This window comes from Amblyomma americanum, chromosome 5 (genome assembly GCF_052857255.1).
Source record: "Amblyomma americanum isolate KBUSLIRL-KWMA chromosome 5, ASM5285725v1, whole genome shotgun sequence".
In the NCBI taxonomy this organism is placed as follows: Eukaryota; Metazoa; Arthropoda; class Arachnida; order Ixodida; family Ixodidae; genus Amblyomma; species Amblyomma americanum.
Genome location: NC_135501.1, coordinates 89,212,140 through 89,284,228, shown reverse-complemented (window position 1 = coordinate 89,284,228; position 72,089 = coordinate 89,212,140). Strand labels below are relative to the sequence as shown.

The 72,089-nt window shown below is 45.0% G+C and overlaps 1 protein-coding gene across 1 annotated transcript; it reads left to right on the top strand.

Annotated features, from left to right (window-relative positions):
• Positions 1-22,357: 22,357 nt before the first annotated feature.
• Positions 22,358-55,821, top strand: LOC144134865 (uncharacterized). Its single transcript, XM_077667674.1, has 5 exons — positions 22,358-22,571; positions 31,759-31,907; positions 42,895-42,992; positions 51,084-51,173; positions 55,595-55,821. The coding sequence occupies exons 1-5, from the start codon at positions 22,413-22,415 to the stop codon at positions 55,744-55,746; spliced, it is 648 nt and encodes a 215-aa protein (XP_077523800.1). The 5' UTR covers positions 22,358-22,412; the 3' UTR covers positions 55,747-55,821.
• The last annotated feature ends 16,268 nt before the right edge of the window (positions 55,822-72,089 follow it).

Here is a 72,089-nt window from a genome sequence, read left to right as displayed (position 1 = left end):
CCCACAACATGTGCTGTATGTAATGACATTCCCTGGCTAGAGTCGCTGTGCGTGCCATCGCGGCGTGCGCGTGTGAAAATGTGTTAGAATTGACCCGACGTTCCTGGGCCCAAGCCAAACCGCGTTTCCGATATTTTATAAATTGATATGGTCATTATTATTAGCAGATACAAATTTTAAATCAGACTAGACACATTTCAGCAATTATTCAAAATGTTGACGTGGAGTTTACGTCACCAGCTAATGCACAATTTCACCGATTTCCTAGCGTCCGGCAGATTTGCTTTTACCACTGCGCACAAGCATTATTGTTAACCTAAATGTCAATTTTAGCAATTATCGGCGTGCTCCAAGAATATATTTGGTATGAGGTATGTCATGAACAGCATTTCAATATTAAAGCAAATCGCGATTCACTTCACTGTAAGAGAATGAAGCAACCCTTGCGATTTATATCTGTTAAAAAACACGCACTATTATCAGGCCGGCATCGGAGTGCAGGGAAATTACTTTTTGGAACCAGGTTGCGGCATTCAAACATAGATCAGTCACCATCCCCACAATTACACACCGCTTTTTGTCGTTCAAGCTGTCATTTAACAGGGAGATGAATTACAGTTACCATTTGTACGTTATAATGCAAATTCCTTTGTAGTAGCTCCTTCCCTCTACATTAATATTTGCTTTAGTTGCAGAAGTGTTCACTGACGTAATTTGCACTGGTGCAAGAACCATCGAAAACGATTGGAGCCCTTCTTGCGGTAGGGGTGCAGCTATGACGCTACGCTGAGGCAGAGCATCCGCCTAGCGTGGAAGAGGACGAAGCTTCGAATCGCCGTGCCGCTCAGTTCTCTAACGTATAAAAAATATCCGCTGGTGATGGAATTGCTTAACAAGACCTCACGTGCGGGTTGATGCCGGTGACCGTTACCAACAACGCACTCCTAAAGCAGAAGAGGATTTATGAACCCTGGCGTAGAACTTGTCTTTCCTATATGAATGAACCAAGTAACCCTCGATCTTCAGTCCCCAGCGGCTGTCAAGCATTACAGCAGGGTGGTGGTCAGGTCGGTGGCAAAGCGGAGGGTGCTAGTTATCTCGGACACCTGACAGGTCAGCTTTCAAAAACTAAATTTGCGCAACGTTTAAAACTAGATTTTTATTGTGTGCAGTCTGGCGGTGATATTCCAGGAACTTACGAATAATTAACGTGGCAACCTGGTGAACAGACCAGATTTAGGCAGATATAAACAGCGGGCTCCTACTATGCGGTCGCAGATTAGCAGACAGAAGAAAATAGTCGGGGGATTTCTCTTCAGCGAGTAAATAGTTGGCAACTTAGAGAAAATATGCGGGGATAAAAAATATGACAGTTATGGTAATAAAGCTAAATTAGATATACCAAGAAGTTGGTGCAGGCCAGTGCGCTTATATCCTGTAAGATGGCCAGTTGGTCTCAAGGTTCTATGAATGCGCGGAGAAGGCAGTGATTGATGTCAAAACGTAGCACACATCACTCATGAGCGAATTCAGTGCCAGATTAGGAGAAAAAGAGACTGGAGATAAGGAAGTGGGCGAGTGCGGTATAGGTTTTAGGACTCGAAGTTGTATGGACTCGAAGTTGTGCGGTTCCCCAACACTGGAAATAAGAGTGGATTGGTAGGTTGTCATACTTGCGGAATGAACGGGAAAGGCAGTATTAAATCTCTATCGACTTTAGAATAATTATTGAAGGTTACACTGCGGTACGTATGAACGACGGAATTAGATCGAGGCATGTGCCCTCCAACAGCACAGTGCACAGGCAGCTCTTACTTTGAAGCGCACTCCCTCGCTCCAAAATATTAACCTCTGGAGATATGAAACCCTGTGGCATGCCTATTTAAGATAGGCTATGTCTTACAAACGCTGAACATGGGAATGTATAGGGTAGATTTTATTAATGAACAAACCGGAAAAGGTACTGACATTCCCATGGAGGTTAAGCCATTACAGGAGGAAATAGGGAATTAGGTAGGTTGTCATACTTGGGGAATAAACAAAAAAGCCAGTGTTAAATCGGTCTCGACGGTAGGACGACCATTATAAGTATAGACATATCTAAGTATGAACCACGGACATAGGTTATAAAAACTGTATTGCCTGTACGCCAGTGTCGGGGAGATATTGATGTGAATATTTCACAACAGATATAAATGCAAGGGCTACCTAATCTTCCGGGTCAATGTGCAAGGGTTTTTCTATTGATTAATAAATTGGTTGATATTGCCGTTAGAGACTACTGTACACGAAGAATATTGAGCTCCTTGTCTTTTTGATATTACGCTATTTCTAAGCGTGAGTTTCAAACTTTTCAAATGTCAGTAATCTCTGCTTCTTAGCGAACTGTATGTTGATATTAGTTTTTTTAAATAATTATGCCCAGCCTTGTGGACGGTCCGCTACGAAATTACTCTACATTTAAATAAATGTTTTCAACTTCTCTACGTCATTTTACATGGTCGTCACTTTTATTTTATTTTATAATTTTACAATGAACTTCTCTCCGCACTGCAATTTATCTTATTGGATCAAAAACTATTTAGCCATGTAGCAAAAAATTCATGTCTTTTTTCTCTGTTTTTCTCGTCGTTTCATAAATGATTTTGCGAAAGTCACAATGCGCAGGCGGATATTCAGAGCTCATAGATGGCTGCAAAACTTGTCTCTGGATAGGTGACCCATAACCTTGACGATCAGCAGAATTCTTAATTCTTCGTTCAGCTCAAGTTCTTCTCTTCTTAAGCAGGTTTTGTGCTTTATGATTGCTGGGCGTCCACTGTATCTTAGGTGCATAGTTTTTAGCAGCACGTTTCGAACATCGGGCATCTTTTTCTGACAACGGTAGTGCACACGCGTATTTTCTGGCTTTGTCCAAAAAAAATACTTTCAGGATTCTGCGTGCGCAGTTGAACACAATAGAAAACTTGGCAGCCAAATGTCACCACCAACTACTTCGAACTTTCCGAACGGCAGTCTAAGTTTATGAGGCAATGATAAAATATTGAGGATTTCGTAAAGCAAAAACGTCTACAGACTTCGTACACCGCAAGAAAATCGTTTTTCTCATTGTCAGAAACACACTGGCTGAGGTAAAAAGTTGACAGCAAGGCAATTTCTACGTACATATACTGGTTTCCATGTTGCTGAGTCATGTCAGCTTGGCCGACATTCCATTTATTGATTTATAACGTAGTGTTAGCTGTGGTCAAAAATTTCAGATATAAAACTTGTCGAAATACACAACTGGCTTATGAAGCGCCATACTATATTAGGACAATATATATAGTAATGAGCCGATTAAAGCATATTATGGGTCATAACCAGATATTACGTTCTTATCGAGCCATAGGTTATAAAAATGCAAACACGCCAAATGAATACTTATCTCCTTGGATCCTCCGTAAGTCCACTACAACTGAGTTAATGGATTTCCACACTGGCCTTTTCTAGGCAAAGGAAAAAAAATGCGATGTGTGCATTAGTATACTTAAAGGCAGTCGCAAAGGGCGAAATTATGACCACGACTACTAAAACTGTGCTGATCATGCACAACGTGTACTTAGATTAACGTAAATATTTAGTTATTCCTAACGGTTGCTGATCTTTCTGCAGCTCACGTTTAAATCAGATAATTTTCCTGGTCCAGGATAAACGCGGGACTAAATGCGCATTGAGGCATTCTAAGGAAGTGATGTAAAGAATATACTTTAATATTTTTGAGGTTCACCGCCCTGAATGAACTCGGGCCATGCTTGATGCTCCAGTGTTGGGCTCCAGATAATCTGGAGCACCAGTTATTCAGTAACGTGCTCTGACAACGCACACTACCCGCCGTCTAGCATGCCGCCTCTATTGAAATTCAAACCACCGCCGCGAAGATTAAACCCTCCTCTCTCGGGTCACGAGCCGAGAACCGTAACCACTGAGCCACCACGCGCTTTTGAGATTATGGTTTTACTCTCCTCTAAATATCTTTAATTTTCTTTTTCTGCTAGCCGGTGAGGTCGACACCTAAAGAAATGAAAGCCATGCAAGGAATGTCGGCCTGAGCGCAGAGGACACGAAAAATATTTTGGAGAGACATCCAGCTTTTTGGTGCTCTTAAAAGCACCCTCTACAAAGCAGTGAAAAAAGTGACTCAAGCAGATTTCAAAACCACCGTGCCAAAGTCTATATGGCGGGATAAAACAGCTTCTTCCATAGATTATTCGGCCATAGCAGCAAGTTCTGCTCTGTTTGACTTAAAATCGCGTTCAGAACATCGAGTTCATGCCCTATGAACTGAACCAAAGCTCAAGTCCATTCAACATGGCTCAGCTATAAGTAACAGCTGTGGCATTAAAACTAGGTATCGGTTCCTTTGAAGGAAGGAAATGAGATATATGGCTTGGCCCATCTCCACATACACACCGAGCACAGAACCCATTAGACTGGTCGGCTATGCAAATAATAGTTTGGTAAGTTGGGCCCGGGCACAGTGTCCGTCAGAACAGGATTCCGAAGATTATTTAAAAGTGCATGATCCCAGATTTATGTTCATTTATACCCAGCAATGAGCCATACAAGAATTCTGGAAGCACGTCTCTCTTTGCAATATCCGGATAAGCACGCATACATATAATTTGAATCTTTAAATTAAACTATATTTCAATTGGTTTTAAGGCGTCAGCGTTAAGGAGCTCGTGTCGCAGGAAAGCCGGTGTTGTCGGCGTAGGCAGTGAGCGAAAAACTCTCCTCCTCCTCCTCGCAGTGTACCCCACTGCCCCAACAGAAAGTGCGAGACGGCAGCGCAAGGAAAGGAAGGTACGCCTGTCACATATTTCGGTCGAGAACTCGGACCGCGCAGTAATGGAAGGAAAATGAAATGAAAATTGGTTTTGAGGAAAGGAAGTGAGGCTTGTCTCACATCTCTGTGGACACCCGAACCGCGCCGTTTGGAAAGGAAAATGAAATGAAAATTGATTTTAAGGAACGGAATTGACGCGTCTGACATATCTCTTGTTCGGGCGCAGTGGGGCCGTGCGGGCCCGTAAGAATCACGCGGTAGCGGCGAACAAGGCAGCGCACATCCAAAGCGCCTTCACCACGAAGCTTGCGGCTTGCTGCCCGTTCGTTTCAGCGCGGAGGCTATGATGGTGTTTGTGGCATCGGGTTTGTCGAGAACGGTGTGCCGACGAACTACGACTGCAACTTGAGTCCCGCGCGTTTCGGCAAGGCGCCTGGCAGCGTTTCTACGTGGTTCGCCGCTCCGCGCGTCGTTTCACCGTATCTAGCAAAGCGATTTGTCTAACGGGCAAGGCGTCGCACCGAACGGGCGATGGCGTCTCGTGGACTCCCTGGCAGAGCTGCAACAAGCTGTCGCGTTGTACTCTTAAATTCGAAGCTTAAGAGTCCTCCAATTTTTTCTTTAGGTGGCCTGTACACATTTGGTGAGTATGATGCGTGGTCCGTCGAAAATATTCGGCACTTTTGTGCTTTTGGTGATTGTGAACATTAAGCGTGCGCCGTGCTCTGCCATCCACTCTCCTAAATGCCTATTTACGTCGACTCATTTCTGCAGCACGCCAAATGCATGCTTCGAATCTGTGCATATGCACCAATAGTAGTTATGTAAATATACCTTTTTAGACAGGCTCAAACATTCGTTGGCTATATGTGGTCTAAAGTCATCGGTCACAATCCGAAAACTGATAGGCGAGCTTGCCATGTGGGGCATGTGGTGCACTTAGCCTCATCATCACTGCTCAGATATGGAAATGTTCGAGTAACCGCGTGAGCCGCGAAGCGTGGTATCCCGCTTAGCCTATGAAAGGAAGGAAAATCTGCATGAAAGGAAGGAAAGAAGGTTGCTATGCTGAAGTTAACGTGCAAGATATCGTTCGAAGAAGCACGCGTTGCATTTGGTTCCTACTTGAATAATGTTCTACTCGTTCCTTCCGCTAACCGTCCAGAGGCCACTGCTCAAAATGTGAATAAAACACGCCCAAAAAGGCAGACAACGGCGCTTCCTGTGTCGCCGTCAAGAAAGAAAAAAATGCTGCGCCTATTCTGAGCTTTACTCATGTGCCTTATGCATTTAGCAGAAAATCTTAGACATAATTAGCTACCTGCTCTGAAAGATTAAAAGTCATCTGATGAGGCGAGTTATGTAAACTCAATCACGGAGTTTGTGCAGATGACAAAATAGTAGGACACGGGATAAGGGTGGTGTGGGAGTTTGCTTTTAGGGGTGCGCTGGAATGTTTTTTATTAAACGAGGTAGTAGGCTTCTAAACATGTGTACGTTTTTCTCAAAATATCATAAGTTTCGCGCCGTTATACACTCTGGCTGGTACTGTGTTGCTAGTTAACTTACTCGCATGCTTATCATAACTTATCAAGAGTTTCATCAAGCAATAAAATCATCTATTACAGCAATACCCCTGCAAATTGTGTAATTGCTTTCTGTGAAGGAAATCTAATGAGGGCTGTAATAAATGTTCTTTTTTATGCACCGCCCCACCGGTATACGACCTGAGGCTCACCGTCGCACTCACACGGCCCTTCCGCTTCCGCTGTCCGCAGCAATTGGGCCGACCCTTGCCCTCCCAAAGGCAGAGTACAAAAATAAATAACTTTCATTGTCTTCGTGTCCTTGCTCTGTAAAGTACTAATATACAATAAATGAGAGAGCCTCAATGAAAGCAAAGTCTGACATGTTCCGCATGTGCGTGTTGCACACAATAATATTATAAAGCCTAAATAACGCAGAGTTTAGTGCATTAGACCATATTGATTGAAGGTTGTGCTTTTTTTCAAGACAGAAAGCACGTGTAAAGCGGGGTAAAAAAATGCTAACGTATTCACGGCTCCGCGAATCGAACTCGTCGTGCGTGACTTTTTTTTGTCTAAAGCTTTTTCAATGTAATACTGCTACTGTGTTACACTTGTCTTCTATGGTCGCCGTGTTCACTACGTGCTAATTTGTCAATTTGGGGCGCAGCAGATCCATGCGTACAGAAAATTTTGCACAAGCAGCGCGGTTTGTCGATAACACCATGGCGCAAATCATCGCTGACCAGGATCAGCGGCAGTGTTGTCTCAGCTGGAGTCGTTTTCCGCACAGATTGTCGAAACTACCGGAACGCAATGGGTGCCGCAATCATATTCACAATCTGTAATTAGCAACCGGCATCCTTCGCAAATCAAAAGGGAGATATTGGAGGCGCTGGAGATCATCATCATCATCATTTATTATACCCTTAAAGGCCTCTGTTGAGGCATTACATAAGGGGGGGGGGGACAAAGCAAATGCAACTAAGAATATTACGTTAATACAACAAAACATAATGCAATACAATAAAATGAAAAACGATACATCACAATACAACGTTGGTCAATAATGAAGGGCACAAGGCTGAATTAGGCGGTAACAACTACAACAACAACAAGAAAAATAATAAGTTAACTGGGTGAAGTTTGAGAAGTGTCTTTTATTCAGTACAGTGATTAATTAATGCCTGTCGAAATTTAGTAGCGTCGCGCTCGTTAACAATGTAGTCGTGTAGCAGGTTCCAATTTTCTATTGCAGTTGGAAGAAAAGATTTATTAATATGACCGGCAGAGGTTGCCTAAGCACGCCATCAGTCCGCCTTTCAAAAAAGGGGATAATCTGCCTGAGCGCGTATCGAATGACATGACTTTTTGTGTGCTGCGGTCATTGTTATTTTTTGTCTTCCCCCTATCATGTGCCTATATATCTTTCGATGTTTATAATAAACGTCAGTTGGAAGTTAGCGCTTGTCCTTTGTCTTTCTTTGCGTCCGTGTGTTTTTTTCGCGCTTTTCTTCGTACAGTCCATTACCAACTAGCATACAGGGTGTCCCAGCTAACTTTGGCCACGGCTTTAAAATATGCCGCGGCACTCTACGACGACGCGACCAAAAACATGTTGCTGGCCATTGTATGTAGCAACTGAACTATATTTTTATCATGCTTAATGGCATCATTGGTCAAGACTAATAAACCAACATTGCAAGCATCGACGAAAGGCGAAAAGTGCAGTGGGAAAGTTGTAAAGCGGTCCGCGAATCGTCCAACTGAGCAGTTTCTAACTGTCTATCTACTACGTTATCATTTTTTTTCCCTCTGTGCAATGGCCGAGAAATTAAAAAAAGAAGTCCTGACATTTCCGCTTGCGCGCCGCTATTGTAGTGCTGTGAAACGTTCCTTGTAGGAACGAACAGGGCATTTAGCCCGGTATGCTCCTGCTTAAAAAGGTGATAGGGCTGCGTTGAAGGCGCTGGCTTTGCGAATTGCGCGAGCGCAAGCGCTAAGGACTCTGTCTGCTTGTCGCTATAAAGCACCATAAGGGAGGCAGACCGCTTCCCTGTATCCCACAGCAGCTGCTGAGTCGCTTTCCTTTCAACTTTTAAGCTGCCGCACACCGGGCCAAATGTTCTTTTCGCTACTACGCGGAAGGTTTGGGAGCACTGCAATCGCGGCGCGCAAGCGGAAATGTCACGTGTTTTTTTTTTTGTATTTCGCAGGCATCTGCACTGAGCGAAAAAAAAGCCGATACATAATAGATGGCAAGTTAGAAAGTCTTCAGTTGGACGCTTTGCGGACCGTTCTACAACATTCTCATTGGATTTTTCTTGTATCTTGTTTTCTTGCGAAGTCGTTCAATTAACCTCGACTACAACGCAATTAAACACAACACGAAAATTAGTATGGGTTACTTCATAAACAGCCAGCAACATGCATTTGGTCGCGTCACCGTACAGTACCGCGGTATATATTCAAACCATGGCAAAAGTTAGCTGGGACACCATGTTTATATAAAACAGTCATTTAGGAGATCAGAACGCAAAGTACAAGCGAAGCTTGTTAAATGGTTGCCTTCATTATAATATTCACTAATATCAAAAACAGAGACGTTGCTAACATTTTCAACTGTCCTGGCATCACGCTCACCAAATGTGTGCAAGGAGCTGAAGAAAAGCAGATTACAACATATTCAAATTTAAAAATATAAAATGTCGCAGGCGGCCTTATCCTGATGTGCGAAAACTGACGCGATTTCAGAATTAAGATATTAATCATTTCGGGGAATAAAAAAACATGTCAACATGAATGAGGCCTCATGAACTTCTAAACAAATCATTGCAAGCTTATTCGAATGACAGACACGTATAAGGAACGAAGAAAGCATTGTTTTTTTTTTTGCATGAATAGTCTTCAGTTTTCCATCCGGGATGTTAGTGCAGCTTGATCTCATGTTATATTTTTATTTTTTCCCTCATCAAAATTGTTTTTTTTCTGAATTAGTAGCACAACTGTTCTTTCTCAATCAGCGATGCTGAAGGTATAGTAGCGAGCAAAAGTTGGAGGGCCGCGATTTCATGGAAAAATATTTATTGTAGCCAGACCTTGGTATGCAGTCCCCTCATATTGTTACCATAGGAAGAAGCATGTAGGCGCTTGGTATCTTAATGCATTTTAAGCAGTTCGCTCGCATGACTGTACAGGAATAAATTTTTTCCGCACACCCGCATCCCAGAAGCTTTTGATGGCAATAATATGTAAGCTTTGTTTGGTTTCCGAACTCACGAACACGAGTTTTTGAATGGGATTTTTGGAAAACCTTACAAAACTTGCTCCTATGAATGATTAAGTTGTCGAATCAGCTGATTTATCCCGCCATATAGACATTCGCACGGTGGTTCACACACAAAAAAAAATATTTATACTTCTGCCTAATTTCTCTACCGATATCATCTTCAGGCATTTTTTTTTTCACTGCCCTGGGCGGGTGGCTTTTAGGAGCAGCAAATTCCTTGGTGTGCCTCCACAGAACTCATGTCTCTCTGCGCCATGGGCTGCATTAATTGCTTGACTTCTTTGAGGAGTAGACTTCGCTGGTTAGCAGAAGAAAAAGGTAAACCTTTAGAGAAGTATGAAACCGTATTCTCTAAAACCACCGCGGTGGCTTAGCGGTAAAGGTGCTTGGCTGCTGGCCCAAAAGACAAAGGCTCACTCTTGGCTGCGGTGGTTGAATTTCGATGGACGCGGAATGCTTGACCCCGGGTACTGTACGATGTGAGTGCACATCAGAGAAACTCAGGTGGCCTAAATTGCCCGTACCCCTCCACTGCATCATATCTTTTAGCCTGACTGTATTTGTGAGTGTAAAACTCAAGAGAGCAAAGAATTTTCTTTAGATATTTCTCTGAGAAGACCGCCATGTCGCCTTTTGCCCCTTAGCCTCGGGCTAGGAAAAATTCAAGATTAAACTCTGGGGGTCTAAATTCTTCAACTTCGCATAAGAGAAGACCAGCATCCAGTTGTAACAAGCATATATTTAAAGTAATCTTACTATTACTTTAATGTTAACTGCGCAATTTTAAAGCGAAAGCTTCCCTACGAAAGGTTTTCAAGAGGGCAGCGTCAGTGCCGACACGTGACCGGTGTCACGTAGCAGGCCATGTGACCCGCTGATGTAATAACAATCTGCCCACCGTGGCAGGTGGCAACTGCCCCATCGGGCACCGGGCATTATATCGACGCTTTAAAGATAATTCCTTTGGCAGTGTGTGTGGCATTTGCGAAACGTAGCCATGCAAAAGAAAGCTTACACAGCTATATTTTTTCCTCTGCTTAGAAAATATCAGTCTGGAAAAACAATAACTTAGTCGTACTGGTTACACTGCCACGAATAGTGGTGACGGCAGTTGAGGGCGCAGGAGAAAGGTTTCCAAAGGAAGCTCTTTTTTAGGCTGACTTGCGCCCACAAAGAACTGAGTGACTTGGCGGCGGCGAAGCGACAACCGTGCTCGGCAGCCATCGAACAGAATGCCTGCCGCTCTCGGCCGTGCGTGCATAGATAGGGCGTGCAAAGTTACTACAACATTCTGGAGTAACGTAGAAACAGCTCTCCCTGGATGCGATCAATCGAGATAAATGTGGTCGAGTCATGTATCACAAAAAAAGCTATACAACGCCGTGCTGGCAGTTTTAAAGAAAGAACAAACACTGCAAAGATTCGTTTCAATATGAAGTGTCCCAGCAGCTAAGTTTAGTTATTTGCACGCTTGTAATGTATCGCCCCATATGGAACAAAATATCGCGCTTTATCACGCTTTGTGTTTTATTCTGCTGTTTACTGTTTGCATTTTGCGAATATAGTTCGGCGGCTTAAGGCAATCGTGTATCTCGACAGCCTTTACTTTTTAAAAGTTTGTCCGTACCTAACACTACGTGCATATTTATTCTTTCAGGGGGATGTCGCCCAAGCTAAGCTGGCTCAGAAACAAAAGCCCAGATATTAAGGTAGAAACTGCCTTGGTGCTAAGAATTTTCAGTGAGCCAGTAGCTCTTTCTAACAGAGACTGAGGTTTTTTTTCTTCCGGGGTACCAAGTGTATAGGTGTTTGCTTGACGACAACCTAAAAACACATTATTTTTCTTCTCTCTCCTACACTAAGACGGCCCTTCAAATAGCTCAACGTAACAGGTGGCGATATTTGGCTGCTGAAGTTCTATCTTGTATATAAATTGCCCGAAAAAATAATAAAAGTGCTGGTTTTTTAGAAGAGAAATATACACGTTTGGCTCGCGATATCTGAAACAGATGCCTGATGTCTGAAACCTGACGCTCCAAATTACACAATTGAAATACAGTCGTCGCTGAGTAATCAATCAGTAAAAAGTGTCAAGGAAGCGAAGATTTTGAGCTGAAAGAAGAACTCGGAAATCTTCTGCTGATGATGAAGATCATAATTCACCTATATCGCGACGAAGCTAACAAATATCTCGAAACTGTGGATACCCCGCTGCGCATGCCCATGTTCACAAGAACCTACACGAAATAAGGCATATTTCTCACAACGCAAGTCTGTAAAATTGAAGATAATTGTAAGCTAAGAATACTTTTGGATATGCCTATATTTTTTACCCAGTAAGATAAATTTGAGTTAGAATTAGACCATCTTCATGAAAAACAATCGATAGAAAGCAGTTATTAAAATTCAGTGCATTGTGGTAGGTGGCTCGCACAAAGTATGTTCATAAATATTTTTTTAAAAATTCAGTTACCACTAACACTTCGGTTACTACCAGAGCGTAAGTGTTAACAACTGAAATGCGTGAAATTAGTTGTTAGAAATCACAAAATATTTGTAGGATAACGAGCTTAATATTCTTCGGCCAGACAGTATTCACCAGCAATATTAACAAGATAATCAAAGATTAATAAAAACCTTGCATATTCAATAAGCGCCAATCTTTTAGCAGAGAGAAACCGTTAACAAAAATAGCGGGACGTCTCATACGTTTGGTTCTCCACACAAAAATATTTTATCGCTTAAGATTCGACAAATACAAGAATGCACTTGAAGGCAATATGAAAATGCAGAAAAAAGCACTGCCAGAAGTGGCCATAACATTTACATTTTGATCTAACTCGCAGCAGAACCAATTGACAGAATATAGAGATCCGGGTGGCGTTAAAACTATTATTCAGTGAAGTAATATCATGTCACTCGCAGCTTCACGGACACACGTTCTCTTTTTGTTTGATCTGCAAACATGACCCTAACTTTTAAATACACATTTTTAACTGTTAGAAATTGTTAGCAGGGCATTAGGAATAGCCAAGTTAGTATTTACAATTTCGCACACGCAATGACATCCAGCGGCCTGGCTACGGAAACATTGGCCATTTTTCATGCTATGCGAACATTGCGCGCTTGCAGTGAGCGCACTTCGACGCCCGTGAAAACGTTTTACTAGATGGGACATCTACCAAACAACATTTGTTGTACACGTTGCGGTAGAGGGTTAACAGTTCCTCGCAGCTGCACCTATGCCAACTGTCTGAAGGTCCCACAACACGTGCTGTATGTAATGACATTCCCTGGCTAGAGTCGCTGTGCGTGCCATCGCGGCGTGCGCGTGTGAAAGTGTGTTAGAATTGACCCGACGTTCCTGGGCCCAAGCCAAACCGCGTTTCCGATATTTTATAAATTGATATGGTCAATATTATTAGCAGATACAAATTTTAAATCACACTAGACACATTTCAGCAATTATTCAAAATGTTGACGTGGAGTTTACGTCACCAGCTAATGCACAATTTCACCGATTTCCTAGCGTCCGGCAGGTTTGCTTTTACCACTGCGCAGAAGCATTATTGTTAACCTAAATGTCAATTTTAGCAATTATCGGCGTGCTCCAAGAATATATTCGGTATGAGGTATGTCATGAACAGCATTTCAATATTAAAGCAAATCGCGATTCACTTCAATGTAAGAGAATGAAGCAACCCTTGCGATTTATATCTGTTAAAAAACACGCACTATTATCAGGCCGGCATCGGAGTGCAGGGAAATTACTTTTTGGAACCAGGTTGCGGCATTCAAACCTAGATCAGTCACCATCCCCACAATTACACATCGCTTTTTATCGTTCAAGCTGTCATTTAACAGGGAGATGAATTACAGTTACCATTTGTACGTTATAATGCAAATTCCTTTGTAGTAGCTCCTTCCCTCTACATTAATATTTGCTTTAGTTGCAGAAGTGTTCACTGACGTAATTTGCACTGGTGCAAGAACCATCGAAAATGATTGGAGCCCTTGTTGCGGTAGGGGTGCAGCTATGACGCTACGCTGAGGCAGAGCATCCGCCTAGCGTGGAAGAGGACGAAGCTTCGAATCGCCGTGCCGCTCAGTTCTCTAACGTATAAAAAATATCCGCTGGTGATGGAATTGCTTAACAAGACCTCACGTGCGGGTTGATGCCGGTGACCGTTACCAACAACGCACTTCTAAAGCAGAAGAGGATTTATGAACCCTGGCGTAGAACTTGTCTTTCCTATATGAATGAACAAAGTAACCCTCGACCTTCAGTCCCCAGCGGCTGTCAAGCATTACAGCAGGGTGGTGGTCAGGTCGGTGGCAAAGCGGAGGGTGCTAGCTATCTCGGACACCTGACAGGTCAGCTTTCAAAAACTAAATTTGCGCAACGTTTAAAACTAGATTTTTATTGTGTGCAGTCTGGCGGTGATATTCCAGGACCTTACGAATAATTAACGTGGCAACCTGGTGAACAGACCAGATTTAGGCAGATATAAACAGCGGGCTCCTACTCTGCGGTCGCAGATTAGCAGACAGAAGAAAATAGTCGGGGGATTTCTCTTCAGCGAGTAAATAGTTGGCAACTTAGAGAAAATATGCGGGGATAAAAAATATGACAGTTATGGTAATAAAGCTAAATTAGATATACCAAGAAGTTGGTGCAGGCCAGTGCGCTTATATCCTGTAAGATGGCCAGTTGGTCTCAAGGTTCTATGAATGCGCGGAGAAATCAGTGATTGATGTCAAAACGTAGCACACATCACTCGTGAGCGAATTCAGTGCCAGATTAGGAGAAAAAGAGACTGGAGATAAGGAAGTGGGCGAGTGCGGTATAGGTTTTAGGACTCGAAGTTGTATGGACTCGAAGTTGTGCGGTTCCCCAACACTGGAAATAAGAGTGGATTGGTAGGTTGTCATACTTGCGGAATGAACGGGAAAGGCAGTATTAAATCTCTATCGACTTTAGAATAATTATTGAAGGTTACACTGCGGTACGTATGAACGACGGAATTAGATCGAGGCATGTGCCCTCCAACAGCACAGTGCACAGGCAGCTCTTACTTTGAAGCGCACTCCCTCGCTCCAAAATATTAACCTCTGGAGATATGAAACCCTGTGGCATGCCTATTTAAGATAGGCTATGTCTTACAAACGCTGAACATGGGAATGTATAGGGTAGATTTTATTAATGAACAAACCGGAAAAGGTACTGACATTCCCATGGAGGTTAAGCCATTGCAGGAGGAAATAGGGAATTAGGTAGGTTGTCATACATGGGGAATAAACGAAAAAGCCAGTGTTAAATCGGTCTCGACGGTAGGACGACCATTATAAGTATAGACTTATCTAAGTATGAACCACGGACATAGGTTATAAAAACTGTATTGCCTGTACGCCAGTGTCGGGGAGATATTGATGTGAATATTTCACAACAGATATAAATGCAAGGGCTACCTAATCTTCCGGGTCAATGTGCAAGGGTTTTTCTATTGATTAATAAATTGGTTGATATTGCCGTTAGAGACTACTGTACACGAAGGATATTGAGCTCCTTGTCTTTTTGATATTACGCTATTTCTAAGCGTGAGTTTCAAACTTTTCAAATGTCAGTAATCTCTGCTTCTTAGCGAAGTGTATGTTGATATGAGTTTTTTTAAATAATTATGCCCAGCCTTGTGGACGGTCCGCTACGAAATTACTCTACATTTAAATAAATGTTTTCAACTTCTCTACGTTATTTTACATGGTCGTCACTTTTATTTTATTTTATAATTTTACAATGAACTTCTCTCCGCACTGCAATTTATCTTATTGGATCAAAAACTATTTAGCCATGTAGCAAAAAATTCATGTCTTTTTTCTCTTTTTTTGTCGTCGTTTCATAAATGATTTTGCGAAAATCACAATGCGCAGGCGGATATTCAGAGCTCATAGATGGCTGCAAAACTTGTCTCTGGAGAGGTGACCCATAACCTTGACGATCAGCAGAATTCTGAATTCTTCGTTCAGCTCAAGTTCTCTTCTTAAGCAGTTTTTGTGCTTTATGATTGCTGGGCGTCCACTGTATGTTAGGTGCATAGTTTTTAGCAGCACGTTTCGAACATCGGGCATCTTTTTCTGACAACGGTAGCGCACACGCGTATTTTCTGGCTTTGTCCAAAAAAAAAATACTTTCAAGATTCTGCGTGCGCAGTTGAACACAATAGAAAACTTGGCAGCCAAATGTCACCACCAACTACTTCGAACTTTCCGAACGGCAGTCTAAGTTTATGAGGCAATGATTAAATATTGAGGATTTCGTAAAGCAAAAACGTCTACAGACTTCGTACACCGCAAGAAAATCGTTTTTCTCATTGTCAGAAACACACTGGCTGAGGTAAAAAGTTGACAGCAAGGCAATTTCTACGTACATATACTGGTTTCCATGTTGCTGAGTCATGTCAGCTTGGCCGACATTCTATTTATTGATTTATAACGTAATGTTAGCTGTGGTCAAAAATTTCAGATATAAAACTTGTCGAAATACACAACTGGCTTATGAAGCGCCATACTATATTAGGACAATATATATAGTAATGAGCCGATTAAAGCATATTATGGGTCATAACCGGATATTACGTTCTTATTGAGCCATAGGTTATAAAAATGCAAACACGCCAAATGGATGCTTATCTCCTTGGATCCTCCGTATGTCCACTACAACTGAGTTAAAGGATTTCCAGACAGGCCTTTTCGAAACAAAGGAAAAAAATTGCGATGTGTGCATTAGTTTACTTAAAGGCAGTCGCAAAGGGCGAAATTTTGACCATGACTACTAAAGCTGTGCTGATCATGCACCACGTGTACCTAGATTAACGTAAATATTTAGTTATTCCTAACGGTTGCTGATCCTCCTGCACCTCAAGTTTAAATCAGAGAATTTTCCTTCTCCAGGATAAACGCGGGACTAAAGGCGACATTGAGGCATTCTAAGGAAGTGATGTAAAGAATATTCTTTATTAATTTTTAGGGTCACCGCCCCAAATGAACTCGGGCTATGCTTGATGCTCCAGTTTTGGGCTCCAGATAATCTTGAGCACCAGTTATTCATTAACGTGCTCTGACATCGCACAGTACCCGTCGTCTAGCATACCTCCTCTATTGAAATTCAAACCACCGCCGCGAAGATTAAACCCTCCTCTCTCGGGTCACTAGCCGAGCACCGTAACCACTGAGCCACCACGCGCTTTTGAGATTATGGTTTTACTCTCCTCTAAATATCTTTAATTTTCTTTTTCTGCTGGCCGGTGAGGTCGACACCTGAAGAAATGAAAGCCAGGCAAGGAATGTCGGCCTGAGCGCAGAGGACACGAAAAATATTTTGGAGAGACATCCAGCTTTTTGGTGCTCTTAAAGGCACCCTCTACAAAGCAGTGAAAAAAGTGACTCAAGCAGATTTCAAAACCACCATGCCAAAGTCTATATGGCGGGATAAAACAGCTTCTTCCATAGATTATTCGGCCATAGCAGCAAGTTCTGCTCTGTTTGACTTAAAATCGCGTTCAGAACATCGAGTTCATGCCCTATGAACTGAACCAAAGCTCAAGTCCATTCAACATGGCTCAGCTATAAGTAACAGCTGTGGCATTAAAACTAGGTATCGGTTCCTTTGAAGGAAGGAAATGAGATATATGGCTTGGCCCATCTCCACATACACACCGAGCACAGAACCCATTAGATTGGTCGGCTATGCAAATAATAGTTTGGTAAGTTGGGCCCGGGCACAGTGTCCGTCAGAACAGGATTCCAATGATTATTTAAAAGTGCATGATCCCAGATTCATGTTCATTTATACCCAGCAATGAGCCATACAAGAATTCTGGAAGCACGTCTCTCTTCGCAATATCCGGATAAGCACGCATACATATAATTTGAATCTTTAAATTAAACTATATTTCAATTGGTTTTAAGGCGTCAGCGTTAAGGAGCTCGTGTCGCAGGAAAGCCGGTGTTGTCGGCGTAGGCCGTGAGCGAAAAACTCTCCTCCTCCTCCTCGCAGTGTACCCCACTGCCCCAAAAGAAAGTGCGTGACGGCAGCGCAAGGAAAGGAAGGTACGCCTGTCACATATTTCGGTCGAGAACTCGGACCGCGCAGTAATGGAAGGAAAATGAAATGAAAATTGGTTTTAAGGAAAGGAAGTGAGGCTTGTCTCACATCTCTGTGGACACCCGAACCGCGCCGTTTGGAAAGGAAAATGAAATGAAAATTGATTTTAAGGAACGGAATTGACGCGTCTGACATATCTCTTGTTCGGGCGCAGTGGGGCCGTGCGGGCCCGTAAGAATCACGCGGTAGCGGCGAACAAGGCAGCGCACATCCAAAGCGCCTTCACCACGAAGCTTGCGGCTTGCTGCCCGTTCGTTTCAGCGCGGAGGCTATGATGGTGTTTGTGGCATCGGGTTTGTCGAGAACGGTGTGCCGACGAACTACGACTGCAACTTGAGTCCCGCGCGTTTCGGCAAGGCGCCTGGCAGCGTTTCTACGTGGTTCGCCGCTCCGCGCGTCGTTTCACCGTATCTAGCAGAGCGATTTGTCTAACGGGCAAGGCGTCGCACCGAGCGGGCGATGGCGTCTCGTGGACTCCCTGGCAGTGCTGCAACAAGCTGTCGCGTTGTACTCTTAAATTCGAAGCTTAAGAGTCCTCCAATTTTTTCTTTAGGTGGCCTGTACACATTTGGTGAGTATGATGCGTGGTCCGTCGAAAATATTCGGCACTTTTGTGCTTTTGGTGATTGTGAACATTAAGCGTGCGCCGTGCTCTGCCATCCACTCTCCTAAATGCCTATTTACGTCGACTCATTTCTGCAGCACGCCAAATGCATGCTTCGAATCTGTGCATATGCACCAATAGTAGTTATGTAAATATACCTTTTTAGACAGGCTCAAACATTCGTTGGCTATATGTGGTCTAAAGTCATCGGTCACAATCCGAAAACTGATAGGCGAGCTTGCCATGTGGGGCATGTGGTGCACTTAGCCTCATCATCACTGCTCAGATATGGAAATGTTCGAGTAACCGCGTGAGCCGCGAAGCGTGGTATCCCGCTTAGCCTATGAAAGGAAGGAAAATCTGCATGAAAGGAAGGAAAGAAGGTTGCTATGCTGAAGTTAACGTGCAAGATATCGTTCGAAGAAGCACGCGTTGCATTTGTTTCCTACTAAAATAATGTTCTACTCGTTCCTTCCGCTAACCGTCCAGAGGCCACTGCTCAAAATGTGAATAAAACACGCCCAAAAAGGCAGACAACGGCGCTTCCTGTGTCGCCGTCAAGAAAGAAAAAAATGCTGCGCCTATTCTGAGCTTTACTCATGTGCCTTATGCATTTAGCAGAAAATCTTAGACATAATTAGCTACCTGCTCTGAAAGATTAAAAGTCATCTGATGAGGCGAGTTATGTAAACTCAATCACGGAGTTTGTGCAGATGACAAGATAGTAGGACACGGGATAAGGGTGGTGTGGGAGTTTGCTTTTAGGGGTGCTCTGGAATGTTTTTTATTAAACGAGGTAGTAGGCTTCTAAACATGTGTACGTTTTTCTCAAAATATCATACGTTTCGCACCGTTATACACTCTGGCTGGTACTGTGTTGCTAGTTAACTTACTCGCATGCTTATCATAACTTATCAAGAGTTTCATCAAGCAATAAAATCATCTATTACAGCAATACCCCTGCAAATTGTGTAATTGCTTTCTGTGAAGGAAATTTAATGAGGGCTGTAATAAAAGTTCTTTTTTATGCACCGCCCCACCGGTATACGACCTGAGGCTCACCGTCGCACTCACACGGCCCTTCCGCTTCCGCTGTCCGCAGCAATTGGGCCGACCCTTGCCCTCCCAAAGGCAGAGTACAAAAATAAATAACTTTCATTGTCTTCGTGTCCTTGCTCTGTAAAGTACTAATATACAATAAATGAGAGAGCCTCAATGAAAGCAAAGTCTGACATGTTCCGCATGTGCGTGTTGCACACAATAATATTATAAAGCCTAAATAACGCAGAGTTTAGTGCGTTACACCATATTGATTGAAGGTTGTGCTTTTTTTCAAGACAGAAAGCACGTGTAAAGCGGGGTAAAAAAATGCTAACGTATTCACGGCTCCGCGAATCGAACTCGTCGTGCGTGACTTTTTTTGTCTAAAGCTTTTTCACTGTAATACTGCTACTGTGTTACACTTGTCTTCTATGGTCGCCGTGTTCACTACGTGCTAATTTGTCAATTTGTGGCGCAGCAGATCCATGCGTACAGAAAATTTTGCACAAGCAGCGCGGTTTGTCGGTAACACCATGGCGCAAATCATCGCTGACCAGGATCAGTAGCAGTGTTGTCTCAGCTGGAGTCGTTTTCCGCACAGATTGTCGAAACTGCCGGAACGCAATGGGCGCCGCAATCATATTCACAATCTGTAATTACCAACCGGCATCCTTCGCAAATCAAAAGGGAGATATTGGAGGCGCTGGAGATTAATAGGACCGGCAGAGGTTGCCTAAGCACGCCATCAGTCCGCCTTTCAAAAAAGGGGATAATCTGCCTGAGCGCGTATCGAATGACATGACTTTTTGTGTGCTGCGGTCATTGTTATTTTTTGTCTTCCCCCTATCATGTGCCTATATATCTTTCGATGTTTATAATAAACGTCAGTTGGAAGTTAGCGCTTGTCCTTTGTCTTTCTTTGCGTCCGTGTGTTTTTTTCGCGCTTTTCTTCGTACAGTCCATTACGAACTAGCATACAGGGTGTCTCAGCTAACTTTGGCCACGGATTTAAAATATGCCGCGGCACTCTACGACGACGCGACCAAAAACATGTTGCTGGCCATTGTATGTAGCAACTGAACTATATTTGTATCATGCTTAATGGCATCATTGGTCAAGACTAATAAACCAACATTGCAAGCATCGACGAAAGGCGAAAAGTGCAGTGGGAAAGTTGTAAAGCGGTCCGCGAATCGTCCAACTGAGCAATTTCTAACTGTCTATCTACTACGTTATCATTTTTTTCCCTCTGTGCAATGGCCGAGAAATTAAAAAAAGAAGTCCTGACATTTCCGCTTGCGCGCCGCTATTGTAGTGCTGTGAAACGTTCCTTGTAGGAACGAACAGGGCATTTAGCCCTGTATGCTCCTGCTTAAAAAGGTGATAGGGCTGCGTTGAAGGCGCTGGCTTTGCGAATTGCGCGAGCGCAAGCGCTAAGGACTCTGTCTGCTTGTCGCTATAAAGCACCATAAGGGAGGCAGACCGCTTCCCTGTATCCCACAGCAGCTGCTGAGTCGCTTTCCTTTCAACTTTTAAGCTGCCGCACACCGGGCCAAATGTTCTTTTCGCTACTACGCGGAACGTTTGGGAGCACTGCAATCGCGGCGCGCAAGCGGAAATGTCACGTGTGTTTTTTTTGTATTTCGCAGGCATCTGCACTGAGCGAAAAAAAAGCCGATACATAATATATGGCAAGTAAGAAAGTCTTCAGTTGGACGCTTTGCGGACCGTTCTACAACATTCTCATTGGATTTTTCTTGTATCTTGTTTTCTTGCGAAGTCGTTCAATTAACCTCGACTACAACGCAATTAAACACAACACGAAAATTAGTATGGGTTACTTCATAAACAGCCAGCAAATGCATTTGGTCGCGTCACCGTACAGTACCGCGGTATATATTCAAACCATGGCAAAAGTTAGCTGGGACACCATGTTTATATAAAACAGTCATTTAGGAGATCAGAACGCAAAGTACAAGCGAAGCTTGTTAAATGGTTGCCTTCATTAAAATATTCACTAATATCAAAAACAGAGACGTTGCTAACATTTTCAACGGTCCTGGCATCACGCTCACCAAATGTGTGCAAGGAGCTGAAGAAAAGCAGATTACAACATATTCAAATTTAAAAATATAAAATGTCGCAGGCGGCCTTATCCTGATGTGCGAAAACTGACGCGATTTCAGAATTAAGATATTAATCATTTCGGGGAATAAAAAAACATGTCAACATGAATGAGGCCTCATGAACTTCTAAACAAATCATTGCAAGCTTATTCGAATGACAGACACGTATAAGGAACGAAGAAAGCATTGTTTTTTTTTTTGCATGAATAGTCTTCAGTTTTCCATCCGGGATGCTGCTTGATCTCATGATATATTTTTATTTTTTTCCCTCATCAAAATTGTTTTTTTTCTGAATTAGTAGCACAACTGTTCTTTCTCAATCAGCCTACCCAGCCTAACAGCCTACCCAGAGCTGGTAAAATAAATGAGTTCATTTCACACCATTAACTAGGGGAACGCACCTTTTTTCTGATATATTATAAAGTTAATTCGAAAATTGTAGAAACAAATATCAAAGTACGTTTTCATCACGATATTCGTTTTATTGTCAGTAGCCACCCAATTGGTCTGTCCATTATAGATTTTGTAAGGTTTTCAGTTACGATTATAAGCTAAAGAGGGCAATGGGAACTTTCCTTTCTTTCAAATAAAGTATTTATGTATACATAGGAAGTGCACGTTTACTGCCAAGAAATGAACAATATGCCTCAAGAAGAATAAAATATTGACTGATCGATGTCACTGGAGACAATTTTAATTTTTTTTTACATTTGGCTTAAAAAACCGGCTGTCATTATTTTAGCAGCATATAAAAATCACCGTAAGGTAGCATTCTTGCAGTTCTCACTTCTACAGCGTAGGAGTCCATTGAACGCTTCGGTCAGCCGCAAGAAGACAATGAAAGTTTTCAAGGCGCATTCTATTACAATGCCAAGTTCTATTGCTAAAGCAGCCCTTATATTGGCGATAACGGTTGCCTTTATGGAAATCGGGACTCACGCGGAAAGACGTATTGACGACGAGCCCACCTACTTTGGGGACCAAGACATTTTCAGGGTAACTTTCACGTCAACATTTGATTCGTCACCCTTCATGCAATAATATCGCTGTAAAAGCCGTTTTCTAGGCTAGACTTTTGTCATTCTCATAACCGCATATCATTGTAGTGCATCACATTTTTTTTTTTGCAAACAAAAAGAGCATTTCTGGGCTAAATCGCCCTTAAAGATTATTTTTGCGCATCAGCAATATTTTTTTGTTTCTTGCCGCTTCTTTGTTTTCCCCTGGTGACACTAACTACGTACGTACATGTGGTTAACAATTTAAATGGTAATCTCACGTAGCTCGTATATGGCATTTATTCTGATACGAGTGGCTGGTCACGACTTAAACCTTATCCTATTTAACGAGAGGCCACATGAATTTATACCGCCTGAGGCATAGCCCTACAATGGATCGTAGTACGTTTACGGCTAGTGGCCTCAACTAAAAGCGCTATCTTAGATATCTGTATTTCTATTTTAATTATTGTCTTTTCGCTAAGAATATTCCCACATTTTATATGTTGGCAGCATGAAAACTTTATCGATTAAACGAGAAGCTCGGGGCGTGCGCACATACATCTACTATCTTTAGGCGAATAGCATGCTTTGCACAAGGCTTAAAAGGCGCCCCGTGTTTCAGGCATGCCTGGGATGCCTTCATGTAGTAACATTCACAACCGTTAAACTACCCGTCGGAAGCGGTGTTTGGGGCATTTGAAGATGTGCTTATTCGCGGAGGTATTCATTCCACGGAAGCAATTAATTTCTGCAGACTGTTGTTTACCTGAAATCTGCACTGCTTTATGGATTATCGCATTAATTTTTCATCGCAATCTGCATTTGGAGATGCAAGGTTCGTTCTGTTCATGCAAGATAAAAACGGCTGAAAAGCGATCACGTGTGTCACACACAGAACTAGTAAATTTCGAGTGTCGCCAGTTGAGATTGTAACCCTGTTATTGCAACCGCCAAGTTATTGTGAGGGCTACAACACTCATACAGAGCTTCCGCTGCACCTCTACGTACGAGCAGAGTTTCTGCCCTAAGCCTTGAGCCATTGCGCTTCTTTCAGGCAGCCTGCTTTATAGTAGTCTCAACATCACGCCACCTTCTCCTATGCAGCGCCTGCGGAACGAAAGCCTCATGACAGAGTTGTGTAAGGAGCGCGCGACGGAAAAGTTGGCTGGTCTCCGCGTCCGAAAAGCCCCAAGCTTTCTTGAGTTCGCCAATACAATCACAAGCGCGCTGGGCCCGAGACCTTTAATTTCCTTCTCATCCGCGAAACTACAGCACGTAAAAAATGGTATATCATACTCATTTCTTAGTTCCTTGCCGCCTACTTCCTTAATACTAGCCTCAGTAGTGATTAACACATTTGCCCCCGTGACGCACGCCGAATTGCGGGCACAGCTCGACCTCAACGTAAGATTAGAAACGGCGCTGATTTGAGACGTAGCTTCAAAGCTTCAGCAGGGGACATCACGGAAGTGTATACTCCAGATTAAAACCTCATAACTGGCGTATTTATGTTTGGTTGCGGAAAGATATACCGGCGTATAAAGCGCAAATATGTTCCAAAGAGAGATACTTCGAGGTGAAACATGCAATGCTGCATTCACAGCTCTGCATCATATTTGCTTTCAAAAGTAAACTGACAGAGAAGAAAACCAGGCAGAGTGCGCCGCGTTTTCAACTATGAAGAGGGAATAAAAAAAGCAAATCATGTCTGATTTGTAACGAAACCGTTCCGGTCCTGCAGGAGTACAGCCTGCGTCGATACTGCGCGAGAAATCATAAAAAATAATCGAAACTGACTGTACTAGAGCCGGCCTAGATGTGGTGTATAGAACTGGGATAAAAGAAGTATTATGCTTGGCAAACTACAACATGGCGCATGAGTTGCCCAAAAGAGGGGCGCCCTCTCCTGATTGCCAAATGGTAAAGGAAATTGCGGCGAGACTGGCTGCGTGGCTGCTGCGTGTAAAGCTATTTAATAGGAAATGCTAACGTACCTCCTACTGCCGTTTCACGCAAAAAGAAGGTCACAGGTTTAGGTGCCTTCTATAAAATTGCAGAGAGGTCTAACGCGTTCATAACCTTTCTTGTGGTTTTTTTAGACGTGTTCGCTACATTGTGCAACACAGAAAAAATGTTCGGTACATCCGTGGTTTGAATGCTGAGTTCAATATCGCGCAGAAACTAGCTTCCCTCCAAAGCATGCACGATATCGTAAACGCAGAGGATATAGATTTGTAAAGACGCTATAATCTGGGGACAATCTTGAAGAGAAAATTGTGCTCGGTGTAAAAAAAAACCTATTTGAAAATGAGAAACTGCTTCAGTTGACCGTTCCTTAAAGCCTACGTTTTTTTCCTCATATTGCGACAGGGCCATTGTGTAGGAAATATAAAGACATGTCCTGTGGAATGAAAGATGTCTTATTTGAAACATTTTTAGCTTGCATCGGTTAAATCGTTGCAATTTTCATGAATTCTTGAAGGAGATAAAATCTGAGATCGTAGAACTGATATATGACGTCAATACGATGGGTCATCTGTACAATAACGTTATCGGGATTCGTTAGCCGTAGGAAAGAAATAAATTGGTTAATTGGACACAAGGATCACATTATCCACAACACTTCCGCAGAATCTGCTCTATAAATTGACCGTTTCTGTATGTGAAACGAACAACATAAATAAGGTGAAAGTGAGGCTCCAATGAAAGGCACAAATCATTCACAATCTGTACACGCACATGAAGTGCTTCAGGGCAAAAGTGCAGTCACTTTACAGGAAGTTAAAACTCGAAACTGAGAGCACTAGTCTGCTCTTCAAAGATTGCGGTGGAGTCTGATACGGCATTTTATTCCCAATTAGAACATCAAGCTATCTGCACACGCTTCGCGTACGCTTCTGCTCTCTTGATGCCGCGACGAAGGAACTACAAATGTTCAAAAATTAATTTCTCTCTAATATTAGTGGACTGTTAGGTCTGTTTAAATTTAAACACAACTCAAAGAAACAATTTGAGAACAAGTAAAAAGCAGAAATTATAATCAAATGCTCTAAATTACTACGCTTTGAGCACTTCTAAGTCCTAAAGCAATTTGCCCGCGGTCGACGTCAATTTTTTGCAACAAATTCATTGGGAGCAGATGTTCTCCACAAAAGAGTATGTGAAGCCAAGATAATGCATTAATTCGCCGCTAGAAATTCTGAATCTCTGCTCATTACTGGTGTTTTAGTTTCGCCTCTATAGTTCAGTGAAATAATACAGCTAGAGAATCAGCTCCAGCACATAGAAATGCTCCCACCCTACATTTTTGGATCCAGGTCGCCATTTTTATGTACCATAAAATAGCGTATTCAGCACAGAGCGCTGTGCTCTTTTTTTTTTCGTGAGATAATTCGCTGGTTCTACTATCGTTAGAAGTAAGTGTCCACCGCTCCGCCCTCCCCTTCCCCCCCCCCCTGTCCCTCCCAGCTCGCTCCAAATTAAATCACGCTCCATGCACGGTGCACATTACTGAACTCTTTTGCAGAAAGTTAAATAAATGATGGATGGAAAACTGCGAAAATCCACGCAGAGGACACAGAAAGGTCAGCCGACGCTCGGGTGCTCTGTGTCGTCCCTAGAGATAAGAAAATGCGTCTTGCCACCTAGGTTGTTTTGCTGCGTCTTGTCCTCCACATTACAAGAATCCAAAGTGCCAACAATAGAAGAATCAACAATATCTGACGTAGAATTATCTGATGAAACAGTGTCATCTCATGTACAAAATTTAAACGAAAAGACTCGGTCCGACAGGGCAGCATATCAAACGCATTTTTACGACGGTATGCGGAATGGGTAACTCATTATCTGCTCATTTTATTTAAAACGTCACTTCAATAGAAACCGGTTCCAAATGACTGGCTTACTGCTCAACTGGTTCCACTACAGAAAACTGGAAACCAGCAGACAGCTGGAAATTACAGGCGAATTTCTTTAATTTCTTTTCTTTAACTTTAAATTTATTTAACTCCTGGAGCACATGATACCAAACGCAATCTATACACATCTAGAATTACCAAAAGCTTTTTTTTTGCCAAATCAGCATGGTTTTCAGCAATAACTTTAAACTGTAACACAGCCAGAAGAGACAGTCAGCGACTTCGCGAAGGCTCTGAACGATAAGAACAAATCGATCCAATATGCCTTCCCCTTTCAAAGGCTTTCGAACGGAGTCCAGCAAAGCGATTTATTAACAATTTGGTGTTCATGGGAATGAATCATAAACTTTTGCACTCGATAACAGCATATCTAAGCGGAAGAACCGACTTTGTCGAAACCAATGGTTGTAAATCAGATTTATTAAGTGTAATTTCTGGTGTACCTCAGGGGTCCCTAGTGGGTCTCGCTTTGTTTTTAATCTATATTAACGACATTGCTTCTAATATTAGTAAAGATGTTATAATGAGACATTTCGCCGACGACTGCCTGCTCTACTGTGACATAAACTACACATATTGATAATCAAAGGGCACTAAATGATGCTCTCGTAGAGGTCGAAATATGGTGGCAAGGCTGGAAAATGAAGATCACCGAAGAGAAAATAGTAGTTTTGCATGTCACGAACAGGCCGCAAACCTGCCCATGAACGCTGTTATTTGCTAGGATCTCTCGCACTTACTGCAGTAGAAACTCTTAAATATCTTGGATTCCTGATTTTTAGAAAAATAAATTACAAAATTATGTACTAAAAATTTGTTCAGCCGCATAAAATAAGCTATAGTTTTTGTGTCGAATATTAAAGCTTGCCTCACCATCTGCCTAATTAGCTGCCAATTTAACCTATGTGCGACATACAATAAAATATGCTGGCATTTTATGGGATTCTGTAGAAAGTGGTTTTAAAAAATTGAAAGTGTTCAAAGAAGAGCAGCTCGATTTATACTGTCGATATACGCGCATTGATTCTGTAACAGATGCTACGTCTTCTCAATTTTCCACCTCTAGCCGAACGTCATCGAATCATCAAATTAAAAATTTTTATTTCATCTCTCAAGGAATTCCTTAAATACGAGAAGTTCCTGTTTTTTGGTCCCCAAGCAACTTACGCACCGGAGAGCAAGCAGTGATTACTGTATCCAAACCGCGAACCCACGCATTTATTTGTACGCGAATTCTTACTTTCCGAGGACGATAGCAAAACGGAATGATATACCAGCATCTCTCTTAATGGCCAGTACATCAACAACGTTTGAAAAAACTAACACCGCGTTGCGCTAAAAGATTTTTAATGCCACACCTCTAGCCCCTTGGTGATTTCATCTCACCTGAGGTGACCGGAAAGGTAGAAATGTTTTTCTGTTAGGTCTAAATTAACTAATTTCGAAGCGAATATTTACTAACACTGCTTGTGTAAAATAAAAACATTACGCTTCAAGAAATGTGACTGTGTAGAAGAAGATGAACTTTGCCTTTTTGTATAATCGCAGGAGAACATATTACTCCTAAAGTATCACGCCGCACCACCATGACGGCCCCACAGCCTAGAGTATTTCCAAGTAAATAAGTATAACGATATGGCTATTGCCTTTCTTTTTTTCATCTTCTGTAGTCAGATCTGAATTGACTGTTTCCTAAGCAATATGGTCATTATTCGTGGTAAAGGTCTTGCCTTTCGCTTGAGAAGGCGATCACGTTCTCGGCGATCGCCTTGGTACTTGTGGAATGTTCCGCCCATGTCGAAGTCTTTGTTTAAGTCATAAGACCCTGGTGTCTGGAATTTTCATATATGAGTGAAAATGGTTGGCCGTTCCATCTCGAGTGAAAGGCACTTTCGCACCGCTAGTGTGCATCGGCTTAATGGCCGCAACTCAGTAAGCATGCAGTTACCTCGCGGACGGGGGGCGCCGTCTGGCGCCGTCACGGCATTTCTTGTCTAGAGGGTCGCGTGCCACACTCCGCCTGTGAGCACCCGCTGGAAGATTCTCCAGACTGCCACAGTTCGTGTTAACACAGCTTCATTTGGGATGCGATGAGTGTCCACTTTGGTAGCATGTATATTGCTAAGTGATAATTTACTTCCCTGCTCAATAGCATAAAACTTTCAAGCATGCATAACATTTAGCACACTGTAACTGAAATTATGCACGCCAAAGAAACCAGAGCTCCCAAACCCATTCTATTCTAATACTTTGCTCCAAAGAACAAACACACACGCTGTCCTAACCCCCACACGCTAACATAATTAGTTGCTCATACACCTTTACTGCCCTCAGCCCGATACGGCTGAGGAGAAACTTACCATGACGGCGGTCAGAGATGGGAGGCAAAAGAACCGGCTCGAGATCCGTAGCTCTGGACAGGTCACCATCGGACACTGAACGGTAGAACGCAATCCACAGACAAAACCATAGTATTGTGAGGAGGAAGTAGCAGGGAATCAATATGATTGATAGGGATTAGTGAGGTTAGGAGGAGGTTTGGAGGAAATATTAGGTGCAAAGAGCAATAAGCAACGTTCAAGATTTATGTAACTTTGGTTTAACGGAAAGCCAAGAGCTAGGAGTGCGATTCATAAATAGGGATATGGCAGGAAACAAAGAGAAATTCTGCTACATTATTGAGATGTGCGCCTTATGAAGATGTGGAATAGGCAATGACCATAATAAAATGCAGTACACCCTTGTCGTGGGCGACTTCAACGGTAATGCAGGCAAGAAGCTTGGAAGTGATGAGGGAGTTTTTGACTGCGACTTTGGTTCTAGGAATAATGGGAGGGATTTATTAGTAGAAGTGGCCCAATGATATAGTTTTCCGATTATGCATAGTTTCTCCGTCAAGCTGATGAACAGGTACTTAACTTTGGTTTGGTTTAGGGAGTCTAGCGTCCCAAATCGACTCAGGCTATGAGGGACGCCATAGTGAAGGGCTCAAGGAATTTCGCCCGCCTGGGGCTCTTCAAAGTGCATTGAAATCGCGCAGTACATGGTCTTCCAGCGTTTCTCCTCTATCATGTAATGACCTTTGAAGGCCCCGAAAAGCAAGACTAAAAATTAAATTGACTTAATATGGTCGCCCATCTTACACAACGGCGGAATGTGGAGGCGCTATACAACGTGACATACAGTGACCATAGCCCTTTTCTTCGGTTTGTACAGACATGAATACCATTTCAAACTTGCACTTTTTCTTAAAGTCTGCGCTATGAATCTTTTTTTTTTCCTTTCAGGTGAATTTAGAATACTTCATTATGTTGATAAGGCGTTTCTTATGTCCATCGGGGAACGTGGGAATAAATATTTAAAAGAAACAGCTTGGTAGCTTGTCTTCCAACATTTTCTTGCTGATTAGGCCTGATTTCAACTTTTTTTCGCCAGGAGGTCTTGAAACATCCCACGTCCAAAATTTGGTTTGGAAAGCTCGCTGACTGGAATATTTCTAACTGGACGTAGCTTGCGTTTCTTATACGCCGAATGCAGACTCCATTATTGGATGATATAAAAAAGTTAACTTGATTTCGGAGATGCTACCACTTGCTGCGACGTCAATTGATTTTATGTACTGCGGGAAAGACAACTCACCAAGCTCTCAATTGCTCAATTTGAGCTTTCGATATTTCGACCCACATTGCGGATTAAGGACATTTATAGCACAGGCAGTGTTATTAGGAGCCTACAATTTCGCAATATTATCACGCTTAGAATAAAACAATAAAAATATAATAAAAAAGTCTAATAAGAGTGGTGAATAGTTAATTATAGGTAATTATTCGTCTAATTATTGAGCTTCGTCGCGCAATGTTCGCCGACCTGCACCATCTGCCTATACAGACCTCAGCGACGTAGCTTTTGTAGTTATTGAAACAAAAATCTTTTAACATTTAAACAAACCCCGGCGTAGAGGTACAGCAGAGATCGCAGTCCGTCGCACGCAAAAAAAGTTATATAATACAGAACAGAAAGGCTGTGAAGGAAGCAGACAAGACCTCTACACGACTAAACTAGAAGACGGGATTAAGCAGAATTGGGATTGAAAGATAACGGACAATACGCTTGTAATCAGCCGTTCACTAATAAAAACATAATGCACTGCATGGATAGCTTAACGGTTCGTTCAGAAAATAATATACTAAAAACTAAACTAATGATCTACAGCATAAGAGGGAAGCAGCAGTTCACCGTAGGCAGCGAAGTGTCTGAATTAGTACGACAATACAGCAAGATCGGACAGGTATTGACCGCAGATGCAAGCCACAGGAGTAAATCTACTACGGTAGTAAGACTCAGGTGGAATGCATTTCGCGGGCACTCTGAGGTCATGAAGAGGAGTTAACAAACCCACATAAGTGGGAAGCATGTGGGGTACTTTTTAAACATTTGCCCGGAATTTCGTGGTGCAGCGCGCGGCTTCAACAGTGCAAACCATGTGGCCATGATACCGCAAAACGACTTCCGCTCGGACTTAGGCACATACCACTATACAAGAGCTTTGTTTTCCTTAGTACTCACCTATGGCACGGACGCGTAGTGGTTAACAAAAAGTTTGCAATATAATTTTCTGCAAGCGCAGCGAGTTAAGGAAAAGAAAACGATTAATGAGGAAACAAAGGCAGTTAATTACAAACCAGGCGGAATGAAGAATAAATGGGCACAGTCATGACACGTGAGGTGAGGAAATGATAAGCAAGGGTCGTTAAGGGCTACTGCTTGGATTCAAATAGAAATAAAGCGTAGCAAGAGGTAATTAAAGCCAAGTGGGCGGAGGAGCTTATAAATTTGCTGCGATAAAGCGGATTCAGCTAGCACACGCCAGGAATAATTAGAGATATGAGAGGGGCCTTACGCCAGCACTGGTCGTGGCTAGGTTTATTATGGTGTGTCTTGGAAAAACAACGCCTTTGAGAAGCAAATAGACCTAAAATAATAGATACAGAAAGGAACAGCAGTTTCTGTGCCTCTTTATAGTGGTCAGTGTCGGTAACGCACAACTTTTGTTTTGGGGAGATATTTTTGGCATTCATGAGTTTTCATCGCGAGAAAGCTAGCGCCGAAGGGAGCGTCGGATTGCCAATAACGCTCAAGAAGTTAAAGGGTCAATAAATCATTGGGAGCACCAAAGCGACCACACCCAATACGTCAAGAGCGCCTATTCGCTGAGCGCCATGCAGTGACTATAAAATTAACACTAGGTGTCAAACTTACTTTCAGGCATTTAACATATCGAAACTTTTTTGGCTGCATACCCAGAATTTTAGAAGACATATGACCGGCGGAAGAAGTTGCACTTACTTTGAAATTCAACATATTGATCAAAATGGCATGAATTACACAAGCTACTACAAGGTGAACGGCACCACGTAAGTCTGAAAATAACCCAAGGGATACCAATATCATTTTAAATTCTATATTTTAATATTTAGCGACATTCAGTACTGCATAAAGCCCTGGAAAGCTGGAGGTTGCGGATGTAAGCTAACAGAACCTGGCTGTCCTTCATCTTGGGCACATTACACCGAAGATGCATATGCCAAAGACACTTTAGCTTAAGATAACAAAACGGTGCTTTGGAATTATGACCAAATTTCTGCGAGTTGTTCGTTTACGAAAATTCAGTGCATGGTTCCTGGGGAAATAAATGGTGTAAAGGCAACGTATCCGATAATAACTTAAGAAGAATTGTTTCAGGAAGTAGCCATTCTACTACAGCGAAGCATTTCAGCAGAGCAAGATGTTAGCGAGTGATCAAATTGAAGGCGTTGTCAACCGGGAAAGTTGAGTTTTGTATACGGTGGCGTTACGACGTGTCGGAAAGGGCCGTCGTTTCATCGTGACTGTATCGCTGGGTGGCCCATTCCCTGAAAGCGTACCGCATCTCTGCATATCATGCCCATGGCACTGAATACAGGTTGCCCGAGCCGTATGCGTTCGAACTCCGCCGACGTTGCCACGAACGTGAACGAAACAAATAACTATGTGATTACGAGTTTATGAGCAGCAATACAATGGAGTGAAAGCTTCACTGACGGGAGGATCGCCACTCGCAAGTTCGTGATTCCGAGAATAGGAAAGAACTACTCCTGATTAAGAAAGTGCGATCACTGGAATCACCATTAAGCAGACCCAACAGACAGCTGAGCGGCGACAATGCTGTTTAGGCGTTTTACCACAATTTAACAGGCAATTTTGTCGGATTCACGGTACTGGTGTGCGAAGCTCTATTAAGCTTTTAAGAATTACACTCGCAGCTGCCAGCTTCAAGCCCCTCTTAATCTCTAAAACTATTATGAAGCATTGTCAGTTGTCCAGGTAGTGCTAAAATCTGCGGAGATTTGATGACCGCCTATTTAAAGGGCCCTACAAATGTCTTGTGCCAAAAGCAGGAAATCGAGGAGAGAGATTGACATATAGTCGCCCATCATCGCTCAGCAAAGAGTTTCGACATAGCGCTTTAATACAAGACATATCGACAAATGAGAAAGAACCTCCTTCGCTTTTGCTCTTCACTCACACATCTGAGTAAGCCAGAAATATATTTCGATCACAGCCAGCTCACACACTGCGCCCTCATATACGTCTGCCAGGTCGTTTATTTGGGCCGCTCACACCTCTATGACGGCACGACGTGCCGCCGTCACCAGCTGGCCATGCCACTAGCGTTTACCTCTTTTATCTACCAAATGGCACCTGTTTCATCTGCCATTTCGTATTTAGCTACCAAATGGAAATTCCTCAAGGTCCATGTCACGCGTGGTAGTATTCAAGCGAGACTGGCATCTGACGGCAACCTGAGGTAAGGAAGAGGAAGTGAAAAAAATACATACTTGCATATTATGGACTCATTTGTGAGATTATGTGCTGGGCATAAACATTAGCACGCCGTTTATATATATAATGCATACATTTGAACGCAACTTTTAAAAATATTCTCGTGAATATTTTATACCTCTGTGTAAGCAGTAGACGACGGTTTCCTTTGGCTCCTTGTAGTTAAGGCCCTGCCTCCAGAAATCATCTTTCGTATGCGCTCTTAGAAAGGTACAATATTAAAATTGAGAAGGGGCATTTTTGCTCCAGCATGAACGTAATTTTCATTATTTTTTAATGCCAGTGGAAGCAGTAATACACGTAAGGGGTAGTTTTAGCTGTTCAGAAGGCTTAAACGATTTCCCCTGTGCATTGTACACGTCACATAGGCGACGAAGGGCAGGGCGACGCATTGCTTTTTGCCCCTCATAAGTTTATTACTTAGCCAAGACAACATTATTACTGCGCTGGTGGAGATAAACAGGGCCTGCCTCTCAACCTGCTAGTTGGTACTGTAATCTTTTGTCTAGGACAAAGTCGAAACTGTTCTCAGTCATTGGGTACTTTTTTCTAGCTCTGCAAAGGTTCAATCGGCCATATATTTAACTTTCATGATTATTGCATCTCCATTTTCACTTTTTAAGGGCTCCTCCCGGCTAACCCGCTGGCATATTGATGCTGATATTTGCCGCATGTGGTGGTATTTAGTGGCATTTTTTTTTTCATATCATGCTTCAGTGGAGTACTTAGCTGATTGGACCAAAAATTATTAGAAATCCGCATCGTATGCAGCTGCGAAGAGAAAAAAGAAACACATGAAGCAATAATACTGGTTCATCTCGCTTCTTCATTTGAATAAACTGCCTCTCCTCCCATGCTAAACAATCGTCTACCCAGATTAAGCGTGATTGCGCCACCCGAAGCATTGCTATGCATCCCTTTTGGTCTGGCTCTTCATAGTTGCAGACTATGAAGATCACCATTTTTTTAATTATTCAAACAGTTATTCCACTTAAGCATTTTATTAAAAAGATTGGACCTGCAAATACTACAGCACGTGTCAAGTTACAGCATGAATATTCGAGCGGTTTAGCCGTACCAAGTCTTTTATAAGGTACATTCATTTCATTCATTCATTTTTTTATTTGTTCTTCACAACATGATGTACACATTGTGAAAGGGGCCAAGAAGAAAAGCCGTTCCTTTACGGCTTGAAAAAAAATCTTGGTCCCCCCTGGCATTGACGGCAACGAAGCAACACAGTCCAGAAACAAATGTACAGAAAAAAAATATACAGAAATATACAGAGACAAACAAAATTATAACTTGGCATTTTTATGAAAGGTATGGCGACAAGCTCATGGAACGGTCGGGAAATAAAGACATGCAATCATAATGAAACAGTGGCTAAATATCTGTACAAGGTGTTTTGTTTATGAAATGTGTGGTGTGTATTAGGGACATGCAAATTAATAAAACAACGCCTTCAGGTTCCGGAAATTGAGTCCTAAAATATCTGTTCCCGCTTTAATATGTTCATTTAGTAATCTAGGCAGGTTATTCCTAAGACTCTGAAACCCATAGTTCGTACGGCATTTTGGCACTTTCCAACGGTCTGTTGTCCTCGTATTGTAGGCCGCGTTGCCTATTAATTCTAAGTTCGATATGTCCAAAAACAGCCTTTGATTTTCCTTGATGCTGAGTTTATATTCGCGTAGGTACACATAGGGATGCAAAAAATTTGCTGGCTGCACATTGGCTATCAAGTGATACGCGGATCATTCAAAATAATAGAGATGAAATGAGCAAAAGGAGTAGTGGGTGCAACTTTTAAGCGCTTACCGATATCAATGAAGTGACGGCTTATTTCGTAGAGAATTGCAGTGCTAGTTTTATTATGGCCAATAATCGTGGACAAAAGTTTTGAATATTGCAATGTTGTGAGCTACTGTTATATGAATATTAAAGGCAATAGTCCAATCTTTTTATGCGTACCCAAATGTTTCCTTTAATGTTCTTCCATCCTTACCATTAAGCAGTTAAGACTGCCATGAAAAACCAAAGGGGAACGCTGCTGAGGATCGCAAGAACTTTATTAGCAAGAAAATTGAACCTGCCAAGAAGAGAACTGCGGATATATTGTTCATTTCTAGTGAAGTATTACAATACATGAAAATCTGAGTTCATAAACAATTTCCATTAAAAATTCGCTACCTCCCTTGGCGTCCTCCGCCCTTTTTCATTCTAAAGGCGTCGCACTGGGCCTGGAAAGCTTCATGTCGTGCTACTACGCTACAAGTCATGCTTTAAGCGCCTGTCGTGGCCCTACTTGTTGTGAAAGTGTATTGGAATTGTTTATATAGAACATACTGCAGTCACGAAAGTGCAAGAATGTGAGGAGATACCGATACAGATATATTACGCGTCCCTTCGAAAACATACTGCAAATATGCACTTGGAAAAGTAGAGTAGGTTTGCTGCCTTAAAATTATAGCCGTTAGCAATGGCAAGTAAGAAGCCTTGCTTTTGTCATAGTTATATGAACACACGTAGATCGGTGCCTTTATAAGAAGTTCTAGAGAAAAACTTTCCGAGCAGCTGAACCTATTTCTTTATTTACTCTGGCTGCTTTTGAATAAGAAATGATCCAAGACATGTGCTTCTGAGCATGTTAACGGCTCTAGAATTCTTATATGAAAACGTTTCTGTGCAATATTTTTATCGAGAGCAGATTTCATTAAAGGAGGCCTAAAAGGAAAGCCTGAACGCAATCAACCGGGCCTCATATCAAGCGGTGGCCGCACACTGGTTTATCCCACAGCCTCTCGCTAATGATAATGACTCTGTCTTCTCCCCCTTTTTTCATTCGAGGTAGGCATTGTTATCAAGTCGCCACAGTATTTCTGGGTGTTTTTGCAGCTTTAACGTGCACCGCCGTTTCCCAGCTCGCCACCGTTCTTTGTGGCTTTCTTCAATATCGGTGATTTCATGCACCTCTTTCAGTCCATTCTGCCCTCCAACATAAGCAGTGCTCTGAGCGTGCCAGCTGTTTCGATCTTTGACGATCTACTGCAATAGACCGCTCTCCGTCGGCCTTAGGTACATCTATGGGCGTCTAAGCCGCCTTCTCGCTGTCAAATGCAGTGTACACACACTTGGCTGCGGTGACAATGTCTAAATATACAAACTCTATACTCTACATGCTTAATTACACAGCCCTGCGCACCATACCTGACTCGAAGCCATTCGAAGCACAGAATAGAATAAAAGCTCAAAAGAGCGTCGATTTACATCAAGAACCCCGACAGGTCGCCTGTCAGCATACATCGGACGGCGATCCAGCAATGACCAGGTTGTCCACTACAGCAAAGAAAAAAGATTTCTGCTAGTATTGGAACTCGCTCGAATCCCGCTTATTTCTGAAATATTTTTCTGCTTTGTACTTTCAGAAATATACTGCAGTTGTACAACATTTGCGGCTGTTTTTATTGCACGTTTGCGCATGATGTTGGCCTCAATTTTCTTAATGGGAACTGCAATGTAATAAAGAAGGCCTTGCAAAGCATAACGTCGCAAACAAACAGCGGTACAGCCCAGGCACAGGCCAGAGGCAGCGGTCAGTCCACAGCATGCACGAGGAACGGAGCGTTCGGCGCTCGAGCTTCGGAGCGTTCGGCGTTTCTCGTCGACTTCTTCATTAACCGCCAGCCTCTGAAGGTTCCAAAGCCGAAGGCCAGTGTTACAATTCCCCCCGGGCGAAAGGGCGCCATCCTGGCGGCCTAGGGCGATGTGACGAGGGCGGGGTCATAGTGTGGTTTGAGGCGGGTCGTGCGGACAATGGCGCGGCCTCGGCGACGATGATCAGGGGATGGCGTAAGGGGTTCTATGGGGTAATTGACGGGGGATGTCTGATGAAGATACGGTAGGGTCCCTGGTAACAAGTTTAGAGGAAAGGCCGGGACTTGAGGAGGGTACCCAGAGCCAGACCAAAGAGTCAGGAGGGTAAGCGGGAGGAAGTGCATGGGGATCACGGGTGCTTTTCTGCTGCTGCTGGACGTGAAAAGTGAAGGACCGCCAAGCTGTCAGCATTCTTCGGCATAAGTTGCGGTTTGAGAAAGCGTTGTAAATTCGGAAGCATCAGTGCGGGAAGGTAGAATGGTGTCCATTGTGCAATAAGGCTCACGGCAGTACTGGAGAAAGTACGAAGAGAAGCCGGTGGTGGCTTGAGCAGCAGAGTAATAAGCGTGTGTGACAAAAGGAAGAATGCTGTCCCAGTTATAATGGTCGGAGGCAACATACACAGCCAGCATGTCACCGAGGGTGCGGTTAAAACGCTAAACTATGCTATTTGTCTGGGGATGGCAGGCGGAGCTAATGCGGTGAACGATGTTGCATTCCTGAAGGAGAGCTTGAACAACTTTTGAGAGAAAGGCCGGACCTCTATCACCGAGCAGCTATTTTCGCGCACCATGGCAAAGCATGATGCGAAGGAGAATGAAGGATACAACGTCGTGGGCTGTAGCGGATGGTAAAGCGACGTTTCTGAGTAGCGTGTAAAGTGGTCGATATCAACGATGATCCAGCGGTTGCCGGTTGATGTGCTAGGAAGAGAGCCGTAGAAATCGATGCCAACACGCTCAAAGGCTGTGCTGCGCAAGGCAGCTGCTGCATAGGAGCGGCAGGTTCGCCAGGTGGATGTTTCTGGTATCTGGCATGCGGTGCAGGACTGAACGAACTGGCTGACATACCGGGTTATCCCACGCCAGTAGTACCGCTGTCGTAGACGGGTGAAGGTCTTCAAGAATCCGCCATGGACGCACTGGGGATCATCATAGTAGGAAGAACAATTGAAGGAGCGCAGATGTGTCGGAGTAACGAGGAGCCACTTGCGACCATCCTGGCGGTAGTTGCGGCGGTAAATAAGCTCGTCTCGAATGTCGAAAAGGTGGGAATGACGGCAGAGAGCATGGGAAGGAGGTCGAGGCGATTGGCCAGGTAAGAGATCTCAGAAGCAAGTGATCACTGGGCCTTTGCGTTGCACGGAAGCCATATCAGCGACTCACACGTCAAATAAAGCAGGGCGGATATACAAGCCACTGCGTCAGATGGTATAGGCGAACGTGAGAGGGCATCAGCATCGGCATGCATGCGGCCGGAACGATAGATAAAGCGAATGTCGTACTCTTGGAGTTGCAGAGCCCAGCGCGCCAGTCGACCAGAGGGATCTTTCAAAGAGGAAAACCAGCAGAGGGCGTGGTGATTAGTGGCAACGTCAAAAGGGCGCCCGTACAGGTAGGTGCAAATTTTGACGATCGCGCAAAGGATACTTAAACACTCCTGCTCGGTGACAGAATAGTTGGCTACAGCTTTTGTGAGTGTCCGGCCAGCGTAAGCGACAACGTATTCGTCAATGCTTTGCTTGTGCTGAGCGAGTACTGCACCGATGCCGACGCCGCTAGCGTCGGTGTGCAGTTCCGTCAGAGAACGAGGGTCGAAGTGGCGCAGAATTGCGGGAGTGGTCAGGAGGCGACGGAGTGTCATAAACGCTTCATTACAGGCTGGCAATCAGGCCAAAAGGTCGTGGCTGTAAAGGAGCTTGGACAGGTTGTCGATGATAGTGGCGAAATTGCGGACAAAGCGGCGGAAGTAGCAGCAGAGGCCGATGAATCTGCTGAGGTCTTTTAGAGAAATGGTCTTCGGAAATTCGGCCACAGCTCGCCACTTGGCCGGGTCCGGGAGTACGCCGTCCTTCGACACGACATATCCGAGAATACTGAGCTGTCGAGCTCCGAAGCGCCACTTTTTCATATTGAGTTGGAGGCCATTGTCGGCCAGGCAGCGAAGAACACTCTCAAGGCGCTGGAGGTGAGACGGAAAGTCCGGGGAAAAGATCACAACGTCTTCTAGGTAACAAAGGCATGTGTGCCATTTGAGCCTTGGAGTAGGTTGTTCATCATGCACTCGAATGTGGCGGGTGCATTGCAGAGGCCGAAGGGCATGGCATTAAATTCTTAGAGCCCGTCGGGTGTGACGAATGCAGTTTTTGGGCGATCGGCCTCCGCCATCGGCACCTACCAGTAATCGGAGCGCAAGTTCAATGAAGAAAGGCACTCAGCGCCCTGCAGGGAGTCGAGAGCATTTTCGATACGGGGTTGAGGGTAAACGTCCTTGCGTGCAATCTTGTTCAGACGACGGTAATCCACGCAGAACCGGATGGAACCGTCTTTTCTCTTGACCAGGATCACTGGCGATGCCCACGGGCTGTGCGACGGGTGTATCACATGGCGCTTGAGCATGTCGGTCACCTGCTCGTCAATGAGGCGGCGCTCAGCGGATGACACGCGGTACGGACGTTGGCGCAAAGGGGCATGGGTTATAGTGTCAATACAGTGGGTAATAGTGGTGGTGCGACCCAAGGAAGGTTGCTGGTAGTCAAACGAAGGTTGAAAAAGGTGCAGAACGGCGACAAGCTGGTCTCGGTGGGTAGACGTCAGGGCGGCGTCGAGGGAACGGTGAAGAATATCGACAGAAGACTGATTGGTGATGAGAACAGGCGTAATGGCGCTGATGTGAAGGCCGGTCGTGCTATTGACGAGGAGGTATGCTGAGGCGGGATCGTGAAACTCAACACTACTAAGCGATTGGCCACAGAGTAAATTGGGGGGGCAGGAGAATGGGTTGCGCACATAAATAGCGCTAGAGCCACGAACAATTGTGAGCACGGCATGAGGCAGCAAAACAGACCTCGTCAGCGCATCGTATAGAGGGGGTATAAGTGACAGTTGCATCTGAGGGAGCAGCACAAAAAGAGGCACCAGCACTGAAGAGAAAGGCGGAACGTCTGTGTCCTCTGAGACGACCACAGTAGCGGCAGGACCACCGGGTACGTCCAAGGGAGTGTCATTAACGGCATGATCGCAGTCAATAACGGCGTGATGTGAGGAGAGGAAGTCTCAACCAAGGATAACGTCGTGAGAGGAGCGGGTGAGGACGATGAACTCGATTGTGTAGGGAACGTCGAGCGAGCAGGCGGACGGTGCAGGCGGCTAACTGTAGAATTTACTGACCGCTGGCGGTGCGGAGAGAAACAGTAGGAAGGGGCGTGGTCACTTTTTTGAGTCTGCGACACAGGGTGTGACTGAGAGCGGAAACAACTGCGCCAGCGTCAAAAAATGCTTCGACGGCGACTCCCTCAACGAGCACGATAATAATATTGGCAGGCAAAGAAAGAAGTCTTGAGTGAGTCGCTGGTGACGCACTTCTTTCCTCCGGAACTTTGGCCGCTAGTTTCCCGTGTGGACAGCGAGTTGGCGGCGGATGATCGAAGAACGGGAACAGCGGCCAGGAGACGGCGAGCGGTGGGAGCGGGGATGGTAACTAGGAGAAGAACCCGGAGGCGGCTCCTGTGACGCCGGCGAGGACGACGGCGGCAGGTCGTACGTCGGCTCACGCCTATATTCGTAGGAACAGTGGTCACAACTGCGACACAAACGAACCACGTGGCGAGCGATGCCACAGGCGTAGCAAATAGGGCGGTTGTCTTGTGGGCTCCGGGGGTTGAGTTGCTGCGGCTGTGATGGGGGGCGGGCAACCGGACGGTAAGGTGGGGTTGCAGGTGGCTGGGGTTCTAATTGCCGGGTAGGTGGCCTGTAGACAGGGGCAGCAGGTGATGGCCGCGACCGTATCACGACATCAGCGTACGTCAGAAGAGCCGCGATAAGGAGTGGCTGAGGAGGAGGTGGCAGGACTTCAGCGACCTGCTCCTCGATAACACGCTGTAGGTTGGGAGTGAGCGACGGTGCAGGCGTAGGCGGGCAGGTAGGCAAAGATAGCTGGCGTGCGACTTCATCATGTACAATCTGCTGGGTGCACTGGAGGAGCGCCTGTTGGTCCAGAGCACCGTCCCCTGGGAGAGCCAAGCTGGAAATTGTGGCCTCTTGAAAGCCTGCACGCCGGGTAGAAAGGCGCTGTTTGCGCAGCTCATCGAAGCTTTGGCAGTACCCGATGACACCGGAGATAGTCTGGGGATCTTCGGCGACGAGCATCTGGAAGGCGTCATCCTCGATGCCTTTCATATTATGTCAGATCTTGTCGGCCTCGTTCATAGAAGGGTTGACACGCTTGCAGAGGTCGACGACTTCTATATAACTGGTGAAGTTCTCACCGGTTTGCTGGGCCCGAATTCGCAAGCAATGCTCGGCGCGAAGCTTTCGCTTTGCGGTACGGCCAAAGACTTCTCTCAGACTGGTTTTTAGAGCTGCCCTGCTTGAGTAGTCAGCTTCGTGGTTTCAAAACCAGAGATTGGCTACGTCGCTCAGATAAAAGATAACGTTGTTGAGCTTGACGCTATCGTCCCACTTATTGTATGCGCTTACGCGTGCATAGGAGGCCAACCAATCCACCACGTCCGTGTCATCTGTGCCGCTGAAGATGGTCGGATTACGCTGCCGCGCGGCGCCGGAACAGAAGACAGCTGACGGAAGCAGTGAAGCGGTTTCGGTGACGGTCTCAGGCATTGCAGAGGCGGTAGGCAATGCGCGGGTGCGAAGCTCCAGGGCGAGGGGATCGTTGGCACCTCCATCACTTGTAATAAGCAACGTCTTGTAAAGCACAGCGTCGCGAACAACCAGCTGTACAGTCCAGACACAGACCAGAGGCAGCGGTCAGTCCAGAGCACGCACGAAGGACGGAGCGTTCGGCGCTCGAGCTTCGGAGTGTTCGGCGTTTCTCGCCGTCTTCTTCGTTAAGCGCCACCTTCTGAATGATTCCAAAGCCGAAGGCCAGTCTTACAGTAACGTTACCCTAAAACTTGTTTCCACAAGCGCAGGCTTCAGCCTAGCGTTTTAGAGAGCATCTCTTAGACGCCTGTTCCTGCTATGAGTGCCTTGTCCTGGCCTAGGCGTAACGAAGCACGGGGCGCTGCAGAGGAGGAAAGACAGCGAAAGCGAAGAGAGTGCGAGGAGGAAAATGAAGAAGGAGTTAGCGGCGGCAGTGTGAAGAGTCTTTTTATAGGAAAACAACAACAAAAACGGTGTGAACCGTACAGAAGAGTAGTACGCTCTTATGAAGAGTAGAGAAAACTAGTTTGCTCGCCCATGACGTCGCTGATAAGTTAAGCAGCGCTTCAGAGAGATCGCGCCAGAGTGGCGTGCTCGGAAGCGCGCTTGCCGTTCACCCGACGCGATGCTCACCGGCCGCTGAGCGCTGTACGTGCTGTGCAAGTCGAAACCCAGAGCCGCCTCAATTCAGCAGTACGTGTTCGGCATGCGGTCATGTCAATTCGAGTACCGCAGTATAGACACTCAAAAGTAGCATTACCAAGAGGCGTAGTCTGTCAGAGATTGTTTAACTATACCAGCAAACGTTATAACATGTACGGTGTTTTCAACACATGGTTCCATGCGCAATGTGCAAAAAGTACTTCTCGCTTTTTGTGATGCATTTTACTGTGCAGCAAGAATACAAGAACTCACTCCTGAAGATGGATTGTTATCAACAACGGTTAATTTACTATGTTCTCTGTTTTTCTCCTTTTCACAGAGGTCAAATGCCCTATCATGGCAAATTCTATAAAACGCCTCCGGTCGGAATTGTGGTACGCAACATAAGCAATGCACTCAACGTGAGCGAGACATCAGGTTAGATTTTATTTACACTTGCTCGGGTTGTGTTTTTCCTGGCAAGGAGCTTGCGTGCCGAAGAATTGGCCACAGTTTTTCGCGTGATATTTGTGTCGCTAATTTCATTACGAGGGAAGCTTAAGAATCACCGTTCGCCTTAAAAGCGCTACTACTAATTGTTTCTCATTTATCCGAGGCTTTCCGAGGCGTTTAGTACTCGGGGCTTGATTTAAATAGAGTTGTGTCGTGCTGCAAAAACAATAAGTTATTAAGTAAATGATGAATAAACAGGTTTGTGTAAATCCAGTACAAAACTCCCAATGCCTCCAGCAAATAGGAAAGAAAAAATTTAAAGCCAGGCTACTTCACTGATAACACTGACATTAGCTTTTATAAGGCTAGTAGGCACGTCAAAAGGAAGAAGAAGAGCGCTGCGAACGGCAGCATCTCTTGATCGAGCTCCTGTTTTTTTGAAATACTTTGTGCTTCTCTAGCCTTCAAGGCAACCTCGCCGTCCCAGGCGATGGCGGATGACCCGCCGCCTCTGCTGCCTTCTGTGGCTAGCAGTGTGAACTGCACAGATCAGCCTGGATGCAGTATGGATCTCCCCTCAGAGCTCCCGGGATCGTCCAGTTTCTCTGACTCGGATGACATGGAAGGCTACACCGAGATTGTGAGTCGGCGCCTGAAGAGGAAGCTTTCCAAAACCCCGACTGAGTGTGGGCCCAGTGTGTGTACGAAGCGGGCTAACAAGTCCATTGTGCCAGCGAAGATGCCTCACCAATCCAGTGTGAGCAAGAAAACAACCAACGAGGCCAATGTAAGTGAGCAATCTCTCACTTACACAATTTCATACATGCCTGTTGAGGAAGAGAATCTCAACTCCATCAACAGGCAGACTTTGACTCTTCTTCTTGAACGACTGGTTCCGGGCCAAGTCAAAGAAGTGCGTATTAACGCAAGAAGGAATATCCTCTCTGTTGATGTCTCTAGCCGGGCAACCCTGGATAAGTTGAAGACCGTGTCTGTCCTTGGCAACATACGAGTCCGCTCGTTCTTCGCTCATGGACTTAACACTACTGCTGGTGTGATTTCTGACGTGGACATACAGATCAAGGATATGGACTTGGTGCAACTGCTATCAAGTTCTGTTCGCATAACTGACATCCATCGTTTCGGCAAATCACGGTGTGTCAAACTAGTGTTTGAGGGTACTACTTTACCATCGCATGTGAAAGTGGGTTTTGTGAGGCACCCAGTGCGTCCTTATGTGCCCCGACCGGTGCAGTGCCGCAAATGCCAGAAGATTGGACATGTAAGTGCTGCGTGTACGAGCACGAAAACATGTCCGCGCTGTGGTGGCGTGCACGATGGACCTACATGTACGATTGAGTCTCCAGTTTGTGCCAACTGCAAAGGTCCTCATGAGGCAACATCTAGGGAATGTCCGAAGGTGAAAACAGAGATGAAGATCTTGAAGAAAATGGTGAGAGACCATTCTACTCACCGAGAAGCAGCAATCGCAGTACGTCGCTCCAGGAGGAGGATACGAAGTCGGCAGAAGAAATTGAGCTCAGTAAATGACGTGTCAACACATCAGGAGGACCGCGACCGCTCTGCCGCGCAAAAGCCACTGCCTCCAGCTCCGCAAGAGCCAAGACTGACAACCCCCCAGGAGGACCCCGCAGAGTGGCCACTTCTACCATCGCGTACTGTAAGCTCTGTGACACGTCCGCCTGTGCGTCCGCCGGCTGTGTCGACAACAGATGATCACATAAGGGCGATGCTGAAACAGCTGATAGGCACCTTACGGCTGATAATTGCTGGAGTGGACACGCCAATTGCTAAGGCTGCTGTCCAAATTTTAGACGCTATTGAACCGGTGCTTGCCACCCTTTAATATCAGTCAAAATTATGGCTCTACCGTCGTCAGCACCCTCACTGCAGGAGAGAATCTCTCGATCGGCAGTATTACAATGGAATGCTCGAGGTCTGCGAGGCCGACTAGCAGATCTCAGGCAGAGGATCTTCAAATACCGATTTCCGGTGCTTGTAATATGTGAGCCTAATATCACATCTTCTTTTCGACTGTCCGGTTATGAAAGTTTCCTCTCTGAAGCGGCTGGGCATTTGAGCAGGGTACTACTATGCGTCCGTCGTGACCTCACTTACGTTCGGCATCAAATTCCTGGGGGCAGTAGCAACGAGTATGTAGCAATCACTGTGACTTTGAATGGGCGCACAATCTCTATTATAGGTGGCTACATACCACCAAGGGGTCGATTTGATGCCCTACGACTACAATCGCTACTTGACAGCGTTTCGGAACCCCATATAATAGTAGGAGATTTCAATGCGCATCACCACGGCTGGGGAAGCGCCGTTACGAACGTTCGAGGACGGGATATCACCACGTTCATGAACAATGCAGGTCTCGTTTTGCTCAATGATGGCACGCCGACATTTCTACGCGGGACTACCTACAGCAGCTGCCTGGACCTTGCATTTGTATCCAGGCGCCTGTCATCGTTCGCAACGTGGTGTGCTGATATTGAAAGTTATGGAAGTGACCACATACCGACGTATGTGCAGCTACGGTGGTTTCACCGTCTTCCAAATGCCAAAATACGTTGCACCGACTGGAGTGCTTTCCGCATTGTTCTAGAAAAAACCTGTGGGAAACTCGCTGATCCAACAGATGTGGAACAGCGTATTATTTCGGCCATGCACGATGCAACACGCAATATCTCAGCGCCAAATTCCACAGCACCAGTGGATGTGATCTACGCGCAGCTTCGGGCGATTCGTCGGCGCGCAGAAAGAAAATACCGGAGGACAACGGATGTCTCGGATCTCCGGGCCTCTCGACGTGCCCAGAAGCAAATACAGCGCTATTTGGAGAACCTAGGCAAACAACGGTGGCGGTCATTTTGCAGCAGATTGGATCCCCGCAAACCACTCTCCACAATCTGGCACGTTGTTCGAGCACTGCCGACATTTCCCCAGCAGAAACACCCTTTCCGTGCATTGGCACTTCATGATAGACGGCAAGAACTAGAGGTGGCGGAGGATTTCTGCTCGAGAATTGCCGGAAGCGCTTCTTTACCTCGGCAGCATCGATGTGCTCCCCCCACGATGGACGATCGACTGGACATCCCCTTCACAATTCAAGAACTGAAAGCAGCTCTTTCTGCTTGCACGCATCCTTCATCCCCAGGACCTGATGGAATAACATACAATGCGCTTCGTCATCTAGGCCCACAGGTAATGGAAGCCCTCTTAACATTGTTCAACCACTCTTGGGCCTCTGCCACTGTACCACAGCAGTGGAAAAGAAGCCGCATTGTGGCCTTGCTCAAACCAGGGAAATCGCCACTCACATTAACATCCTACAGACCAGTAGCTCTGGCAAGTTGTATTGGCAAGACGATGGAGCGTATGGTGCTAACCCGTCTAGAATGGTTCCTTGAAAAACATGGGCTATACCCTTCCACAATGACGGGTTTCCGCAAAGGCCGGTCTGCCATCGACAGTGTAATTGATCTCGTGTCAACGGTAGAACATGAGAAACGCCGTCACAGGTTGACTGCTGCTCTTTTCCTCGACATAAAGGGCGCATTCGATAATGTTCAGCATGATGCAGTACTAAATGCACTCGAAGAATGTGGTATAGGCGGACGTCTACACAATTGGATTGCAAGCTATTTGACAAACCGGACAGTCTACATGGAGACTCTTGAAGGTGACACAGCAGATCATCATGTTGCTTGTGGTGTTCCTCAGGGAGGAGTGCTCAGTCCAACGTTGTTCAATCTCGTGCTCATTGGCCTTTTCAAACAACTACCGAAGACGGTTTCAATATCCGCCTACACAGACGATATTTGCATCTGGACATCAAGTGTCACGCGTCCCCAAGTGCAAGCAAGATTGCAGCGTTCGGTATCCATTACGTCTGCGTACTTGCGCCGTCAGGGGCTTGAACTCTCGCCAACTAAAAGCGTAACATTGGCTTTCACACGCAAGATAATGGCGTGGTATCCGGTCACAATCGATGTGCAAATTGTTCCATACGTAACACATCACAAATTCTTAGGTGTTACGATAGACCGTGACCTGTCCTGGACGAAGCACATTTCTGTGCTCAAGAAAAAGCTCGACAGCTTTGCAAGCATTGTGCGGTGTATGGCAGGAAAATGTTGGGGTCCCTCTGAGCGATCTTTACTACACGTGTACCAGGCGCTGGTAGTCGGCCTTCTCAGATACAGTGCACCCGTTCTCTCGGGGGTCAGACTATCAGGCCTGCGTGTGCTTGAAAGCGCGCAGGCTCGTGCTTTAAGAGTATGCTTGGGTTTGCCATGTAAAACTTCTACATGGGGCACATTTTATGAGGCCCGCGCCTGCCCAGCACGAATTTATTTTCAACAGGAGCCACTTCGTGTGCATTTGCGGCATCTGACCAGGCATCGTCATCACCCCCTGACTAACATTAGTGCGGTGCGTCCAGATGCAGCCTTTTCCAGAGCCCTTTGGATGCAGCGCAATGCGCTGCCTTCGAACTACGCGCCACACCAGATTGCGGAGGTGCCACTTTGAGCAGTACCAAAACCATCTATACGGACAACAATCCCAGGGATAACAAAGAAAACGCACATTCCAACAGTCGGACTGAAACAGCTGGCGCTGTCATACATTACATCTATGTATACTAACACCCAGCATGTTTTCGTGGACGGATCCGTTAAGACCACTTCTTCAGCTGCAGCGGTGATAGTGCCAGGAAATGCCTCATGTCACCGTTTCAGGCTCATGCACAAAACGTCCTCTACGGCAACCGAATTGGCAGCCATACGAGAAGCCGTCCTTTATATTGGTCACCAGCCAGCGCAGCAATGGACTATATTCTGCGACTCGAGATCGGCATTACAGGTCATACAAACTTATCTAAAACCAAGAGCATGCGAGCAGCTGGTTCAACAGATTGTGCTTTTGTTAGCCGAGGCTTTCCACCGCGGCCATAACATAAAGTTTCAATGGATACCGAGCCATTGCGGCATAGCGGGAAACGAGCGTGCTGACGCCGAGGCTCGGATGGCACATTGTGATGGTGCTTTCATTGAGATAGCCTTTTCAAGATCAGACATTGGAGCCTTGTTGGCGCATTTAATGCAGGCGGCAATGCAGTCGCGCTGGCATGATCCGAGTCATCAACAGGACCGCATGTGTAAGCTTGATGCTGGCTCACGATTACATTTCCCATCTGTGGTGGTGCGACGTCATGGGACTTTACTCCACCGGCTACGGCTTGGCGTTGCCTACACCAAACACTATCTTCACAAGATCGGCATCGAAAGTAACCCAAATTGCGCACAGTGCAACACACCAGAGACTATTGGACACCTTCTTTGCGCGTGCCCGAAGTATACTTCTGAAAGAACAACATTGGAGGCGACCGTGAAAAACCTGGACTCTCGCCCTCTCTCTGAGGAAACTCTTCTGGGCGCAAGGACGAGACGTTCTGATTGGTGGCGTGTGACAAAAGCCCTGCTCAACTTTTTGTGTGAAACAGGCCTGGATACTCGTTTGTGACCGCCTGTGCACAACCTACATGGTTAATGACATGTGTCGGTGTTGTGTTGCAGACACCAGTTTTGAGTTTTATGTGTGTCCAGTAACCGCGATGCGAGCGCCAGCCAGTGTTGTGTGTGTGTGTGTGCGTGTGCATAGACATCACCCGTGAAACTCATTGTATTATGCCATCATCAGCCTTCATTCACACTTTCCTTTTCCTCCTCTTCCCTTTCCCCTGTGTGGAGTAGCAGGCCAGGGCCCTGTTACCACCGGCCGACCTCTCCGCCTTTCTTTCATTAAAATTCCCTTTCTTCTTCTTCATTACACACCACGTATTTTTAAGCTTGCTATTTCTCTTGAAAATAACCGACATGCCTATAATATGAAATACTATAGTTGTATCTACTGTGACCGTTGATCTCACTGGTTTTTCAGATAAAGAACCTTATTTCTAGGCTATAAAGCATCCCCAAAGTTAGCTGGTGGCAACGTCTTCTGGAAAGCGTTTTTCTTCGAAGCGTTTACATAAAAGCATTCCATTTGTGTTAGAAGCCACATTTCCATTTACTCTCTGCAGGACTAAAGTTATATATTTGACAATCGAAGTGACAGTGCAAGAATGAGATTTGCTGCAACAGCAAATTCCAACATTCAAACGTTCCGGTGAAGACATGATGACGATGTCCAAAACAATTTTCAGAATGTTCCGCGAAAAGTACATTTATAATGTGATAACTTTAGGGAGCTCGTGTCGCAGAAAATCCGGCGTTGCCGGCGTCATTGATTGTGAGCGAAATATTAAAAAAAAATCGCCACAGAAACAAACTAGGATGTAGGTGGCCTGGCTAGGGCACGTGACCTTGTGGCACCATGACAGTCTGCCCACCGCATTGTGAAAAACAACCACCGAGGTAGGTGGCAGTTAAATTATTCTTCGCGAAACGTTGCTGAGAAGAGCAACCTGTATTAAACAAGTGACACCGGTGGCAGTACCTGCCATCGCAGGGGGCTGGCGTATCGCTTAACCGCTGCACCACTGCAGAAGGATTAGCATGAGGACTCCCAGGGTTCTATGAATATCAAGTAGAGAATTAACAATTCTGCATATATGTAAATTAAACCATTAGCTAAATTGTCAAACACTTTAGGTGGAGCTTAAGTGCATGATTTATTTTTCAGTACTTTTACCATAAAATCATTCTAAAACAAGAAAAAAAATGTCCTATAAGTTTTGGCAATCTTTCCTGAAGCCGAGAACGTCTATGTTGGCTCACGGTGGTTCTTCTTCACATGAGCCAAAATGGTCGTCGTATTAGGATACATCATACATCCTCACGCATGTTATACCTGCGCCACAATGCGCCTTTTGCTACAATGAAAGGCTTAATACAAATTTTTCTTTTCTGTCATTAATTCCGGAGATGCTGGCACGTTGCACAGAAGCGGATAATTTTTTAAGGAATGAAAAATGTATTACTTGAAAATTACATATTTTGATACTGGTGGGTGAGTTACATCTGATAACTAAAATTTTGGATTTTGGTTCGTGATAAAACACAGTTGCTCAAAGCTACCATGATTGACATTACGCGATTTATGCGCGATAGTTTGAGCGAAGTCTGCAGCTAGCGAACACAAAAATATTACTGCCTATAAACATTTCTTTAAGGTGCGCTAGAGAGTTCCTAAAATTTTAAGTTGTTATGCATATAATCTATTTATAATGCTTTGGTGGCATTGTGAGAGGAGCATGTATTGCAGTTTAACCTTGTTTTATTATATGAACAATGAATCCCCCTCCTCTACAAGATGCCAACACATAAGTGGCTTTCATCTTGTGGTAGGGATGCAGTAACAACGATTTACTGTACTACCCTGAACTGTGACGAAAGAAAGCTTTCTTTCCATCTTACCAATCCGCCTGGCTTTTTCTTTTCATTCTGGGTCCAGAAAGAGAGTAAGAATTAGATTAATCTCGACCACCAGATTTAGGATATTGCAACAAATATGAAGACCTAATCTCGTCAGAACAATGCTTTAAATGTGGACAGTTGATCGTTCATGAAGACATATCTGCGCGCTAACCTCGGAAGAGACAACATAAAGCGTAACCACGCACACGTCTCTCTGTTCGGAGGAGTATGGGGAAGGAGGGTCGCAAAATTTTTGGTAGCGCCCCCTTATGTGTTCTCGGTAAGAGGGAGCAATATGGTTTAAAATTTTCGCCGCCATCGACGTGTCTGTTAGGGGCAATGTCCCGCTTGCCACCCCCCCCCCCCCCTCGCTGGGCTCGCCTATGGCAAAGAATAGACCACGAGACAGTATCAGACACGCCTGTTCCAGACGGTGTCTACTAGTGGTGTATTCTTTGAGTTGTCTGTTGAGAAGCTAACGAACCCGTATATAAATCTCACGAAAGTTTGCTTTTTAAAAATCGACATTCTTGCGAAAATATTCTCAATTTTTATTTTCCGGCAATTGTTTCCGTGATTTTAAGTTTTGTAAAATCTTATTTTAATAAGGCGCTTCCATCACAAACAGAAAAATGGCACCCCAGAGATTACAAGCTCGTTTATTCAAATTATAATTCTTGCCTAATTCTTCGTGTGGTCGACTTCATACTTATGAATGGTGAGTATTATTTTTCTTTCCTAAACACCTGCCGTTTTAGGAATGTTCCCAAAATTGTATTCTTATAGAGAACTTATATATTTCTTCTTTATTTTCCGTGATTGCCGCAAAGTTTAATTCACGAAAGTTGCGCAAATCACCAAAAAGGTAGACCGCGGGTCATAGGAAGAAAAAGACAATGATTTGTTGACCTTTTGTGACGCATGAACTGGTTGGTTTATGGTTTATGGGGGTTTAGCGTCCCAAAGCGACTCAGGCTATGAGAGACGCCGTAGTAAAGGGCTCAGGAAATTTCGACCACCTGGGGTTCTTTAACGTGCACTGACATCGCACAGTACACGGGCCTCTAGAATTTCGCCTTCATTTAAATTCGACCACCGCGGCCGGGATCGAACCCGCGGCGGTCGCATGAACTAAATTTTTAAATGGCATTTCTTGCGAAGCGAACAATAGTTTTGCGGTATTACATCGCAATATATGAAGTCCGTCCCTCTCAGCCAATCTTTTACTTTTTGTTATATCAGCTTCGTTTCGTATCCTTTATAACAAACACTCGTGCCATTGTTGTTCGAAAAACAATACAACTGTTAATTTTGGCACACCTCGACAGGTACGTGCAGCGCAACAGGCTTTATTCTGGTACCATGGCTGGCTTCTCTGATGTCGGTTTTTTTCTGGCTACGCCAATGACTTAATATCTACCGTTCAGCAGAAAAAGCGTCTGACGCACATTTCCGTCATGGGTTTTGTAATTTAAACGTTCGTTCTAGAACGCGGCGCATGAATCCATCCCATTTGCTTCGAAGGCAGTTGGAATCGGTGACCGAGTGTTCATCTAGAAAGCAGGCTACTTTTGCTGTGCTTTTTCTTTAACCATAGTGCGGATTCACCAACCGCTCACTATTATCTACCGGGGAGGTTTTTGCCGTAACGCAGCCGTGCCTTTCTTTAATATGACTCTAATTTGCCTGTTAGCAGTGGCACCGAGTGTAGTGCATCTTTCTGCAAAACGCCGACGGCATGCGCCCTTCGGCATCCTTTGCAGCACCTCTCCAGGTGCGCGAAAGGGTACAGCAGGCAATAACGTTGATTTGTTCATATCCTTGATCACAGTTCCTCAGAATCTGTGGACACAAATGTGCATTTTTGGCCATTATCTTTGAAAATTATGGTGTATTGGCTGTCTATTCAGAGTCATTAGGTTTCAGGCTTTAAAACATGTGAGTGGACATTAGGGGGTTAATTTATTTGAAACACGGCCATCGTCTCTTCGCATTTATTCCAGCACCTTCGTTTCGCTCTTTATCCTACGAGCGAATCATTGTTTAAGGCTAAATTGAATGATATACCGGTGTGGCCAAAAGTCATAGTTTATCAACAATTTCCCTCCTCGTGAACATTAGACACAGCAATAAATATTACAGAGAACGCTTTTATTAGTCTTGGCTTACTTATCTCTCTGCGCGAGAAAGGAACAGCTGTGTGTTTGGGGGGGGGGGGGGAAGTGGGGGCGGGCGTTATTGGCGCCTAGGCATCTAAGGCCATCATGCGCCATGCTCAAGGTGTAAAGAAAGGAAATACTATCACCAATACAGAGTGTAAAAAAAATAAATGGTCGAACTGCAACTCGAAACTGCATGTGGAATATTGATTTCTAATGACAAATTTCCACGTTGCCGCTGGGTTGTTGCTCTCGCTGAAGCGAGAGAGCGGGGTGTAACATCATTTGAATATAAACAAGAGAGATGAAACCTCCATAAGCTCGAAGGGATCAGAACATTATACTTTTCTCTGGTGTTTATGGCAAGCTTTGAGTGTCTATACTTGCTGTCAGGAAACCTTTTTGGCCAAGTAACAGCAATAATGTGTGGCGGTAGTGAACAACGCCATGCTAGCTGACGACGTTTGGCGCCAGAGTGCTGCCTCCTAGAATGCAGATGCGCGTAATGTGGCGAATGAACACCTTCAAACGCGCAACTACTATGCAAATTGAATTTTTTATGTGCGGCAACACTAATGCTAATAAATTAGTATAACTTCCAGGCGTGTTTCGCACTTCAGCTGTGGAACTCAGTCGACAGAGTTGTATCAGCATTTATCTGCTAAATTAAGAAAAGCAATAAGCGAAGGTGGGTCCGGAAGAAGTTGTAGCAGAGCAGTATGGCGGGAAAAAAGTTCGTCAGAGATTCACATATGAAATGGAGGTAGCACAAATTGGGGCAAAATTGAAAATATATAGTACACAGAAAGAGCGATAAGTGCCAGCGTGCAATTTTCTATGTACGATATGCGTTTGCTGTGGATATGTGGCGCTTCAAAAATGGCATTTTGCCATCACCTTTGTGGCATCGATTTCGCAAAACAATTCAAGACTGCCAAGTGTCACAAAATTTGTGTCTGTCTTCTCCTTCTTTTATATTTGTGGCGTCGACTTAGCGCCCCCCCCCCCCTCTCCCGCGCGGGAACGGTTGCCTCATCGCGACGCTGGAGGAGTCACTCAAAGCCACTCCACCACCTCCTAGCATTCTCGCCGTTAAGGCATAGAAGGCTTGCGAGTTGTGCAAACAACAGGAGCGGGTTGAATGTGCCGCACCCTTCGGAAACTTCGCAGACACTCCTCGTGGGATTAGGCTTTATGCCGGGTTCTTTCAACATTCCTTCGTGTGTTTTTATTTCTCTTTCAAGATCTGCATTCCTCTGTACACGGCGTCTGATGTGGCTTTTTTTTTGTCTTGTTCTTTTTTCTTTCCCATGAGAACGCGGCGGCGGGAACGCCGGGAACTGGGGAGTTAGTCTAGAGATTTCGGTGCGTGTGGTCGTGAGTAAGGTCAGCCAGGGAAGCAGTCAGCAAGCGAGCCTAGGCGGGTGCCTGCCGCGTAGAGGGCGGCGACGGCGACCCCGATGACGCGAGGCCCAAGTTCGCCCGTATCCGCAAGCCCTTATCAGCCCCGCGACGAGAAACCGCAGCCCGACGCTCCCTGCGACCGGGCCTTGCCACTCCGCAGCTAAGCCATCGTTTCTCCCACTCACTTGAACTTTTTTCTTTTTGTCTTGTTTCTTCTTTTTCTCGTCCTAATCTTGCGTATTGTATTTCCTTCTCATAGCCTTGTTGCATGCTAATTGCCCTGTTGTTTTCTTCCTTGTGTTAATTGTTGTGTTCACGTCTTCATTTTGTGCTTGGGATTTGCGTCGCGTCCATGTACGGTGTTGCTTTATTGGGCTTATTTTTGTAATATGCTGCGATTGTTCTTTACCCAAGTAAAGAGGTTCATTACAGAACTTGTCTACGCCTCATGCCTTCGGTTAACGGCTAATAAGGCGTGGTCCCTATCGCCGGTCAGCAGCCGAACCTCATCTTTCGCACGCAGGGTGGAGAAGTTTGTCGCTCCTCCCCCTCCGAAATTACGGAGTGTGCAGTGGTGCCCGGTCACAGCAGAGTGTTCGTTCCTATTGTGTACTATTCGGCATACGCATCTTGAGGGTAGCAATCAGGGATTAAAAAATATTATTGGTTGGTGCCTTAACAGTCTGCCATATCAATGCGACAATGCCCTTTTACATACCCAAGTTTGGACCTCATGTACCCTGACTTTAGTTTGTGTGGGGGCTCTTAGCGCAGTTTTTAATACTCTAAACAAACACACGAAATAACCTTGGAGGATGCTAAACGCGAGATCATTTTCAGCGCCTAAGCGAAGGCTTAAACATTAAAGGCAGATCAGTGAAAAAAAATTGATATAAAGAAAAGCAAATTCAGAATCAAGAGCGTATATAGGGCAAGACAGTTAATAATATCAAACATAGGTTCTAAAGAAACAATTAAGTTTTCATGCAAGAAGTAGACACAGATTTAAAACACATCCCTGAACTAAACGGCGTGTAAAGAGCGGCATGCATACGGCATTATTTAAAAAAAAAAAAGAAGCGCAAGTGCTAAACATTTGGTCAGAACTTGGAAGGCTGACGAAAATGAACGATGTGAAGCTCAGTGAAAAAAAGCGGTCTATTGAAAGGAAAACAAGAACTGTTACGTAAAATGATAAGGATACGGAATAATTGACTGAGTTGTAAAAACATGTGAATGACGCCTTAGACAAGACCGTTAATGCGAAAGAAATGTAAATCCGCCACAGGTGACTGCAAAGGTTACAAAAATGATGGTTCTTGTTGTAGCTCAGTGGTCTGCAAGAAATAGTTAACGTAGCAGGCTTTTTTCTGCCTGAACGTATGTCGGCAACTAAGGGAAGGAAAATTTGGAGAGATTGGGTGACTGTAACTGATGCATGTGATTGCTAACTGGAGATTTGTGGGAGGGGTACGCATCGCCCAGTAGACGTAATCAAGTTGATGCTTTTGTTGACTCTTCGTTAAAAGCCAGTCTTCATTGTTTAGACTGTTTTACACGACATGGAATTTTCCAGGATACGCCTGCATGGTTCTTGTGAGCAACCCACCAGCGGACACTTCCATGCCGAAGAAATGCAAGCTAAAGTTCAATAAAGCCTGCAACGGGTCGGGCATATCCGAGCAGATTTACGAAAAGAGCTGCACCACATCAGAATATGTCGCATGAAGGTTTTATTTGCCTATGTGTCATAAAACATAACACAACAAACCTGCACAATAAATTCCTTCAAACAAGCATCTATACAGATGGATTTATTGCATTGAGTATTTTCAGAATTCTAATCAATAAAAAAAATAAATACTTCCCAATAGTCTACAAGCTCTTTTTGCACCCACTCAACGACACTGCTTTTGATTCACCATGTTCATTCTTAGACGTGCTGATTATCTCGACACTAACTTGGAAGGCGAACGCCAGGAGATAAATAGCAGCGCTAATCGCGCATTCAATTGTTTGCATTGTAACTACTGTGCACCTTCCAGCCCAGCGAACCTACTGCTTTTTAGTACCCTTGTTCAAACTTTGTTCAAGTATGCTACCTCTATATTGGAGTCACACTATTCATCTTACATTTTTTCACTCAGACTAGCTAATGACTACCATGTCCGTTTAATTCTCTCAAATTGCAACCCCGCTATAAGAATTACCTTAATAGAAAAGAGTTTATCTTTACCGAGCATAATCACTATGAAGAGCCCTTCCCCGTCATACTTTGTTCCATAAAATCTATCGTCATCATTCTTCACGCCGCCATACCATTATCGCTCCGAACTATCGCACATCTGGTATTGATAATGCCCACAAGATTGGTTCTGCGCTTTCTTGCAGAAACAACTTCTTGCATTTTTAGTTCACTCCAACCTTTGTTCATTGCAGCCGCCTTCCCGCAGTTATCGCTCGCCTTCTCACTTACGCTTGTTTACGCTTTATCCTTAGTTATTTTTGTTGTGAAAGCCTGACTTTATTGTGAAAAACATTCTTATTTTTGCGTAGGTTTAGGTTTATTCTTGCATTTTTTTTCCGATAACCTCTACCGTATATTTCCACACACGTTTATTTTAGCGCATTATCTTCCCTTCATTTAAGAAATTTTTTCGCTATAGTGTAAGGAGCTCGTTCAGCTTAAAACCCGGCGTCTCCCTTCGCTCGGCGTTTCTCGGGAAAAATCACAGAATCCCTGAAATGAGAACAGAGAAACATAAAAGAGACACAGTGGGAGTTCAAACTCAGGCCCACTGGTGCCTGATGGATGTGTGACTAGTATGAGTTAATAACGGCTGTTTGGGTGTGGTTGGTTTGATTTATGGGGTTTAACGTCGAAATTCAGGAAAGGCAAAGAAGCGCAAAAGACGAACGCTGATGTATTGAGGGATCAGAACGAGCGCTCTACTTGCAACAGGGTTTATTTGACAAAGATCGCTTATATAGCTTCTTATAGCGCTTAACGTCCCGAAGCAACCCAGAATATGAGGGGCACCGCAGTCGTCTGTTAGAGATGTGTACTAAATTTACAGAAATGAAAAAATCTAAAACCAAATATTTATATGGCAATTAGGCGTGAAAAAAATGCAGGAAAAGAAATCGTGGTGTCACGGTGCTTTCATTTACTGAAAGCATTTGTGTGTATGTGTGTATGTACAGGAGTAGTATCTAGTGCCGTGTAACCTATAGAATGATTGGTGGAATGCTAATGCTGGTTAACATTGGTGATTAGTAATCGACAATCGATTGGTATTTGTGATTTTAACCGATCATCGTAGTCGATAATATGATTGCGAATTAATAACTGGCTAGAAATGGGAACGAGAAGGAATGAAAAGAAGTAAACGGCAGAGAAGGCGTCTGCTCTGAAGACAACGCTTAAGCATTTTCGTAATTTGTGTATGTTTCTTTGCAGTAATTCAATGTTCTCTTTATAGGCACAGCACTTGAGGATGTAATAAAGACAAAATTTTTTAGCAAGCAGAAATTACAGGTCACCCATCATTATAGATGCTGTTGGACGAGGATGGTTAGCATTTTCTGCAGATTCAGATTTTTTCAATGAAAGGACGTTAAGAGATGTTCACAAAGTGGATAAATTTTCAATCAATTTTATTTCCTTAAATACCCCTTTTTAGGGGCATTACATAAGGTGTGGGTACAACGTTTTATGTGACAGCAAGTAATCATGCTTTATAACGATGACAAATAGCTGTAGGCTCTACGCGCGAAGTTCGCGGGACAGGTTATCTCTACAATCTCAGCGGGAAGGCATTTCCAGTCCGCGGCGGTGCGAGAAAAAAATGAAGCTCCGAAGGTGACGGTGCGTGTACGTGGACGGCTGATCTGTAGTTGATTGAGAGTGCGGTGAGATATGCATGCCGGAGGGACCATGTAGGGCGCAGTTCGTAGATGGCTGTAAAAAAACTTTTGTAATAATGAAAGACTGGCTGTGCGGCTTTGCATCTCGAGTGGCTGAGTGCCTGAAAGCGATTTCAAATATGTAACACTCGTGCTCTAATGGTATGAACAATGAATAAATCTAACGGCGTGGTTTTGCAAAAGTTCTAATGCGCTGGTCAGATAAGCTTGATGTGGGTGCCAAATGGGTGAAGCATTTTCTAATTTTGATTTAACAAGTGATTCGTAAGCTAATAACTTAACATCCACGGGCGCATCACGAAGATGACGTTTTAGAAAACCAAGGAATTTGTTAGCTGACAAAATGATGTTATTTATATGCTTTTTCCAGGAGAGATCAGCGCGCAAGGTTACGCCTAAATATTTGTATGATTTTACTGGCAGCGTGGGAACGGAGTCGCTATGATAGAAGGACATGAGCGGGTTACGGCGACAACGAATAGAGAGTGCGTTGGCTTTCTGTGCGTTACGTTCAATTAGCCAGATTTTACACCAATCCTGAATCTTGTTAAGGTTGTTTTAGAGGAATAATTGATGAGAGATTTTAATAACTGTTTGATAAAAAACGCAATCGTCAGCAAACATGTGAATTTTACAGGAAACATGCGAGGGAAATTCATTTAGGTGTATTAAAAACAGAAGGGAACGTAGTACGGAACCTTGAGGAACGCCATATGTTACAGGAAGGAAGCTGGAAGTGTGTTATTTTACAAAGACGGACTGAGTGCGATAAGTTAGGAATTCTTTAATCCAATCAGCAACATTAGGATCGATATTAAGGTGAGATAACTTGTGTAACAGGCGTTTGTCAACAACTTTGATGAAAGCTTTTTTAGAACCAACAAATATAGCGTCACTTTGTAGCATAAGATCTAGATTGACATGCAAGTTACGGATAAAGACGGCTAGTTGTGTATCGCAAGAAAAACCTTTCCGGAACCCGTGCTGCCCAGGATAAAAGAAATTGTTCGCATCCAAGTAGGCAATGATATAGGAGATAATGACATGTTCCATGAGCTTGAAAGGTACACTTGTAAAGAACTGGGACGATAATTTATCGGAGAATTAGTGTTACCCGATTTGAAGACTGGAATGACCTTCCCATTTTTCCAGTCTTGAGGAAGTTGGCCAGAAGAGAGTGACTGCTGAAATAACAAGCATAAATATCTGGCACTGGTGGGATTAGTATTCTTAAAAAAATTGAGGTTGATATTACCTAAACCAGCAGAAGTTGAAAGTTTCATTTTATCGATTAGCGAGAGGATTCGAGACGTGTTAAATTCAACAAGCGACATGGAATCATCAAGAAAACTGTTTGGCATAGGAAATGGTATATCGGATTTATTAGTGAACACTGACTGAAATGCAACATTGAACATGTGAGCCCATTCGGCAAGACTAAGTACGTCACCCGCTTCATTTGTGATAATCACATCGCGTTTGTGTTATGGGTGGATAATATTCCAGAATTTTTGAGGATTAGTGTGTAGAATTTTAGGCAAGTACTAGTTAAAAAAAGAACTTTTAGCGTTCAGGGCAGATGAACTATATGCCTTTTCAGCAGCGTGATACATATCTCAGGCCGTCTGGATAGTTTGTGATTTGGCTGCGCAAAAAAGACGCTTCTTTCGATTCTTCACACGTTTAAGGGTTTCAGTGAACCATGGCTTTCGAGAATTCTCTCGGAAGGTGAACTTAGGGTTGAACTGATCAGTTAGCTCAGTAATTTTGTTTTTAAATTTAGCCCAATTTTCTTCGATAGACCGAATATGTAAATAAGTGTGGAAAGATTGAAAGAAATCATCCAGTTCACGATTGATGTCTTTATAGTCACCCTTGTCCTACAAACGGATCGTCTTTTTGAAGGTATGGCTCCGAAGCGGAGTTAATGCTATATTGGCATGAATTACTTCGTGATCGCTTATTCTAGGAAGAATCGTAACCGACTTAACACATTAGGGATGGCTGACGAGTAGTAAGTCTATAACGTTAGCGCTCATTTGTGTTATTCTTGGTGGTGCCGGGATAACTTGTGTAAGGCCAAAGTTCAAGCAGACTTCTTTGAAATTCTTAGCTTCCACCGTGCCTGATGCTGTAATAGTGTTAGTACTCCAGACAATATCCGGGAAATTAAAATAACCAAAGAGAGGTATATGTGACTTTTGATATTTAGCGATAATTTCACACAGCACGTTATTAAGTTTCTCTGAAAAGTTCGAGGTATTGTTCGGGAGCCTGTACCAAACACCAAGAAGCACTTACTGAGGACAACGGCAGAAAACCCACATTATTTAGAGATCAGAATAAATGGAAACGATTGAAAATGATAAATTAATAGAAAACCAATTGAGCACTCCTCCGCCACGAGACTCCTGACGATCCTTACAGAAAAGCTTAAATTTCGATGTCTGCCAGGATTTCACTGTCGTCTATTTCATGAGAGAGCCAGGTTTCGGTTAATACGAGCATGTTGCTATTGGATGAGCGAACAAGACTGGAGATTTCTTCCCTCTTAGGAATAAAACTGCGGATGTCCGAGAAAACTACGGAAAAAGAAAGTGTGGACTGAGGTGTTTGTCGAGACGCGGGCAGGGAGTGATGCTGTGGGGGCGCTTTTTCTGGGTGGGGGCTATAGTATTTTCGTGATAGTTTCCGAGGAGTCGTCATAAACTTGTCGTGCGCGGCCGGTAAACAAGGTTTTGTAACTCAGCATATAAGCCGTAGGTTTCCTTTTTGCAAAAGGGATAAGTTGCTTTCGAGCCTTCCTGACAGCAGGCGAGAAGTCCTCACCGGCGCTGTATTCAATATCTTTGAGTATATTTTTCCATTGGACAGAATATTCAGCTTCATTTTGTGGGAGTGAAATTTGACGATTATTGGTCTTATCTTGCCAGGTGTGTGACGGCCGAGGCGATGCGCGCGCTCAATATCGATTGGATCAAATGTTATATGTAGGGTACCGGAACAAATACTGATTACAGCTTCCTCAGATTGTGCGTAAGTTTCTGCAGGATCGGTGTCAGGGATGCCATAAAATACTACATTTTTCCGACGTGATGGCTTCTCAGCGTCCCCAACACGAGCTTCAAAGTTTTATCTGAACGCATGTTTGCGTTGTCGCTGTCTCCATCGAGTCAAGTCGTGACTGCATCTCAGTGATAAGTTGGTTTTGTGCCTCAAGGACACACATACGTGCTAATAAGTCACCGATTGTCGCGTCTGTAGCTGTAAGTTGTTTTTTCATGCCTTATATCTCTGAGAGTTGTGTAGATTGCCCGGTAGACAGTTTCTTTAGCTCAGCAAGCAAGGTTTCAGAATCAGGTCCCAGGGTTAGATTCAATATCCCCAGCCAGAAGTAACAAGGATCGAACAACATGAACACATTCAATACCAATACAGATACGGCTCTGTGGGCTCGGTAGCTGTAGTAAGAGATAATTGCTAGTTTTCTTAGCAAATAGGCTGTAGAAATCAGCAACCTGCATGATGAAGGCGAAAGGGTTAGACTTCGCGGTTGCACAGCCGCCGAGCCCACAGAGCGGCGCGGATGGACGCTGTCTCTTTATAGCTACCACTGGTGATGTCGCTTGCAGTTTCGGTTGACACAGATACTGTAGTGTCCAGTGTTGCCCGAGGGGAATTCTAGAAAATGGCGAGATGATGACTGTAGGGTTGCAGCAGAACCTGCTGTTGTTTCCGGCATCGGCATGCGTGAGAAGCACTTCGGTTCCAGGGCGCGCAGACAGCAGGGCGGAAATGGCCACTCAAACAATAACAGAAGAATCTGCATGATGTAGGCAAAAGGATTAGACTGTGCGGTTGCACAGCCTAGAGTACCATATTTAGCTGATTATGTGATGAAGACAATGGGGATATTGGTGTAAAAGAATAAATAATGGCAAGCGCTTTTAGTGTACAGCCTCAGAACTGTTCTTGCCTGCAACGTTTAATAAGTACCTAAACTAAACTACCAATCTGCTGACAATACAAATGTTGGTGTAACGGTTTAGGTTGCTACGGGGTGCATCCCGAGTAGCAAGAGTTTTACCCTTTGGCGATGGATTGAAAGGATGTGATGACACTGGAGGCAACTGACTGCGTTTTCAGTAAAGAAGCGCACGCTTTTCTATTTTCTTCAACAAATTTTGCGGGCATGTGCTGTGATATGCTCAGACACCTTTGGGACTTCCACAGCCTTCACTGGACACCAGTAAAAACATAACGGCATTACAGCCTCCCACTGACAAAGCAGTGATCCGAGAAGCTCTGGAGCCAGCCGAGCAGGCATCGACAGTTAACACGAAAAAATGGAAAATTTTATCTGCGCTCTCTTGGAACGTTTACACTGCCTCTATTGAATGCATTGACGTAAATTCAAGCGGTGTTGCTGCTGAGGTGAAATATTCCGAAACGGGATGAGGTTGGCCAGGTATGTGGGTTTTTAAATGCGATATAAAATACAAAATATCAAATATAATATACCCTCGTTCCTCATCTCTATAGATATTCCTGTGCCCCTCCCCTCCCAAAAAAATACCGCATTCGCCTCTTAACTAATACGAGGTAGAGGGTCGCCCCGTACTAATGAACACAACATGACATCTAATAGCTCTGTTCACACTACTGAACATCGATTACTCCTAGCAATCGCTTGAAAAAATATATTTACTACATTGCATGGAATGGCTAAAGTTTGACCGATGCACACCACATACCTTAATTTTTATTCGGCAAAAATCACTGCCTTGGCCGAAGATGCCACACTCTCAGGGCCGCTTTTCTTCTGCTGTTCGCAGCTGCTTCGGGCAACGCAGGTTTTCTTAAAGACTTCATCCTAGAAATTTCTGAAGCACTTTCAATGGGGTCTCCGAATTGCATGCATCAGGGAGATCAGCTAATGTTAACTTCACCCTAAATTCGTCGGCCCAAGGAGAGAGGCGAGTCTTTTCGCCGCTCTGCGAAGAGAATTCTGTCCGTATTGTCAGTTTTTAATACATCGCCCGTGATGACCAAGGTATTAAGGCTGTAACGGCTGATGCGATGTCCGAAAAACTTTCCCGCAGCTTCTTTCCTGTACTGAGGATGGTTGAAACTGGGTGAGGATGTGAAAGCGCAGCACGGGCACGCCTGGCTGTCCTAGGGTAACAAACGCCTTATGGTAAGCATGATGGTAGTTCGGAGCGGGTGGTAAAATAAATGGCCTTAACATATGTAGACGTGTTTTTCCGCATTCACGTCAGGAAGGGACAGCAAACAAAGGTGACCATTATATGATAGCAAGCTGCAGCGGTCGTTCGCTTTCGCCTCATCACAGAGACGGAGCTGGGAATTACGAAATTTAAGACGAGAGTATTGTTTGGGGACTGCGCCGTCATCGTAGGGAATGTCCTCAGCTTTCGCACTGTATACAAAAACGCCTCGTGAACCAATAAAAATGCAAACGGTCCTCACTTAGAGCACACCTCTTGTAGACCTTAGCTTCTTATGTTTTAACGATGGGAGCCTTTGTTCCGTGAATGTTTATGCTCAATGCTACCTGCACACGACTAATAAATTGTTTCTATCGCGAGACGAGACGAGGTTCATCAGGAATATTTATCATCAGCATCATCCTGACTACGCCCGCTCCTTAGCAAAGACCCCCCTTATATCTCTAGAATTAACCCTACACATTTACGTGCGCAATTCTTTATAAATCTGTGAAGGTTATTCAGTTCGCCTTTCTGTACGCGTCGTAAACTTTAGACTTAGCGCGAGCAGAATGCGGTGCTTGTGATCTTCGACAGCCAGAAAACTGGTTTTTGCTGTTGCCGTGCCGAGGTTTTCATCTCTTATGAGAGCAGGTCAGCTCAAGCAAGTCCTTCATTGGGGGCCTTTCTAATGTCTTCCTGACTCCATCAAGTTGCGTCTGGTGCAGGTACAGGGTATTCACCGGAGCCATTCTGCAACAGCCGAAGTATACAAGACAGCGAAAATGCTGCGTGGCCGCCAATACCAGCGACAAGACTCAGAGCAGACATCATCTACACTAACTGCCACCTTAGCGCGTAGCCGTACCATTCCGCATTTGAGAGCTTCCACGTATACCGTAAAACCCGCCTCGAGCGTCAACCACAGTCATCCTGCTGTACCACACATACTTCAAACCTTCGAAGGCTCCCCTGGTGAGGGCATGAAAGAATTGTTGGCCCAATCGTAGCCAGTGTCAACTTTAAGCATCCTGGAAGATAACATGAACCTCTGAACTTTTTTAACGCGATAGCTTTAAAGTCCCTGTTGTCCAGAAAATCCGCTGTCCGCTTTGACCGCAAACAATCACGAGCAAGTCTTTAGCAGGTAATCCCACAGAACTACCTAGGAGGCAGGTGGGCCACCTAGGTCTCGCGACCTTAAGCGTCATCAGAACCTGGCCACCGGGTGGTGAGAAAACTGCCCATTGTGGTAGGTGGCAGTTAAATTGTGATTGGTAACTCGGCAAGAGCATCCTGGCGTGCATCAGGCCCATTGCTGGGAGCACCTGCCGCCGCAGTGGTGTGGCGCATCGCTTAACCGCTGCCCCACTGCGCCTTAGGTGGAGTGTATGAGTACTTCCGCGGATCTGCTAATGTAAACTGGAGAATGGTCTATATATCTTGGAATTAACCCCATAGTCTATCGCATGCTACACTTCAGGCAGAACTGTGCACTGCAACTTTCTTTTCCATTGACGGGCCTGTTAAAACGTATCAGAATTCCACAAAACCTGCTTCAAGACGAGCAGTCTATACAAGCAGGTGCTCTGAATAACTTGTCTAGCATTCATCATAACTAACGGGTACAATACCTGCTCTATTCAGGGATGAACAGCCAAGTGATACTGGGAAGATGTATGTTGAAGAAGGGGCAGGAGCACACAGCATAACAGTCTCAGCGCTTTTGTACGTTTCTATCGGTCCTCTAGTACATTTAGTACTGGCATTTGCCAACCTCGCACGAAAGTTAGCCAAGCCTATTGCCCTCTTTCCTTGTTCCCCGAGTTTGGCGGTTCACCTGCACACTAATACAATACCGCCGGCAAGTTATCTGAACGCTCGTCTGACATAAAGACCGTCCATTGCTGCTGCCTGGTTACCTTCAAGCAGCCGGTCTGCTGGATGTCTTGCACTAAGCAGTGTGTCTGGCCCTTTCGCACCTTAAATGCAATAAGCGCTGGAAAATAACCGAGCACCAGCAGCTACGCCACTGCCCTATAGTTAGAGGCTTCGCCAAGACAGGACAAGCCCCTTCGATGCCACACTTAGGTGTCACAGAGCCGTTTTAGTGAAAAATCACTCATACGCATACAAAACACCGAGCAAGAATCTTGCCATCTACGTAAATGCGTAAATAAGAAGGAATCAAATCCACCATGAAGAGCCGTATATGGAGCTGCGCGAACTGATCACCTTAACAGGCTACTGCTCGAGAGCAGTAGGCTTTGCTGCAGAAAGCCGCGCCTCATGTTAAACTGCAGGACACTTTCCCGCTATGCCTAGCGGATCGTCGCCTTCCATCTGAGGCGCGAACATATCAGATCAACTTAAACACGATCAGAGCTTAACCTGAGTCGGATGTTGTCGCCTGACGTGCCAAAAACTAAACAAAGCAAAAACATGAGCCAACCAACCTCAACATAATTTCGCACATCTACTCGATTTAACACTGCAAACTTTTTTACACCCACTGGACGCACAAGCAACTTACACGCCACAAGGAATGAGACAACTTGGCAAACGCTTAAAAACTACCTCTGTGCGTCCACTGTGGATAAACTGCCACAACCTGCCACACTGCTCATAAGTGAACTTGGGCCTTCGTCCTTTTTACTTCGGGGCATAATCACAATAAAGAACAGATACCCACAAAATCGAAGGCTACTTGCGTGACGGCAAATAATCGCTCAACCGATAAACGTAGTTACCGTAAATCCTATACACATGCTTCTCATCACCAGATGTATCATCACCGCGAACACAAAACATGGAAGAAGGAGGAGAAGATAGCACTGTACTTCTTCCTGTACAGAAGTACAGGAAGAAGTACAGTGCTATCTTCTCCTTCATCTTCCATGTTTTGTGTTCCAGTTTACAGTGTACTTCTTCCTGCACTTCTATACAGAAAGAAGTACACTGTAAACTGTACTTCTTCCTGTACATCCTGTACTTCTGTACTTCTTCCTGGTTTTGTGTTCGCGCTGCTGATACATATGGATCGCAACCAACTATCCCGGCAGATGGTGTCATTCTCATCACCAGGACAGAAGTACACAAAGACAGACCAAGAAAGGGTCACCCAGGCCACCACAATGATTCTTTACCCTCCGCGAAGAACACGCACACCGCAATCTTTACGATTTCGCCTCCGACAAGGTGACTGAGAATTGGATGCCCCCGTCGCAATGACATATCCGAGGAAAGCCGTGACCGAATATAAAGGCCAACGCGTGATGCAAGCACACAAAGCACAACCTTGAAGTTGTGCTCTATGGTGTTAGGGCAACTGTTTTGGACAACACACAAGGGGTCTACTCTGTCATCAGTTCACCATTTGCGACATAGCTCATAAAGTGGCGACTTTTTGGCCGGGCCTAGAAAGCAATGCTGTTGAAGCCTGCCTTGGTAAGTAACCCGGAGTGTGCACATCACCAGTTAAGTGAAGCGACCTAACCATGCTGCAACGTTCGTAGGCACAGAGCAGTGTTCCCACGATTTTATCTTCGGCATGAAACTCCTATTAAAACATGGCCCTATAATGGACCTTAGATTCCAACTCGACCCATTTACTATCGAAGCAGCCAAACATTCACAAACATCAGTACAGCCTCAAGTAGCCCTGGGCATCCTCGTTGCTAAAACAAGCATCCATTCTTGGTTAAGCGTTATCATCCCTATGAGTCCTGGGAAGGGCGACAATTTCGACGGCAACATGAAGAGTAAACCCAATCGCTCATAGACGGGGCTTTTCATCGCAAGAGGTGTAGCCTGGTTCTGCAATGGAAAATCACATTATATAAGACCATCTACACCTGAACAGAGGCTATGGGATTACTTTCTTTGGAATAACTAACCGATATTACATACGCATTTCCAGTCGCCGCCTGATCTGCAGAAGAGCCTGCAATATGAGACAGTACGTCCTCCTTTACCACTCTCCCAGCAAGGCCTCAGAATCGAAAAGGCTGTATACACAACTGTCTCTTGAATTAGGAGAGTGTTTTTCCTTCCCGTGATAGGTCCGGGAGACGCCAGTTACATAACATCGCATCATAACCGGTCAGCATTACCGACTTTGTCATAGCTGCTCCTCCGTGCCGCCACAAAAACGCCAACCCATCCGGAATCAATAAGAAGAATTGTATCGCGACGACACCCACCAGCCGTTGAGCCTCTCGGCGCCACCAGTTGTTCTGGTAGACAGCCAGAAATCTGCTATCTCTCGATTGCCAACGACTCAACGAAAGAACGGGAAAAGACGCCCGCCTCTTAATCTCTTCCACAGTAGGCTGAAACAACTCTCTTTAACCAATTAATTTTAGTCGGTGCATGTGCATGGTGGGTACTGCTAAAGTGAAGTCGACGAAAGATATCTAGAAAAGACTGCCTTCGTCGCCCGGATGGCCTACACCGGTTAAAATCTATGCTATTTCGGTTTAATTGAGCCCCGCAAATTAAAAAGAAATACAGGTATTATTAGCAGTTTTCAAGTGCCATGCCTGTCTCGGGCCTCTTGACGACGACGTAGTAGTCTTTGCGACGAGTTACGCTCAACCACTACAGCGACTGAAAAAAGACTGCTCAACGCAATCAGGTCTTCTGGAGTCACCGTCAAACCCAAAAACTTCAGCTCATACTTCCAGGAGTTATGTCATTGTTTCTCGGCGACATCATCCAGTAACCGGCAACGACGCCATAGGGCACAGACCCACAAACGGCAGCTGTTAATTCCCAGCCCTTCAGCCCATCGAATGTAAACCATGCTAAAAAATCTGAGACGGTTCGCTAATGAGAGTCTGTTTGTGGAAAACGTTTGCGCCCATAGGACGCTGCTTTCAAATATAGCAGTGCCATTTGAACAGCAAGCATCGCAAACGAAAATCGTCTACGAATTTTGTTGTTTTTTACATTCCCCTGTGGTTGAGCATCTTGAAGAAGAAGCCGAGGATGAAATTCATTCTGGCGCAAGCAGCACGGGCCTATAAGCTCTCCCTGTTTTGAGAAACGGTGGGTTTAAGAAAATAATCTTTACGCTAGCTGTTTTCTGCGAAATGTCTTAGCTGACCATTCGATGAAAGAGTAAGAGTGCCTGAGTATAAATATAGTGACGTCTGAAGTACAGCTGTACATTTTTAACGACCTTTCGCGGTTGTGAGCGATGAATCTGCACTGTGCTGGCTTGAAAACTCTCGGGCAGTTTGAAGGATCGTTTAGAGCACCTTCGTCAGTGGAGTCCGCATCGCCATAAGTTCGACATCACCGTTCACTACTAGTCCGTACGCAAGCACCACGACGCAAATAGCCTCTCATTAGCACCTGTTGTTGCCCGCCCTCAGAACGACGATGATGAAGCCTTCATTGGACATTTTGTGCCGTTAATCTTGCTCAGGAACAAAGCTTAGGCACCGACCTTCAACATCTCATTGAACATATGCAGTCAAGGCTTCTTTCACCAAACGGCGTTCACGCAGATTGACCTACTCCTGCACAGAGTTTGATGCGCTCGTGATGAAAACAGTGCCGTGAAAAAACCGCTTATCTCGTGCTGCTCTCCCAGATTTCTTCGCACACTTCGGAACGAAATTCTGCAGGCCCCAAAGGCCCGCCGACAGCCGAGCACCTCGGGTATTCTAGCATCCGCTGCCAAATAAGGCAAATGCGATTGGCCCCGCTTGTCCGCGCACATGTTACGTAATGTTAAAACCGGACAAAATTGGCTGCACTGAGAGATTCCAGGGACCCGATCAGCATGCCTCCTGAACAGTATCTAACCACTACCCAGGTCCTTGCAGCCGATCGATATGGACCTGGTTGGATATTTTCCGAAGTTAACACTTCGTGCATCATTACGACGAGATCTATCTGACCAGGTACGCCAAACCAAAATTCCTGGCGAAGAGCACCGCAGCAAAAGTCACAAAATGTTCAGTTAAACGCATCCGCGTGCAACACAGACCGGCGAGCAGTTTCGTTCTATCACGGACAGAAGAGCATCATTCATGGGCAAATGGACGCCAGCAATCAACCGCAGCCGCCCGACAAGTCACAATAGGGCAACCGCTTACCACCCGCAAATAAACTACATCGTGCATCGCTTTAAACGACCACAAGAAACAACTTTTCACGTATTTTGACACTGATCCTCCTATGTTTCTCCGTCACCTACACAACCACAACAGAACACTCGTTCCCTAGGAAGGTAACGACCACGTGCCACTCTGTGCTGAGGAATATCAGCGAAGAAGACCACTTCGGCGCCGCTGCCTACCAGCAGCGCCCAAAAGGAGCCCTTTGGCATACCCGGCTGTGCTATACCAATCGCTACACTTTACGCCAACACTAGGCGCACTACAATGCGGGGGACCACGTGTGGAAATTAAGGCCCATTCACCGCCGCTGACTCGTCGAAAAACCTTGCGCTGCTTTTTAAGCTCGTACAAGATCATCCTTCGGACTACGTGAACAGCCGTTTGAATTCGTTCTTGATGGAACAGCAGCGCCGAAAATGACTATGAGCTGTGCATGCTGTGCGCCTGAAACTATTGCGCATGCCGATGGACGCTGTTGTACGCATATGCAGTGCTTATTTTGGCAATCTTCTTTTTCAACCTTCCTGCTGATGAATAATTCAGAGGATGGTAAGAAATTGATGTTCTTTAATGCTTGTGAGTGCTGGGAGCTACTGGCAAACGCCTTCATGACTTTTCTTTGCGGCGCGGTGCGCCCATTATTACCTAGGATTTATAGCCTCATGAAAATTGTTTTACGTGGTTCGGGATATTCGCAGGTGCTTACGTGCCTGATCTCGAAGCATCTAGAGCTTCAAAGAAAGCGCGGATTACAAGGCGGTTTCAGTTTTCGGGCAGTCGGCGAAAATATTTGCTAATTTTAGCGTCAGCGAGTCGTTTTTTTGTTTGTGTTAGTTTTGGATGCCTTTCGCTTTCTTCTTGGCTCCTCGATTACCACCACCTCCGCGTAACAACACACTTAAAACACTGTGATTTTTTTCTGGAACAATGTCAGCTCCGACAAGCCTCCTGTTCAAGCCCAACTCTGAAGGATTTATTGTTCATAACTCTCCTTCTGTCAGTGGAACTATACTCATCAGACAACGTTCCAGAGGGACGTCGGCTAGCATTGTTCAGAAAAAATGATATTGCGGAGAAGGAGATTTTGACATTTCTGTTTGCAACAAATTTACTTGCACCCATCGCCAATTGCACAGTAGAGAATCTCCTTAGTGTATCCAGATATTATTGCCACAATGCTGACATTCTGCCGGCGCACCCTGGTAGCAAAGCCTGTCTCTCAGTACGTGGCTGCACGTCTCCTTTTGTCTCGAATGAGCGCGGCTGTTCGGCAAGCCTCGCCCCAGTAAACGCTGTGCTTCCCGCGGTCTGCTACGTTTGTCGGTGACGTTTGGTGGAGCCGTGCTGGGTACCATCCCATATACGCTGACCCCTACGATATCCTTGACGCTCCTCCCCGACGCGCAGACGCCACACCTGTCCACAAAGCCAGCCATTGCTTGCGAGGCCTGCAACCCAAGTTTTAGCCACTTACAAGGCCTGCGAGAGCTAAGACTTCCACCACTAGCAGCCAGACAGGTACACTCCGGCAGTGACCCGCCGTTCGCCCTCCTCTCACCTCGGCCGCCACCATCTTTCCACGGTGATCGATTCGAGGATATCGAAGATTGGTTGGCCAGTTCTTACCGTGCTTCTGCATTCAACCAACGGGACGACGAGGGGAAGCTGATGAATGTGTATTTCGCACTGAAAGACTCGGCGAAAACGTGGTTAGAGATCCACGAGGCGTCCTTCTCTAACTGGGCAGCTATTCGCCGTGAGTGGCTCGCCACATTCAGCTCGAGCGAACGAAAGGACAACGCTGAATTGCTCTTCACAACACGTAACACCAGTCCAACGAGAGCGTGGCCATGTTTATCGAGCATATCACCCGCCTCTTCAATCGCTCTGACCCGGCCATGCCCAAAGCTACAAATGTGCCGCACCTTAAGTGCGGGGTAAAGGAGCACCTGTTTGCTGGCCTCATGCGCGACCCTCCGAGAACCGTCGCCGCCTTCGCCAATGAAGCTACGAGCATGGAACGTTCAATGCAGGAATGGAGTTCCCAATACGGCCATCAGGCAAATGTAGCAGCCGCTCACAACTACACGTCATTGCCAGGCCCTGGGGATGAGGCGCTGCGAGAGCTTGTGCGGAATATTGTCCGCGAAGAACTGCGAAGCCTCCACTCGGATTCTCCGTCGGCAAGCATACTTCCTACAGGCGCTGTCCTCCGTGACGAAATCCGTCGAGCGGTGCAGTCCCCACCAGCACCACTATCGGAGCTGCACGTTATGTCCTACAGCGATGCCCTACGCCGACCTGCCCCCGCACCGCAAGCGTTTCGCCCCGTTGCCGAACCACGAACAACCTATCGTTACCGGCGTCCCGTCGAGCAGCAGCAGAATCTGTGCCCTACTTTCAGGAAAGGGCACGTATGGCGAACAGCCAACAATCGCCCGCTCTGCTACCACTGCGGAGAGCCCGGCCATATGGTGCGGAATAGCCCGTACCGGCGGCTGGGTTTGAGAGGATTTCCACCGCACGCACCTTGACAGAGCTATGGTGAAAGACCGAAGAACATAAAGGACCATCTGGCCACTCAGATGCTACCGCCGACCTCGCCGCGGCGCCAATTGCGATCCTCGTCCCTTAGGCACTTTGCTTCGCCTAGTCGCGGCGGTCCTCTGGTCAGTTCAATGGCACGTCCCCTCGCCGAGAAAACTGAAGACGGCATCCTGCGCTTTGGGGGTAGGGCCGCCACCACTGCACAGAGTCAACAGCCTCCACCCGATGATTGGCCGCG

What these genes read in the sequence shown, in the direction of transcription:
- LOC144134865 (XM_077667674.1), top strand. Translation starts at nt 22,413, where the DNA reads ATGAAAGTTTTCAAGGCGCATTCTATTACAATGCCAAGTTCTATTGCT. An exon ending in GGGACCAAGACATTTTCAGG is followed by an intron (nt 22,572 to 31,758) that starts GTAACTTTCACG and finishes ACTTACTTTCAG; the next exon opens with GCATTTAACATATCGAAACT. An exon ending in CAACGTGAGCGAGACATCAG is followed by an intron (nt 42,993 to 51,083) that starts GTTAGATTTTAT and finishes CATCACAAACAG; the next exon opens with AAAAATGGCACCCCAGAGAT.